This window comes from Sceloporus undulatus, chromosome 1 (genome assembly GCF_019175285.1).
Source record: "Sceloporus undulatus isolate JIND9_A2432 ecotype Alabama chromosome 1, SceUnd_v1.1, whole genome shotgun sequence".
In the NCBI taxonomy this organism is placed as follows: Eukaryota; Metazoa; Chordata; class Lepidosauria; order Squamata; family Phrynosomatidae; genus Sceloporus; species Sceloporus undulatus.
Window position 1 is genome coordinate 163,840,931 of NC_056522.1, and position 72,089 is coordinate 163,913,019.

Below are 72,089 nucleotides of genomic sequence, written 5' to 3' on the forward strand. Positions count from 1 at the left end.
CTTGGCAGGTACAGCAGTACTAGGTTGGAGTTGATATGTGATAAGTATTGTCAAAGGTGCTATTTTACAACTATAAGTTCTTTAAAAAAATTAATTGCAATTTTTAAATGTTACTGACAATTCATAGTTACAGAAAAGAGATCCATTGTGGTGTAGTGGTTTGAGTATTGGGCCATGATTCTGGAGACCAGGATTCAGATCCCAGCTTGGCCATATAAACTCTCACTGGATGACTTTGGGCAAGTCACACTTTTTCCGCCTCAGAGCATGGCCATGGCAAACCTCATCTGGAGAAATTTGCCAAGAAAACCCCACGATACGTTTGCCTTAGGGTTGCCAAAATTCAGAAACAACATGAAGACACAACAACAACAATAAAGTTACAAAAGTAAAGGTTTAGTTTTTTTTTTAATGCATTAAACATTTAACTGATGGAATGCCACAAGGGGCTGAATATGCACAGATACACTATACCAGCGGTTCTCAACCTGTGGATCGCAATCCCTTTCGGGGTTGAACAACCTTTTCACAGGGATTGCCTAAAACCATCGGAAAACACATATACCTGTCAATTCCACAAAGTGGTGTTGGTCAGCAGACAGGAGAGTAGAGCAGGCAAGTGACAGACCTGCATTTCTTAAATATCACTGAACTGAAAAGTCCAGTGTGGGGAGGGGGGGAGAAAAGCACAAGTGTGTTTCACAGATCATATTCTGTACACTGGGAGAGCCAGCATGGTGTAGTGGTTTAAGGGTTTGACTAGGACTCTGGGGGACCATGGTTTAAATCCCTGCTCAGCCATGGAAACCCACTGAGTGACTTTGGACAAAGCACATTCTCCCCTTTGAACAAATCTTGCCAAGAAAATCCTATGACAGGCTCATCTAAGAGTTGCAAGACTTCTAGCCTCATACATATGTATGCAAGTAAGTGCATGTACACAGTCTTTTAGGACAGTTTTGCTTGTGATCTGTTTAGCAATGGGAGTTCTAGTGCAATGCTCAGACTATTTAGGAAGACTTGCAGGCCTTCCTGCTTCTGGCCAGTAGATAACATAAATTTATAACACAACTTCTGTTTCATCAGTGGTATTCATGTCAGAGATTGGCTATGCAAAAAAATAAAAGCTTTGAAGCATTTTGCTCATAACTGAAATATAGAACAATTGCCCACCCTTCTCTCATAATACTAAAACCTAAAGTTGCTCACTGAAACTGAGTGGTGCAATGTTCAGAAGAAGTAAAAGGAAGTGATTGGGTGATTGCTTTGGATTGTATTTGGATTGTTTTATTGTTTCTAATTGGTTTTAACTATTGGAATGAATGATGGATTTTAATGTTGTTTTTGTATTGTTTTAACATGGGGGGGAATTATTGTGTTGTATTTTGTATTTTTGTATTTCATCACATGTTGTAAACCGCCGTGATCGTAGGAACGGCGGTATAGAAATAAAGTTTTATTCATTCATTCAAGTGTTTCCACACATCATGTGCTGTTCCATCATGGAATTCACTTCCATATGTGCCTGGGGCAGCAGGCAACTTTAGTAGATCCAAGGCAGGGATAGGTCTTTACTCCACAAATGTCAACCTCCTGCTTCCTTTTATGGAACAATTCCTTGGAAGGGCTCAGTAAAAATGGAAAGGCAGTTGGAACAATCTCAGAAGGTTCACTTGGGGTGAAAAAGAGAGAAAGAATATGCCACCCACTCTCTTCCATTCCTTTTGGACCTGTTTGGCAGCACTAAAAAAGCACATCAAAACAAATATTTTGGGGCAGGTGGGCAACTGAATCACACTTTGTTCCTTCCCCTGCCACAGTTTGCCTCACCCACTGGGAACATGAGAAAATGAAAAGAGCCCTCCTGGGTCAACCCAAGGGCTGGTCTTGTACAGCATTCACATGGTGGCCAACTAGTTGCCTTTAGGGAGCCCACCAGTAGGATATGAATGCCAACTATATACCCAATCTCATGTTAATTTCCTTTCAAAGCAGTCCAAGTTGGCAGCCATTACTACATCTTTCAGCAGGGCATCCCACACTTGCACTGTGAGCAATGCAATGAAGTATTTTTAAAAAAATCTTCCTTCAATCTCCTACCATTTTGCTTTAGCAGATGAATCCAGGCTCTAGAGCCCTCAAAGCTTGTTATCCTCCTGTCAGAAGAAATTCTGCTCCATGGCCAATTTCCCGTTTCTGCTTTTGAAATCAGAGATTAAAAGAGGGGTAGTTGGACCATCTTCTATATCTGAGAGATGAGGTGGCAAGTGGTTGAGAAACAACAGCCATTACACAGCATTATTACTCCTTCTGCCCCACACTACTTCATTGAAGGGCCCTGCTGAGGACATCTTACTCCCCAAAACCTGGACTCAATGGCATCACTAGGTTGGCATCACCTGGTGCAGGACCTCATGATGTCACTCTTCCCATTGACCTCCATCCATACTACACCATGCAGAATTCTTAGTAATTTTTTTGTACTAACATTACTCCTAAATTGTAATTTCTGTACATCACTGAATGTAATGACAACAGTTGTGAGATAAGCAACTCGCAAAATTAAAATTACACCTTTAAATTATGATATCATAGGCATAGCCTAAATGTATTTGCATGTACACAGTTTCATGTGGTTAAAGCAAAAAACTGATAAGATGTGATGTTTTGTAAGGAAAAGTTTAGAATATCGTTTACATTTAATAAGTTAATTTAAAAATTTTAAAATATTAAAGAAAACCTGAGGCCTCCCTTTTCTCCTCCCACTGAACCACATCCCACTCACACCATCTCCTCTGCTGAGCTCTAGTATCTGAAAGGGATGCAGGCGAACACCACAGTCTGTTTCAGAGGGAGCAGTGGTGTCACCCCTCGCTTAGGGTGTCATCTGATGCAAACACACACACACCCTCAGTCCTGCCTGGACTCAAACAATTCCTCCATAAAACCTTGACCCGGCATTCATTTTCAGCATGGTGTTGCTGTTAAAGTCCATGCAAAAGTCTCCCTTTAACTGTGTGATAGAGGAACCCCTGTAAAGTTGAAATCCTTTCCTGTTACTTTCCTGGGCTGTCCTGAGAAAGTGCTGTCAACCATGACAGAGTCTAATGGGGGCTGCCATTAATGTCCCATGCAACAGGAATGCATCATTTCATGGCTCATTAGGCTGATAATTTCCTTCTGCACTGCTGATCTTGTGTGGTGTTGTTCCCTTTATGCTCAGTTATTCACACACCTTCTCCCTGTTGCTATACAAGTTGACTAATTAAAAAAGAGAGGGCTTGTCACCAGTTGGCTGACAAATGGTCGGCTACCACTCACTTGAAGAATGCCATACACCTCTCCAGAAACCTTCCTGAAGGAGCCAGAACATATTGTGACACAAAGCAACAATCTCATTAAGCGAACCAGATACGTGGCTATTGGTGCTGACATTCCTAACTGACACATTAAATAATATCTTCCTAACGGGAACAAATCATTCCAAAGAAGATATTAAAGCCTAATGAAAAAGGAGCTTTGAATAGTCAAAAATTATGCAATAATTAGACCTTGCAATTGGGCCTGCAATTGCATGCAAGGATGAGAGTGTGTCAAAAGCAGCAGTCACTACTGAAAAGGTGTTTTAAAAGGCTTATTTTTCCCCAGTGCACAAGGACATATGGGAGCCAAGTCATTTAATTCTTAAAAAATAAATGCATAAAATGTGAAAGTGCCCAGCTCAATATTTCAGAATAACTCTGTAATAATAGCAGTCTTGCTTTATTAGCTACTAATGTATCCCCACTCTCATTCTTCTGATCTGTGGGGAGGAGACAGAAAGAAAGACCTTTGTGAGATTGCAAGTATTCTAACTAATATTCATGTGTTTTTGTACACTGATAACCCTTGAAACCTATGTACCTTGATAAGAGAATTGTACAGTCTCGTGCATATTTTTCCCCCTGTTTTATTTGGAATGTCAGCACCTTAAAAAGTAACACTGAATGTGCACAGGGTTTTATGATGGTTTTTAAAATATTGCAAAATGCCATCCTATTTTTGCTGCAAAAGAGACTGATCTAGTCACCCTTCTGGGAATTTTTGCTTGGTGTTTTTATATTGATAAAAAATTGCATATTTGGTTTGGTGTACAGTGGTAACTTGTAAGGGAAAAAGAGAGAGAACTGAAATCTAGAGCTAACTTACTTACCAGTTCCAAAACGAATGATTGAAATTCTCAAGGTTAAATCAGAGCCACACAGAACAAAATGTGGGAGAGAAAAACACTGGGGAGGCTCTGATTCTCCCTGGTTTATTTTAATGCACTGTATGAAAATATGGGTACACTTCCCTTCCTCTTGCTTCAAACTTTCTTGTGATTGCCATGTAAAGCTTGGAAATGCGGGGAGCTTTTTTTTGCAGGAGGGGGACTGCAATATCAAGAATCCCCAGCCAGTCCTGGCTACTCTGGGATTTGAAGTTCAAAACCAGATTATTATTATTGTTGTTGTTGTTGTTGTTTATTTGTATCCCGCTTTTCCAAAACCTGATCAAAGCGGCGAGATTGTCTGAGCTCTGTTGGTTTCCACTGATTCTTTTATTTTTTATGCTAAACAAGAGACATAGCCTTTGAAGCACAGAGGTGTGCCATGATTCAGACATTACGGTCTCCAAATATATGCTTTCTATAGTGGAACTGAACATTTCCAGAACATTTTATGAAGTTATCTGAGATTGTTCTCCCAGTCCCCCGCCACCTCCTGCTCAAAACTGTTTAAAAAATTGGGGATCCCTTGCCTGCAATGCTTTGCTGCCCTTCCTTCCATTTCATCACCTGTTAACAGGACACCCAAGTTGGAATGTAACTTTAGATGTAATCCAATAGACTTTAATATTGTTGACAAGCTTGGACCTTATTTTGCTCTGTTCTCCCTTAGCCTGTTACTTCATTATCCATCAGGATGAACTACAGTATATGTATATAGTGTTTCTAGAGGGAATTAACTTTTTTGGAACTAGTAGAGAACTTGAATGTATCTGCTCTGCAGAAATAATCTGGTTTGACAGCACTTTAAACTGCCATAATATAATAATAATAATAAATAGTTTATTTATATCCCGCTTTTCCAATTTTTGATCAAAGCGGCTCAATGCCATGGAATTCTGGGAATGGTAGTTTGTTGTAACACCAGAAAATTCCATAGCGTTGAGCCATGGCAGTTAAAGTGCTGTCAAACCAGATTATTTCTGTAGTGCAGATGCAGCCCTTGTTTTCTCCACAAACAGTACAGTATGTAGATTTGGGGGGAAAGACAATTTATTTTTCCTGCCTTGAAAAGAGTTAAGAATTCCAGGGCACCTTGTTTGCTCAGTCCTATAATAATGTGACCATCTGCGCAGAGCTTGTAAGTCCCCAGCTTCATTTTAAAAATGCATTTTATTTCTCATGTTTAAAACATAAATATGCCATGATTACTTCTGTTTACAAATTGAGTGAAAAGATACCCGTTTTCAAAAATGCTCACAATTTCGAAACAAATCTTTTGGGATACAGGGGGAAATATTTTTCTATTAATGTTTGTCAAACCAGTGAATGCAGAAGATATTTTTTCCAGACTCCTTTTGCCACAAGAGGGAGCAAGTGTGTCATATTTATTGTACAGTATTGTAAATTTCCTTTTGAATCCCCAGTATTTCTGATATATGGCTTGGCCATTTCAGATTCCAAATGTGCAACCCCTTTCCCACACCGAAATAAAAATAATCAAAGATGTACTTTAGGACAGTAAACCATGACTAAAATCTTTCATATTAATATCGTAGTTTAGTTCTGCTCCTTCAAGTTGTTTCCAATCTGCAGTGTCCCTAAGACAAACTTTGTTGTTGTTGTTGTTGTGTGCCTTTAAGTTGTTTCCATTTTATAGCAACTCTATAGTGAACCTATCTCAGGGTTTTCTTGGAATGTTTTTTCAGAGAGGTTTGCCATTGCCCACTCTGAGGCTGAGAGAGTGTGACTTAACAAGGTCACCAATGTTTAATGGCTCAGCAGAAATTCAAACCCTAGTCTCCAGAGTCATAGTCCAACACTCAAGCTTCTAGGCCATGCTGGCTTCTAGCATGGGGTTTTCTTGGCAGGATTTGTTCAGAGGCCTTTCCTCTGATGTTGGGAGACTCCTGACTTCCCCAGGGTTATCCATGACTAAGCTGAGATTTGAACCCTGGACTCCCAGAATCCTAGTCCAACAATCAAACCACTTCACCACACTGGCTCTCACATGGATTAACATGCAAACTAGCCATTAGGGAATATAAACATGCAACAGTTGCTACGTCAATCAGAATTCAACAACAAGAAGATTTTTTTCCCTAACTCAAAGATGATATAAAACCACCTCACTCAGGCCTCAGAGATCTGGCATCAAATGCATTTTCTTTCCACCAAGCCCAGAACATGATCATATTCAAAGCACATACATAGACACTCCATGGTCTGATAGGCCACTGCCTGATGAGAAGGCAGCAAGTGAAGTTTGCTGCAAACAGGGACCCCCCCTTCCATTAGAAAAATGAATGGTGCATGCTGCTGCGCCGCTCCCAAGCCCCATTATAATGGTGGCACTTAGTCTGGACCGCCCCACTTCTTAAAATCCTGGCTACGTCCCTGCTGCAAAACCAGGGATTAGGAACCTAATGTGCAATTTATGGTTCCTGTAATATTTTAACACACTTCTGGGTGTGATGGCCTCAAAAATAGCTATTCCCAATTCTACTGCTTTATAAAAAAAAAAAAGAGTAGGAGACTTGACTGTGAACATTGGTTTGAATCTTGCCTCTGTCATAAGCCTCTTTGGTGACTATCAATTAAGTTCCCCTTTTCTGTCTGAAATGTTGTTGTGTAGCTTCAAGTCAATTATTGGAAGAGTCTAGGCCCTTTCAGGGCTTCAGATCTGTTGTTGTTGTTGTTGTTGTTGTGTGCCTTCAAGTTGTTTCAATTTATGGCAAACCTAAGGCAAACCTATCATGGGATTTTTTTGCCAAGATTCTTCAGAGGAGGTTTGCCATTGCCATTCTCTGAGGGTGAGAGAGTGTGACTTGCCCAAGGTCAGCGTCTGTCACAGTGAGAAAGATAAAATTCCAAGGATTATATTGTTTTTAATCCTCCATCTAGAGCCGTGATTCCTAAACTGGGCTGTACACACACAGGGGTGGTGGAAAGTTCCAGAAGAGTGGTGAGGGGGAAAGGGGACAGATGGACTTTCCATCAAAGTATTGGTGCACAAGAAACACAAGGGGAACCATCAGCCTTTAGGACCATGGTGGGGATGTGAGTTGCTTGAAACATCTTTTCAGGGTCCCTTAAAACCATTGCTCACTGACCATCCCAAGACTCCCTAGCCACATCCCTCCATCATCCTGGTTTCCTCTGTCCTCCATTGGTTGCAGCCACAGTTTGGGGTGGGGTGCTGTTGCCACCCAGCATGTCCTTCCATGCCTGGCAGGATTGCTGTCTGCGCCAGGAAAAAGAGATGCCCACAGCTGCTGCAGCAGTGGCAGCCACAGACTCCCTCCTTCCACAAAAAGGAAGGGGTCTGGTGCCACTTCTTTCTCACCTGACCAGCAGTCCCACTAGATCCAGAAGGGACTGTCATGCAGCAAACACCACCCCACCCACCATCAGCTACTGGTGGGAAAGGGCTGCCTTCTAGGTCTGATGGGGCTGCTGGTCAGACCAAAAAGGGTTGATGACAGATCAGGAAGGGGCTGCCTGGCAGCAGGAATACTCCACCCCCATCACAACAGCAGTGGCTTGGCTGGCACTGGTGGCTGGCTGGGTGTGTGCCAAGCAGCCCGGAGCATGAGTTACTGCACTGGGGAGATACCAACCCTAGTGATGCCACTGTGTATGTCCCATTCAGGGGTGCAGGTCTGTAGCCCTCCTGCTTCGCTTGGGATGAACAATCTGCCACAGCGAGAATAATAAAACTCAGAAATGTACATTTTGTATTTATAAAAACAAATCCTGTGGTAGATGAAAAATACTTATGTCATCAATTTTTATGGACCATGGGGCCTTTTATCAGATGCAATTATTTTAATGTGCCTTTAGGTACATTAAGGTTTTCTTACCAAGATACAATCAGCCCTTCACATTTGCAGCTTTGACTTTTGTGGATTTGATTATTCGCTAATTTGAATTTTATATTCTCTCTAGGAACCTCTAGGTCTCCCAGCACAACAGTATGGTCAATGTCCACCAGATGTCATGCTGGCAGACCTAGAGATTCCTAGAGAACATTTCTCTAGACATCTGTCATACATTGACCACAGAGTTGTTCTGGAGGATCTAGAGATTCCTAGTGAGGCATTCCCTTAGGTAAAACAAACATTGTTTTTTTTATTTGTAGTTTTTCCTCTTTCACAGTGGCCCTGTGCCCCAACCCCAGTGAATGTTGAAGCCCCACTGTATAGTCAGAGGAGGTTTGCCATTGCCTTTCCCCTAAGACTGAGAGAGTATGACTTGCCCCAGGTCCAAGAGCTGTAATCCAGCACTCAACACAGTTACACTACACTGTGCCTCTTGATGGAAGCTTAAAAGTATAGGTAAAGGTTTCCCCCAAGAGATCTGGGGTCCTATTTGGAGATGATGCTTTGAACATTAAAACTCCAATGGTGATGCCTTCTCCCAGATAACATTTTTTTTTAAATGCAGCTGCTAGCAGAGAAAAGAAACCTCCCTTAAAAAAGCCACATGTTGGCACATGTAAGCAATATCACTTTCTGCCCTTCTCTTAGTTTTTTATGTTACATTTAATCCACACATTCCACTACCACATTGAGTCTAATATCCACACCTTGTAATGTACTGATAAAGGGAGAATGGAGAATCCCGATGCTTTTCAACAGATTGTGTGTGGTGTCTCTCTATGTGTATGCCTTTGTGTTTGTTTCTTTTCAGTTTCAAGGCACCCATGTAATACCTACCAGAACAAATGCAGCATCTTTCTCCCTCCTGAAGTATGTCCTAGTTTTGCTAGAATACATAGATATCTATCTACATTTTTCAGCATGAAAATGCACTTGCCACCTTGATGGGAGCTGGTAATGTCTTCAAAGATGTAAATGGAACAATGAACCACAAACTGAAAATCAATTGTGACCACCGCATACATCACGTAGAGACAATGCAGAAACTGGCCAAGGTGCCCAAATTTTTTCAAATGAAGTAAATGCTTATGGAATCCTGATTTATTCTTATTCATTTATTTGGATCACTGGTTCACTGTGTTTTTTGTGTTATTTTTTTTACTGAGGAGCACAGTCAGTGTGACTATAATTGTCCTATTAGCATTCCTGAACCAGCATCTTGTAGAGACAGTTGCAAGTGTAAATTGATCTTATGCATGCATATGTCTTTTTGTTGTTGATGTTGTTGTAATGGAGGTTGGTATGCTTGTCCACTCTTTGCAGCAACCAAATACTCCCAAGGATTTACAGTTTTGCTGTGATAGCCTCCTCTCCTGAATGGCCATTCTTTAGCTGGCTAGGTCCTCAGCAGATCTCCATGGAAGTATTGTTGGTCTGTATCTGGCAGTGAGGCATAGCCAGATGCTACTCCTATCCTGCTACCTTTTTTCACCAGCCACAGAATGGCTGTGAAGGGGGCGGCTATTGCAGGAAAATGGTATGTCTTGGGCTGGTGAGTTGGGAGCCATATCAGAGTTATATCTGCAAAAGTCTTACACTATGCTGGGCAATGTCAGCTCTCAGCCGTTGTCTCCAGTTGTTTCCATTTTCACCTTAATCATGGTGAGACAAGGCTTTCCATGTCCACCCTTTTACACTAGACAACCCAGAACCCTAGGAAAGTTCCACACAAACCAAAGTGTTTCCATCACCCACAAATGCTCTAGAGATTTAATTAAATATTCATGCATTTTCTCATCTTTAATGAAAAATAGTGTTCCAGCATTTCAAGACATCCTGTTTTTCACTCCTGTGCAATCGTGAAAACACCACCCTTTTTTTCCCCCCAGCAGCAACAGCACTAGCAAAAAAGATTTTCTTTTGGACAAAACCCCATGTTTATCTGCAAAAGTAGATCAACAAAACTGCCTCAAAAAATGGTCCAAAGTGTGAAAAACCATGGGAAACTGTGCATATATTCTCATTACATTGACCAATAGAAGGGAAATGTTTGCTTTTTAAAAAAATTTCCATGAGAGAATAGAATAAGTACAAAATTACATCTAAAATCTACTGAAATTGGTTGTGTATGAACATGCACACACATGCACCTGTCAGCTTATAGTGACCCCTTGAGTTCCATAGGCAATGAATATTCAGAGGTGGCTTTGCCAGTTCATGCCTCTGAAATACAGCCTACAGCACCTGGTATTCACTGGCATCTCCCATCAAAGTACTAACCAGGGTTGACCTTCCTTAGATTCCAAGATCAGATGGGATCTGTAAGCTGCTCCAAGAGCCTTTAGGGCTGAAAAGCAGGGTAGAAATACTGTAAGTAAATAAATAAATAAATAATTTAGTATTTATTAAAGTTAGGAAATGGAATCCACACTTTGCTCAAGAACCTCCCCCTTGGCCCTTTTAATTTTGCACTCACTGCCATGAAAGGCCTACTTGATATTCATTTATCCTTCTTTTATTCTTATGGAGGAAGCCCTTCCCTAAGGTCCTAAAAGCAGTTTATGTTAGTTTCACAGTTTGTGCTCTTTCCATCCAAGAGCTGATCTCCTACAGCCCATTCTTCATCCTACCAATCCAACCTCTCTTTCTTCTTCCAGTCCCATTTTTATTACTTTGTGCAGAACAACAACTCCTTGGAAATTTAAATATCAAGGGGACCTGAGAAGGTAAAACAGCAGATGGCATAGATTTAACCTGGTTATTCCAAGTGCCTCCCATTTTGATACCTGTAATTTAAAGTCTAGGATGACAAATGTTCACCTTGTTATCTAGACTGATTGGATGAAGCAATGTCACCATCTTCCTTCCTCCACCACCAGGAGTGGAGCCTTATTTACCTCAAACTGAATCAAGAATTTAGAACATAAAAGTATACTTTAATGTGAAGATAGATAATTGTGATTAATTTTGACCTGATGGAGCATGGCAACTTATATAATGTCACATGATTAGGCACCATTTCCTTTTCAGCCTGGAACAGAACAGCCCTCCATATCCACGGATTCTGCATCCACAGATTCAACCATCCACAGCTTGAAAATAATATTTTAAAAATGCCAAAAAGCAAACCATTTTACTACCCCATTGCATATAATGGGACTTCAGCACCCACGGATTTTGGTATCCACCTAGAGGATGGAGTCCTGGAACCAAACCAGAGCAGGTATGAACAGACCATCATAAAGTGAACAATGCTATTTCCCCATGTCTTCCCTGCAAGTCGTGGGCCTCTACTTTCCCTCAATGGGGAACATACAGTTCTGCAAATGATACTGACCCAGCCTTAGCTTAAGTCCACATATCAAACTGTTCTCATGCTCCCACAAGTAGGCTTCAAATCTTGGCTGAGATCCTGGGTTAGGAGTAGGGATGGTAACTATTGATTTTTTCCCCATCCCAATAGATGTCAGGAAAAATGAATCTATTTTTCTTTCCATGTTGTTGGGAGGTGTGGACAATCCCCCCACCCCCAGATGACAGGAAGCTGTGCAATTTTCTCTGTAACTTGCATATTTTCATTGAAACCATCAGCTGTGAAAAGACACTACAGCAGTCAAAGCAGCTGGGGGGGGGGGGAGTAAAGGGAAAGAGAGACGTTGTTGGAAAGTTGATGATAGCTCTCATCTGAGAACTCAAGCTTCCAGCCAGGATTTCTCTGAAACATGGTTGTGGGGAGAGAATTGTGGAGGAAAATTATGGAAGGAGGCAACTTTCCAGCAATATCCCTATTCCCCTTCATCCCCCTGATGCTTTGACAGCATTTTTATATTTATATTTTAAAACAGTCAGCTTCAAGTCAAGGGTTTAGCTGCACAGCAGGCATACAAGTTGAAGCCAGGCAATTCTGTGGTCAGGCTCAAGCAGAGCTTGGGAATGTTGCTTTTTAGATGACAAGTCCCAGAATGCCCTAGCCAGTATGGATATTGATGGTGCTGGCTGGGACATCCTGGGAGTTATCATCCATGAAAAGTCTTTTTTTGAACAAGCTCTGGGTTCAGGGCTCCTTACCTTATCTGGATTTTGGTGACAGATCCACATAATTCCATTTCATAGGTGTTAAGAGTTGTGATTCGTGTACAGTTGGTTTGCAATTACAAATATTTCATTAGAAAAAGTCTCCAGTTTTGAGAAAATATGAATCAATAAGCAATTAGATAGTGTATACAGTCCTGGAGCCTTGTTTTAGACAGAGTATCAAGCTATGTAAACATAAACTGGTCCCCACTGGGCCTGAACATTTGTTAATATGTGAAAATAATTAGGTCAAAATAGGATTCCTTTCTAAAAGATAAATTTCAGTCCGACGCCAAGTAAATGGACTAGGTAGAACAATCACCAGGTGACATTCTGCAGCCTGCCCTGATCCATCAGATCAAGAATCATCACAAACTATCTATCTTAGTCTTAAAATATCTCATTAATCTTGTAAATGCTTGGGTCAGTTTTGTAATGCTCTGGAGTCATATTATCCAAAGGATTGTGTTCCCGTCTGTTAGCTTTACATATCTACTTCTTTGCCTTTATAATGCACCATTTTCAGCATTTCTCTTTTCCAACTCCACTGGTGCTACTCTTTTGAAAGAGCCCTGAGAACTGCTATATATATATTTTAGGCAGTCAAAAGTGTGAGCGTAAACTGGCCATTAGGACATTACAGGTGCAGATTCATCACCTGCTAACTGTAAAGTAATGCAACATCTTGGAGATGTGAAACCAGCCATTTCAGATCTGGAGCCATAGACAGATATTTCATTGGAGTTGACATCTCATCTAATACCATACTGTTCCTTGCAGGCTGGGAAAGATTGGGCTCATTCAACTTGGTAGAACAGTGAGGCTCCTAGCTGAATGGAAACACACTCCAGTGAAAGTCATATTGTGCTTTGCATCTTACATCTCCTTGAACATTTTAAATTGCTTTTTTCCTTGTGCAGTATAACTCTTTTTATTTTATTGTTTGCATTACTACCCCTTTATAGCTATTCTGATGGATCTTGCAGCTGTCAGATATAAGACATTCAACTGAATACACTGCCTGGATTGTGCTCTCAAATGAGCTACCATCCTCTGTAAAAGTTATGTAGTTAGTTGGTTAGTTATTAAATGTATGCTTTGCCTCAAAGGTTGCTAGTTCACTGTAGTACACTGTAACCTAATGAAGATGCCACCACCCCCCTCCATAAGAAATATTATATAAAGGCTAAGTGCTATTATGCCAAGTCAAAACTGGATAACTGCATCCATGAAAAGGAAATTGTTAACTTGTATAGTTGGAGATGGTGGCAGGCCTATGCAAGATTGCCAACTACCTAAGAAAAACACTATTTACTGCATTACTGCATGTCATTAACATTCCTAAAATGGTGAGGCATATCATCCCTGAAGTGGATGAGGAAAGGCCATTTTAAAGACAGCACATGGGAGGAGAGAAATTAAGACCGTAGGTTGCTTGGGTGATGTTCTCTTCTGCATTGCATTTGAATAAAGCATCCCCAGAATTACTGCAGCTAGATTCTTATGAGAAAGTTTCTGGAGGAAAAGTCTTATGAACTCATAACAAATGTTTTTGGAAGGAAGCTCAGAGCATCAACTGGATATTCATGACAGGTGGCACCACACTCATAAGACTAATACATTTATTGCAGCTTTCCTCCTCAGATAAAACAGTACAGATGCATTGAGTAAAACAGGTGCCTTCTTGTCTTTGGATTATTCCAGATGGAGTTGATCTTGTGCAATTCACACATTGATATGCTAGTTGCAAATGCAAAAGGGACTGTTATTTCTGTTCTACATGATGTGACTTGATGACATTTATGAAGAAAAGTAAAATTATTAACCTCCAAGGCCTAAGAAGAGCCAGTCAATCACAATTTGTGGGATGCTATGGGGCAAGCTATGGGGAGGAAGTATAAAACCAGCAATTTGTCTGTTGAACTGTCAGATTCTGCCAGATAGAGATAGGGATGAAGACAGATAGAACTGGATTAGATCTAGAAAGGGACAGTTAGAGATAAGGCCAGTTAGGAATAGAGAAATGGTTAGAGTTAAGCATGGATAAGATCACCATAGGGATTTCTGTTTGATGGGACCTGAGAGTGTGGAATGAGTTCAGAAAAAGTATTCCTTTGTTTTAATTAGAGTGTTATATTCTATTACAAGTGGTGCTAACCTGATGCTGAATGTTTCACTTGCATGTTACACAATAAATATTTACTTTTTTATTATTTACCTCTGGATATATTTTATTTCTGACTTAGGGAATTAAGTGCTAATAAACTGAGCCGTCATTGAAGGGAGGGTGGGTTGAAGGGTTGGGGGGTTTGGAGGGTTGTTTTCTTGTTATTAATTTTTGTATTTGTATTCACTCTGCTGTTAGCCGCCTCGATTCTCAAAAGGGAGAGGCCGGATACAAATAAATGTTTATTATTATTATTATTATTATTATTATTATTAAACACATCTGCCTGTGCCGTAAGATTACGAGTTAGAAGGACAAGGTAAATGATACGAAACCAAGGTTTGGAAATGTGGATCAACCTAGATCCCACAGAGGGGTTCTTGTGCAATCCACTTGTTGATATTTCAGCTGCAGATATAAGAGGGATTACTATCTTTATTCTTCATGATGTCTCTTGATAAGGGAGGGAAAATCACCTGCTGCTTTCTCTTCCTTCCCTCATACTGTGTTGCCAGGATCATCACATCGTCTTTATCATAGCATCCTTGGCCAATTCTGCCATCCCATTTCTCAAATTAACACCAGTGTGTTTTCACTTCCACCACTTCCTTATTCTCCTTGATATAACAAATCAGTGCTTCTCCAATCCACTTTCAAAAACCAGGCCAAAGAAGTTTTGTTCCCTGTGTCTAAGCGGAGGATAATCTCCTTTCTATGTGACATGAGAATGAAGGCAACAGTGTAGGGGAGTGCCAGAGTAATTGTCTCATCTAAAACCTTAGTCTGTCACAAGGTACTGCAAGACCATTTGCTGGGTTTTTTTGCTATCAAAAGTAATATGGATCTACCTCTGGGGTTTAATGAGATCCCTAGGTTCTTGAATCAACAATATGCATATCTAATATGAACACTTCTGTGGGTTATCTTCACTTTGCATACAGCTTGAAGCCACACAAGGGTGGGTTTCATTCTGTCAGATAAAATAAAAGATCCAGAGAACTAGCTGATGCTTAAGGAATTATCTCCCAAGGCTGATTAGCTGTAAATAGAAGACAGACAGACAGACAGACAGACAGACAAGTTGATTATGAAACAGCCTTGTTATGAACCTGTCCAGGCATTAGGATCTCCAAAAGAAGATTCCATGGGGATAACGTTATTAATAGAGGTCTGTGTCAAAGACATATTAAAGACATGAGACATAGGATTTCTGTAGGCCCCAACCTCACCCAATAATACTCATAATTCTTAAAAAAAAACCTAAAATGGTGTTATGGGGCAGGTCAGACATGCTGTGTCTCTGTATACATGTAGTTTGTAGTTTGTAATTTCACTGGGATTAGAACTAATAGGACACCTTAAATTAAGAATCCATGGTGTTTTGGAAGAAGTAGCAGAGCCATGGATGGTGAGCAGGAACAAAAATCATATCTCATAATGCAGAAAGACAAGAATAAATGCTTCTACCCTTGATAAAAGCAGCGGAGGACAACCCACTTGGTCCTATAAAGATCTTTATGAGCCCCTCAACCCTCAACCTCTGTTTTAGTACTGGAATGAAAAGAAGAAGAAGTGTTTCCTGTGCCTAAAATGGGCAGGAGGCATTGTTGAATTGCCTCCATGACCCATAAGGCATGTGGCATGGCACGTTTAATATTTAAATAGGGGATTAAAGGGATTTTCCACAGTGGAGGGACATATGTTCTCCCAACACCTGGCTCAACATTGCTCAACTCTACTCAATGCTGCCTAAGGGGCTTAAGGCTTTTTGTCCATTTTTGAATTCCTAACTAAAAACTTGGAGGCCAGAGGATAGCCTGTGCCCATAGTATTTTTCCAACTATCTGTGACCGACCAGGAAGTGGAGTCCAATGGATTCCCCCTCACTTTGAAGCCATGTAATTATAACTGCTAATGCTCTCTTCCTTTTTCTTTCCTCCTTTAACTCTTCCCATTGCTATGCAAAGGAATCTTGTAGCACCTTTGAGACTAACTGAAATAAAAAGTTGATAGCATTAGCTTTCATAAACTTGAGCCTACTTCTTCAGATGACTATGGCCTACTAGTTTTAATAGAACTTAAGCTTTTCATTACACCTATAGTCTTCACTTCCCTGTCTAGCCACTTCCAGAGCTTCCTTCTAATTCTTATTTGGCACAGGATAATTTACCCAACCCCTGCCTTTCTCTATCTATCTTAAAAGTATGTGAAGAGCAGGAATGGGTAATCTATGGCCTTCCAGATGTTGCTGAACAACAATATACATCAAACCTTACTACTTGCAATGTTATGACTGATGATATTTGAAGTCCTACACCACCCAGATGGCCACCAATTCCCCAATCCTGGGATATGGGTTAGCCTATTAACCAAACCATTTCTCTCTTTTGTGACATATGTTAATTTCTGTGTTTATCAAAGATAACATCCCTTCACCATCTGTGGATATGAAACCTGAACAACGAAGAAATCTGATAGGAAGATAATCAACTAATTTGAGATGTGGTGTGATGAAGATACCATGAACTGTTAAAGGTAAATAAATCAGTCCTAGAACAGATCAAGCCTGAACTCTCTCTGGAAGCCAGGGTGACTAAACTGAGGTTGTTGTACTTTGGCCGCATCATGAGAAGGCAGGACTCACCAGAAAAGACAATAATGCTAGGAAGGATAGAGGGCAGAAAGTTGAGAGGAAGACCACATGTCAGATGGTTGAACTCAGTCAAGGAGGCCACAGTAGAGCAGGGCCTGAGTAGAGCAGTTGAGGACAAGAAGTCTTGGAGGTAACTCATTCACAGGGTCACCATGAGTCAAAATTGACTTGAAGGCAGTTGATAGCAACAATCCTGCTCACTGTCTATGAGATCATAAGCCAGATTTATGCTCTTGTGACTTCATATTCACATTTATGGTTGTTAATGACCAAATGTGATCCCCAAAACATACCTCCAGGCAGTGCCCCAACTGAAGGGCTCCAAAGTTCTGCAGATCAGGGCACTGTGAAATAATGATTGTTCTGCTCTCCCAATTGCCAGCCATGTTGTGAGAAGCAGTTGCAGCAGGACCCTGAGGGCTCCCTCCAGCTGCTTCTCTCAATGTGACCTGCAACTGAAAAATCATCATTTCTTAGTGCCTCATCTTTCAATACCACAGAAAATCCTTCAGTTGGAGCACTGCTTGGTTTAAGAGGTAGAACTGGTGAGTAGCATTGACATAAATACCTATGCACTTGAAGTCTGAGTGTTCTGCCCAGTTTGGAAATAGATGTTCTCGACATCTCTGGGAAAGACCTCTTGTACCCATATTCCTCATTGGTACTGCATTACACATGTACACACATGAGTTTCCATAGACATGTGGTTAGGAGTAGGAAAATATTTTTTATTTATTATTGGTTATTAGTTTCCTATTTGATAAATGAGTTTCCCAGCAAAATAATAGAGCAGCGAGATTTTGCAGCTTTATCTGAAAGTTGTAAAGCTGGAGGAGTTTTCTCTGCAGAAAACAGAATATGGGGTTTTTTGGCACCAAAAAAACCCCTTACTTATTTTTCTGCACAGAAACATCCCTTTGAACACCCTGGAACACTTCTTAATTATCAAATACATAGAGAATATTGTTGAGAAATAGTCATGTTCTCCCACAGCAGGGAGAAAACTAAAATACTTTTTTGTCCTTGCGTTCGCGTATGAAATAGTCAAGGATTTACATCCCCACATGTGGCCAAGGGTGTGTAGCCACAATGGTCCCTTTTATAATGGAGAAAAAGCAGCCTTCCAATTCAGATCAGAGCCTTGCACCAGTTCTATGCCCAAAACTACCTGAGATCTCTCAAAGGTAATATTTGTAGTAAAGAGCACCTTCAGGGCCAAATGGCAGGCGACTGGTGCATTCTGTGATCCAGATTCAGGGGACATTGCATCCTTCACCTTTCCTTCAAAATATAAAGGTCTATTGGAGAACACTTTTAAAAAATAAATAAAATAAATTTAATTGCAAGCTGTAGTTTGGGATTCTCATGAGAGCTGTAAGACATTTGAAAATTAATGTTTTTATTCAGTTAATATGTCCCAATGTTTTGCTGAGCTATGGATTTATGAACTTTCAGAACATATTCACTTGTGTTTGATTAAGTGTACTGTGCTAATAGTGAAAACATTTTTAGTACAGCCAGCCCTCTTTATCCATGGATTCCTTATCCATGCATTCAAGCATCTCTACTTGGAAATATTAATATCTAAAAAGTCCCAAAAGCTTGATTTTTCTATTTTATATAAGGGATATCATTTTACTATGCCATTGTATTTAATGGGACTTGAGTATCCATGGATTTTGGTGTGCACGGATGGTCCTGGAAGCAAACTCCAGCAGATACCAAGGGTCCACTGTACAAATAACTTATTGTACACTTTTCATCAACCGTCTGTAATGGACATAAATATTTAAGTTTAAACTTAAGTTGAATTTTACCCAGCTTGTCTTAATTCTCATGAAGTGAGTCTCCATGTTTTTGGATTCCCCCCAATGTTGTGCTATTAAATGCTTGCTGCTAGTAATAAATGTTATGCCGTTTCACTCTTGAAGGCAACATAAAATTATAATGACTGAGTTGTGTGGTTCTTAAATTCCCCCGCATCTGTTCTGTCTTATTTAATATTATGATTTGGAACTGTTGGATTTTAGGTCATTTCTGCTACAAATGAATTAAGCCTGTTTTATTATGGTCACATCCCCAAGAATATGAGAATGTCTGCAAGTAAATTTTCTTTGGTATTAAATGTCATGATGCTGTATTTTAAATAATCTTCAGTGAGTTGTACACAAGGTTTCATTCCTTCCCCCTCCCCCCACCTTAACTATATACCTTGAGTGAAACCAGATCTTCTACCCTGAATCCAGAGGTTTCATATTAGCTAACATCACCTTTGTCTCACATTGCTTTGATTGTTCAATATTTCTGATTAATGGTTTAGTGCACTTGACACATTATAATCATCATAACTATCATTATGACATTTGGGACTATTTTGAATATCAGAAAGGAATTTTCCCTGTTAAACAAGAACAATTTTCCTGAAACTTGTTTTTTTGTTTCATTTTTAGTGCTAAAAAGGCAACTGGGTTTTTACATGCCACAGAGTGAATTCAAACAAGCTCCTCATTTGAGGAAGGAAGCATCAAACATGTGAACTAGTCACCTCAAATCAAATACTATAGGCAGACCTTTGATCATGTCTTACTTAAACATCAACAGGATGATTTCCAAATAAAGTTTAGTTCTAAATCATCATGTCATGACTGAACACACTTATGGGAAAGAGCCATAAATAGATGGACCAGAAGGCCTGTTACAGACTGCCAAAATAAAGCTGCTTTGGGTCTTTTTGGAGGTATGCTGTTTAAATGATGCATGGGTCCTAAGAGTCCAGAGGTTGTGTCAAAGCCACACTCCATTCCTAAGCACTGGAGTGCAGCTTTGGTGCAGCTTCTGGATTCTTAGGATGCATGCATCATTTAAACAGCATACCTCCAAAGAGACCCAAAGCAGCTTTATTTTGGCAGTCTGTAACAGGCCTATGATTTTCATAACTCCTCCTGCACATTGCTCTGGGGCCATGATGGGCAGGGGGGAAAATGACCTACAAGTATGTTTAATAAAGAGTGGTAAATAAAATAAATATTAATTCTAAATTCATTATGTCAAAGTGGCACTAGCCATGTTATCATTTCATGTCACTGAAACATGTTGTGAAACAAAACATCCATAGTTCAATTCTCAGTGATGTAAAACAAAACTTCATCTGGATTGACAGCGAAAACAGAATGTGGGGAAATGATTGTGAGAGTGCAACCAGCCAGGAAAGAAACCTTCCTTCCTTCCTGTGACTTGTGAGGGGGAGTCTTTGGAGAAACCAGAAAACTTCAGACCATTCAGAGCTTTTATCTAGTATACACAAACTCCAGCACTGAAAAGTAGGATGTTTCTAATCCTCATTATATAGGAGTGGATTTCATGAAATAAATGCATCCCCCCCCCTAGTGAAACGTTAAAGGCAGCTTCAGACAGCATAAGCTTTCCAAACACATTTGGAAAGTTCTGAGATCTAAGGCGATTTCATTATTTCTCACAGAGATCTCACAAAACAGGCATGCCACATTGGCTCTGCTTGTAATCTTCTATTCAGATGTGGAGCCTCCAACTGAACTTTTTGTCCATTGCCATTTTTGGACATTGCTTTTTAACAAGCACACTTTTTGTGATTATCTGTTCTGTGACTTATAGGGCTTTTCATTGTGGGTTATCATTTATACTCATGTTTTCAATACTATTTATTGTTCCCAGACTGTTAGCTGCGTTGGACTTGTAAGAAGACCAAGGCTGTACACATTTCAGATAAAATAAAGGGCATCCTTTTATAGTTTTTTGTGAATTTTTCAGGCTATGTGGCCATGTTCTAGAAGAGTTTATTCCTGACATTTCGCCACCATCTGTGGCTTGCATCTTCAGAGAAGTGAAATTCTCAGAAGATGCCAGCCACAAATCCTGGTGAAACGTCAGGAATAAACTCTTCTAGAACATGGCCACATAGCCCAAAAAACCCACAAAAAAACTATGGATGCCGGCCATGAAAGCCTTCAATGGCATTATTTTAGTTTGGTATGTTCTAGCATAGTGCTACTCAAAGTGGCACCCCTGTGTCAGTGCTGGTCCAGTCAGTCCCTGGCACATTTCAAGGAAAGAAACAGTTGTAGCCAATGGGTGCAAACATGGTGCCACTTCCTGGCACATTGCAGAAAAACATATTGCCAGTCCCCCCAAGTCAGATAGTATCAGAATCACTGCTCTAGCCTATAACTGCTTGGCTTAAGGTTTCAGTCACATGTTATCCTGCACCCCCTGCTTTTTTCACTCTGAGTAGTAAGGAAGTTGCTTGCTCCTGTTCTACAGGACTGAGAAGGAGAGAGAACGTGTGAGAGAGCTATTCAGTGCAGAACAGAGAAGTATCAAGCCCTTGAGAGGTTTTCAGATGTTCCTGACCCAAAAGGAATACCTGGCTTGGGAATGGCAGTGGGTGGGTATCTGGATCAAACGATGAAATATTTCCTCACACTCGTGACTCTCCAATCCTCTTCCAGCTGCTCAGGGAAGGGCCACTTCTGTCAGTGGAGCTGAAAGTTATTTAGGGGTCTTTGGGGTGGGGTGGTTACCAAGGAACAGAGCTTTCACATAGTTGCCATTTCCCACTTTCAGCTCTCCTTCCTTTGACTGAAGATCAAAGCTTGTAAAAATTTCCAGAAAGTAAACAGACTAGTTTAGCTTGCTTAGGGAAAATATATCTCATGCAGTCACAACTGCCAGAACTTTTTTTTTCAACTAGGCATACCAGAAAGTCCCATTGAATTCAATGGGTCTGACCTCCAAGCAAAACATGCCAGGACTGGAAAGCAAACAATCATGAAACAAGCTGCCAGAGAGAAGCTGAGGCAGAGAGAAGCAGAGAATGCTTTGGAAGTAGGGATGTGAAAATCTCTGTGTCTCAAATTGGTTGCATTCCTTACAACCCCACCTGCATTTTCTTCCCATCCTTCTTTTACATTGTGGGACATTGTGGGTTTGTTTGTTTGTTTGTTTGTTTTGGAGGGGACAGGTTCAAAAGGATATTTGAGCACATATTAACATATTGGCTGACATGCAGTATTGCAGTTACAGATTTATAAACTAGAGTTACAGATCTGTAACTGCTCCATATTGAGTAAGACAATGTAGCATGGGCCCTTAGTATTCACTGGAGTTTGGTTCCAGGATCCTCTGTGGATATCAAAATCCATGGGTGCTCAAGTCTCATTATATACAATGATATAGTCAAATGATGTCCCTTATATAGGTTCACTGTAGGGTCCCCATAATTTGGAAACACCTTGAAGGCACAGAAGGGCAACAACTAATGGCAAAAACAAGATTTGTTTTTTAGATTTTTAAAAGTATTTTAAAGCCGTGGATGGGTGAATGCATGGATGCCGAATCTGTGGATATGGAGGGTCCACTTTATCAGCCATCACCTGAATCAGGCAAAGGGGTTCAGCTGCCCACTGGGGTGCAAGGTGGAGGAGGTTTTCACACAAAGCTGTGACAATCATAAGCAAGATCCCTGTTGCAATACCTTGTCACACTGTGGATATCTGGTGGGAGGGGTTTGGAAACATCCTCCTTCTTGTAACCTGATTGCCAGCTGAACAGACCTCTGTTACCCAGTTCAGCTGCTGACTCTTAAGGTAGATTTAGGGGGTTCAGACCAGGACACATTACCTAATCACGCATATGTAGTCAAATAGCCAATGTAGAATATTGGTGATTTTTCCTAACATGTGCATTTATTAATGTACTTTGCATAATTTGTGTATTTTCCCCAATGACTAGATCATGTTTGCACTTTGGCCATTCACATTTGAATGTGTGAACATTGGTTTGTGTGAGCCTGATTTCTTTGAAGCACTCTGTGTGAGTTCTCAAGTCGAGCTGTTTCTTCTTGTAACAAATCATACAAGGTGTGAAAGGTCTATTTTTCTCGGTACTATCAAATTTAATGCAATTCCTTTCCATGTGCATTTGAAAGAATCACAATTCCTGCCATATGTATTGGAAGTGACTCCCACTGCTTTGAGCAGGACGTAGTTCCCAAGTAAGAGTGAAGAATTGCAGCCTTAACATGAGAGTCTTCCTGTTGTATTGCAGATTCTTGTATATGAATAACATTGTTGCTTCATTGTGCCTGTGTAATTATTTTAAAAGAAAGATGAATTTTGGGTTCTGAGATATGTAGGAGCCTGGGTTGACCCTGTGAGAAAGCTTGGGGAAGCAGCCATGCCAGGTGGCAGAATGCAAATACACCAGTCTCTGCCCTGTAACCCCAGGAGGGCATGTGCTGTTCTGAAGAGCTGCCACTACAGAAATTTCCCTTCTGCAGTGATAGCAATGGGGATGATGATGATGATGATGATAGGGGTGACACCATCATCTGCCACTAGAGCTAGCAGCGGAAGAGAATGAGCCAGCCATACACCTCCCAGCCACTTCCAGATTTATTTCATTGCTTCATTAACATCTGACTGCACAGCACAGGTGATTTTCTTAGTTATCTGCCCCACAGTGCTTTGGACCCAAGAACTCTTTGGAAACAGGCATTATAGTAATGGTAAAGCCAATTCAATGAAGAACTGACTTCTGTATAGGTATGTGGAAAGCATACGCCTGTCATTTCCATGGCCACTTTAGGCTGCTGTGGCAAACAAGTGGGGATGCCAATGTTGGATCATTCTTCATAGCACCAGAGGTGTAGGCTGGCACTGTATGTTCGGGGTGTGTGTGTTGATGTTAGGGCATGTGAGTGAGCAAGTGGTGTGGGAAGGAACACTGGTCCCCACTAAGTGCAGTGCACTTCACTTCCCTTCTTGAACAACAAGAACGTTTGAACTTCTTCCGATGAAAAGAGAAAAGGTGGAAATCTGTCTTTGTTGATATGATGACACATTTGAGGCAGCATGGCTGTATAGAGGTCTTCTGACAAGGGAACCATGTCTTCTGGAAGAGAATACTGATAGGAGAGAAGAGGATATGAAATGAAATGAAATGAAATGAGCATTCAAGTCAGTAGAAAGTTACTTTTAAAAAGTCATTAGTTACAGTTATTGTTACAAGATACTCCCAAGTTTTTAGTTATCATTGTGGTTACATTTTTCAAAAGCAATTATCTTCATCATTTCTCAATAGTTAGTTAAGTTACTTTGGGAACATGTCTGACCACTGCCAGCTGTGGGTCTGTGGTACAAATGTGATAATAACATTTAGTGTCTCATTACCCATAACAGAGCACAAGTCACAAGACAAGACAGTGTGTGAACCATGCAATGATTCAGTTGCAGCTCCATGCCTCATAGCCACAAATGTACCTAAAAGGTTTTGATTACATTGCAAAAGAAATATAGCTAATCCCTTGTTAAGTTGCACTCTTTATTTCCTTTCACTCTGACTGGCAATTGAGCAGACCTCCTTCATCTTGATCTGACTGCTGGCTGTTAAGGTGGGTTTGTGGGTCATGTTTACAAAGTCCTACAGTAAGACTACATTGTCTTACTAAATACAGAGTAGTTATGGATCCATAATTCTAGGTTATGAATATGTCACTGTAATAATGAATGCCAGCCCGACTTGGCTCTCTACCTGACAGATGGGCTGGCAGTGAAGAAATTAATCCTGGTCTCATTGGATACGGGGTCAAAAGCTAGTCTATCTGTTTACCTCACTTAGCCATCGTGTCACCAGGTCTGACCTATGATGAGAAGTTCACTGATCAGTTTACTGATCATCATGGCTTGAGTGCAAGGATGCAGAAACAGTACTGAGACTGCATTGGAGAGTTTAAATATGTCTAATTGCTACAGCTATATCAAGCTGAACAGGATAATAATTCACTTAAAGAAGAAGCTCCTTCCCATGTTCTGCTATAATTGTTATTGTTTCCAGAAAATCTAATACAAGGATATATAATAAGAACAAATTGAAATATTACTGTTGGAAAATTACACTTTCCTACCTACTGCTAAAATCGTTTAGAAATGGTAATGTATGAAGTGTATAGTCTCTTCATATCAATATTTTATGTTCAGCTTTGGGGATCCAAGTTTGCATTTAAATACTTTAGTCATAGTGGATGAATAAGATCATAAGACAGAATGTGGCACTGTATGATTGAGAACACCATGATATTATCCAGATTGTCTTCTGAATATCTCCAAAAACAATAGAAAAGGAACTGGCAAAACCACCTTTGACTTTCCTTGCCCAAGAAAACCCTGTGAAATTAATGGGGTCACCATAAGTCAACAGATGACCTGAAGGCACACACACAAGAATGAGAGCAGAACCGTATGCTATAAACACTGATGTAACAAATGTGCCCCGTGTGCACAGTGTATGTGTATATATGATGTGCACAAACACCTGTACCTGGATATGCTGATCAAATCAAATTTTCCAGATCCATGCCAAGAGATACATACATATCTGAGGATCCACATGATGCTACGGAAAGTCCTTTCTGAGACTCCAGGGAAGAAGAGCAGGGACTCCCGACAGATTTACAAATGCACATGGTAGTGACTCCTGGCTTGTGTATTGTTTTATAAGCTACTTTGAACATATTCTGTTGTGAGAAAATGCCATATATGTATGCTGACAATAATGAGTATATTAGTCATGACTGGAGAGAATCATAAGGACCCTTGGGAAGTATCAAGAAGAGGCCATTAGAGGGGGGGGGGGCAGACCTAATCAAAACCAGATTTCACCAGCACAGTGCCTTTCAGTAGTACAACTTGCATAGTCTCCAGCACAACCTGTGAAGGCTTGGAGTGATAGGAGTTGCACTCCAATTCACCTGGAAGATGTGAGGTTGGAAAAGGTTATGTTCCTGAATGATAAACCTGCTTTGCCACCACCCCAACAATATCCTGCAGACCTGATGTTGTGTCATTTTTTGCTTTCCCTCTCTGCCTCTCTAGAAGACCAATTGTTTACATGGTCACCATCTTGAAGCTTCTCCTATGGCCTCTCTTCCTGGACTAGCCCCTTCTCCACTAGCCAATCTGCAGTGTGGGGCCCATATAAAAAGAAGATACACATGTGTACACATGTTTCCTTTTAAAATATAAAAGAACAAAAGATAATTTATAGTCTAAAACCATACTAAACTATGAAAGAAATTAAAACAAAACTGTTAAAACCATGCACGTAGAAGGACTTTAAAATATATGGTTACAGCTGCGAGAATCATCTATGCTCAAAGATGGAAGGAAGCTGTTACTTGCATGTACTAATTTATAGCAATAGCAATAGAAAGTACCTTTCTATACCGCTTATCAGTGCACTTAAACACTACCTAAGCGGTTTACAAAGTGTAAGCTAATTGCCCCCAACAATCTGGTTACTCATTTTAGCAACTTTGGAAGGATACAAGTCTGAGTTGACCCTGAACCCCTGGCTGGGACTGAACTCACAACCTTGTGGTTTGTGAGTGAGTGGCTGCAGTATAGGAATTTAACCACTGCGCCGCCAGGGCTCCTCCGCAATGTTGATCAAGAAGAAATCTTTGACCCATTTATAGAAAGACTGGGAACTGGTTTTGTAAAAGTTTTAGATTTTGTAAAATGAACTGAGTTTGAATTTAGTAGATGCATAAGTATATTATCGTTTAAACGAAGTATGACAACAGGGAGGAATATAACCATCACTAGTGTCTATTTTTTTTTGTAGTTTGTTGTTTTGTGGTCTTGTTGTTTTGTTTTGTTTTGTTTGTCCATGGTAGAGATATATACTGTGTTTGTATTAAATAAAATGATTTTTTTAAAAAAGAAAGAAAGAAAGAAAGAAAGAAAGAAAGAAAGAAAGAAAGAAATGCATATGTACAAACTGGAGGAAATCATTAAACACCCCCCCTAATTTTTTAAAATAAAAAAGCAATGTTGGCACCTATCAGACTTCCAAGGGAAAGGCACTTGACAACTGAGGTGCCACGACCAAGAAGGCCCTCTCCTACATCTTCGCACATCTTCTCTGATGGGACACGATAGAAGAGCCTTTCAATAGCCCTCAGGATAGGTTTAATGTGAAAATGCTGGCAGAATGTCACACAGCAGTTAGAAAGTGTGGAATTCTCTGCCTTACAGAGGTTTGTGACAATATTTTTATGAGCTAATTTTCCCAGTGTGTATAGGAACCTGAAGCACAAAGAGATGAATTAAAGTACTTCCATACTTCACTGTTTCCTCAGGTTCCTAAAACTGGTGCTTGCTTTAATTCATTTTGCCCACAAACATACGGCTGCCATGCCTAGTTAGCTTTCCATCTGAAGCAATAAGTTCTCTTCTGTCATAATCACCTGGTTATTCATTGAATAATCACTGGAAAGGCCATTAGCAGATTCTGGAAGCTGTAGTCCAAAAACGTAATTTTCTCAGGCTCTTCTGTGAAGTACATAGTATGAACTACTGAAGAGGTACTCCAGGTTCTTTGCTTATGCTTCTCAAACTATATCTAGCTTGAGCTCTTAGTTTACAACTCTCAAGAACATATAGTACCTCATAATGGTCATAGAATAATAAAATCATAGAATTAGAAGAGACCTCAAGTGCCATCCAGTCCAACTCCTATACACAATCAAAGCACCCCTGACAGATGACCAATCCAGCCTCTGTTTAAAAGTGACATATCATTTGCTGAGGAATTCTCATACAGGCATTTACATACGTTTCAATGTTTGGTACCATTTCAGCATTTGCATTTCAGTATAATACATTGCATTAATTCTGCATAAGCATTACACATTGCTACAGAGGGAAAATATCAGCTGGATTAGCATTCAATAAAAGCATTCTAAACAAAGTGTTCTCTCTCTTCAGAGGACTGCAATAATCCAGCAGCATTTTGTCTCAGACTATGGGGAGATCTACCTCAGACTGCTGTAATTTACCATGTATATATTTGTTTATCTGTAATTAGTTATAGAATAAATTCAGTGATTCCCAAAAGTGCCAGAAAATAGAGATTTGTAGCACTTCCCACCACCCTTACATAGTAGTTCCCAGTACCATATTTGGAAGCTACACATTTGACTCCACCTCTGTATGATTTTAGATTTTTTTGGAAGTTGTAGTTTTTTCTGAGAGAACATCTAATCTTTATATTTTGGTTAGGCTTGCTCTAAGCCCAGACATAAACTTCAAGCCCATATATTTAATATTTCCTTGTCCGTTGTACAGACAAGTACCTGTTTAACCCTTGATTTCAACATGCAGACCATGGCATGGCAAAATGGTTACTTTTATTGACAGATTTCCTGTTACAATACAATTGGCTGCAGCTTCCTTTCAACTGCATGCACCAAAGCAAACCTGGCGTCATTGTCATGTCATTTGTGGATAGGCCCTCGGGAGATCTTTTAGAGAGGCAAATAGAAATCTGTATTTTCAATTAGGGAGGGAGGCACATATACTTTTGTGAATCCAAAAACACAATACTAATATGCAAGCAAGCATCATCCAACTGCGTACACATGTGTACAGAGAAGGACATCCTATGGAGTCCAATAGGGCTTCCTCCCAGGTGAGTGACTATCGAGATGCAGCCTCAGTGTCTTAAGGCCTGAGGTTACAAAAGGTAGCACAGTAATCTCAGCACCTAACACAATTCATTTTAACCTCAGTGCTAATTTATGTTTGTACAGCAGGTGTGCATGGAACATTTCCATAAACTTGCAGCTGCCATCATAAATTACACAACTCCCCTTTACAACAACTATCAGGGTTCCAATTCCACTGTGTCAAGCAAAACTATGAGTTAGATTTCCATGTATGCATTTACCTTAATGGGCTCAGGGTTGCACTCAGGGCTGAAGACGCCCCATGATCAGCTGAGTTAATTGGTAAAGATGAGCAATTAATTGCAATAAAGTGACTAATTATAAAATAGTTTAACTGCAAGTTAAGGAAGCTTGTGTTTGTCAGTTTAAGTTACCCTCATGTGGATTCATCATTTTGCCTGAAGGAAAGCTCTGGAAATGCTTGTATGCTCTTCCTTCATGCTAACTCTGCATGCCTTACCAACATCCATATTTTCCTTAGCTATTGCAAAAGAACAATCTAAGTCAGGGAGAGCAAGCTCCAGGGATACAGGGGCCAATTTACTGACCACAAGAAGATTATCACACCAGGGTTAAAATGTTCCCCGGTGCGTTCTAACGGAGGGGGGGGTGCATGGAGCGTGATGGGAACACGATGGGCCCAGAACACCAGTTTACTGCACACCGGAATGCCGCCTTTGCCGTCGAGCGTTCCCATCGTGTTCCCATTGAGTTCCAGGGGACGCCATTTCTGGGGATGCTTTGAAACAGTTCCCACAAATGGCGCCCTCTGGAACTCAACGGGAATGCAATGGAAATGCCCGGCGGCAAAGGTGGCATTCCGATGTGCAGTAAACTGGCATTCTGGGCCCCATCACATTAGAACGCACCGGGGAACGTTTTAACCCCGGTGTGATAATCTTCCAAGACAGAACCTGCTGTTGGCTGTCCAGCCTCTCATCATAAACCACATGTGGTCAGATGTTAGCTTCTGGTCTTCTAAAACCAGTGGTGGCTAGTAGTTTCTATGTTAGTGGGGAGTTAATTCATTCCAGTTTTTATCCCAAACATTAAAGGAACTATCCAAGGTGCTGAACCTCTTTTGTGGATATAAATGAACAACTAGGTTACCTCATTTGTCACGGATGCCATTAGCCACCTCGCTTTAAGACACCTGGAAATGGCAGCATTTTTTCTTAAAGAAGAATTGCTATTCCTGACACTTTCCAGCACATGACAGGATAACCTAAAAATCATTCTTATTTTTTGGCCAATTTATTTTAAATTATGGGAGTAGCTGGAAGAATCTGGGAGGGTTTTATGGGCTAGAAAATGGTCCTGTGGGACTACAGAGGGCACATGGACATATTATTCTCACCCTTGGTGTACAGAAAAATACAATGAACAAAACAGCTAAAGTCAGTTTTCTATGCATATAGGAAGCTGCCTTTTACTGACTAAGATCAATGGTCCATCTCTCCCAGTACTGTCTGGAAAGACTAGGATTGGCTCTCCAATGTTCAAGAGTCTTTCCAAGTCTTCCTAGTGATGCCCAGTGTTGAAGCTGGACTTTCTGCATGCAAAGCATGTACTCTAACATTGTGCTAGAAAGATGCAGACAAGGAATATCTTGCAGCAGAAGTGGGCAACCTGTGAACCTCCAGATGTGTTAGATTGCAACTCTCATTTGTATCCACTGGTTAAACTGGTTGGCCCACTCCAAAAAACATCTGCAGGGCCACAAGTTAGCCCTCCCCACTGGACAATTTCTACGCATGCAATTCTAAACCACCAAGGAGCTTATTTTTATTAATTCTAAATAGCTCAAGGTCAGGAAAATCAAACTTAGTTATCAACATGGGCCACACTGGAAACTTTATTACATGTCTTACATGCATATGGTTGGTTTGTAAAATCATCAGAATTGGAAAAATATATTACATTTTCTCACTCCTAGGTCAAGAATCAAATGGCAGAGTATAAATATCCACCATCATAATTAGACTGCTGCTTGGGCTGAGATGCACAAGGGAGACCATATAGTGCTTGTGTAGGCTGTGTGCAGCTGTGCCCTGTAGCTTTGTGTAATGCCAGGGCAAAACTATTGCACAAGGAAGTACTGTATACCTCATTGCTCCACTCCTTAAAAAGACCTAACACTAGTTTGTTGTTTGTTGATAACTGCCCACACATTAACCCTGCCTCATGGTAGCCATGTGTATGAGACATCTCCAAGACCACCTATCCTCCATGACTCTGCTGAGGTCCTGCAAATTCAGGCCCGTGTGAATGAGTTTATCCATCTGGCATGCGGTCTTCTTCTTTTTCTACTACCTCCTACCTTTCCTAGCATTATTTCCTTTTCTAATGAATCATGCCTTCGCATGATATGGCCAAAGTATGACAGCCTCAGTTTCATCATCTTGGCTTCCAGGAGTTCAGATTTGAACTGTTCAAGGATCACAAGGACCCATATGTATATGGATCACAAGGACCCATATATAAAAGACAATATATATATGATTCATTAGAAAAGGAAATAATGCTAGGAAAGGTAGGAGGTAGTAGAATATATATATATATATATATATATATATATATATATATATATATATATATATATATTGTCTTTTTAGCACTCTGCAGTATCCTCAGCACTTTTCTCCATCATTGCATCTCAGATGAGTTGATTTTCCTCTTACACACTTTCTTTACTGCCCAGCTCTCACATCCATACATGGTAATTGGGAATACAATGGCTTGGCCGATTCTGACTTTAGTGCTAAATTATATCCTACTCACACACTAGTATAATAGGGGAAATTCTGGCACTAGTTTTCTCCTTGTTACCCAGGACTCTTTCACACTGCAGAATTATAGCACTGTTATCCCACTTTAACCACCAAGGCAACATGCTATGGAATTCTGGGAGTTGTAGTTTAGGGTTGTTATTGGGGGGGGTTTTGGACTCTTCGGCCAGATAATGCCTCTGACCAAACTATAGGACCCCAGTGTTATCATTGAGCCCTAGTCATCTGGAGTAAATGTCCCAGTGTTGTGATATTTATCTTTAATCTCACAACTACTATATAAGCAAGGAGCAAAGTGTGCTTTGTGTTTGTTTTGACTTTTTTTTTAATGGAGGAAATTTTGAGTAGTTGGAAGATCTGCTTTTAAAAATGTTTAAATCTCTTCTGTCATCATTGTCTAGTTGGTAATGGAATTTTCAAGATGAAAGTATCAGATGAGAAAATACATTGGGAAGTTGAGACATGAGGAATGTGATGACTCTTACATACACAACCTGGGACTAACCAGACAATATGGGGTGGAAAAAGGGATAGTTGAAAGGGTGATGATAATTCTGACAAGAGGGAGTGAGCTGAAGAGGGAGGGAAAAAAACAGAACCAAGAGCTTTTATCCTGCTTTTAATCATATTGGAGATGCACAATTGTGTCCTAAGTACAGCACCATCTGCTGACATTACAGTTCAATGACACCTTTAAAATATATCTGAAGCTCCCAGCCAGCTACATACAGGAGTTTCATTTTAATCAAAATTCAAATTTCCTGCTCTAATAAAACATTTGATTTTTTTTTTAGGGAAGCAAAGATAGCATTGGTGAGATCATAGGCAGATGTTTCATGGACACCCTAACCTTTCCAGCAACATTATTTGTCCTATAATTATATTTATTCAAACATTTTTCCCCTTATTCAGTTCATTAAAAAAGTTTCCATGTATAGCCGAACAAAGTTTGGAGAAACCAAGCTGTAATAATGGTAGCAAGTGAAAAAAATAATCCAAAATTGAAATGAGAGTTTTCCAGTTCTGATAAAGGATCAGTGTTGCCACAGATACAAACAACAAAGGTCTCAAGAATTCAGGTCAACACATTTCTGTTTCTGATTGTTACGGGTTGTTTGGGCATGAACATACCTGCTGTGGTTTCTGCCCACCTTTTCTTCTTTCATCAATTTGCACATTTGGGGAAGCAATCATATTTTGAAACATTGGCCAAGGAACATCATTTTAAAAAAAATGCTTGTAGTATGGATATTCGGGATCAATTTGTCACCCCTGTCATATGGGAGCTTCACATCACATTGAAGAGTAGTCAGTACTGTTTTCAGAAGAACACCTTTCTTCTTCACCAAATTTACAGTTATGCTCTTAGTGTCAGGAAGTAGTTTATTATACTGAAGAATTACTTGTCAGGTTGACAGAAAAGAGTCACTGTGAGATCATCCTATCGTTGTTTCCTGAGGAAGCTCTCTGGTGACCCCATCCTTTCTTAAACCCTGGCTCCAGGGGTGGATACTGAGTTGATTCAATAACAGTGGCTGTTGTTGTTTTTATGTGTCTTCAACACAACTCTGACTTATGGACCTCAATTCAACATGCCCCTCAGCACAGAGTAAATATCTGCATCCAGACCTTAAACTACACTGACCCATATACTACCTCCTGACCTACTTTAAAGTTCTGGAGCCACCTCATACAAGCACTCCCTGCTTCAAAGAGAGATGGTAGGATCAGAAGATATCTAGCTAACCCTTCCAGAGCCAAACATTCAACAATGTCATCAGTGCTGAGATCCATGGGGTTCCTCCAGAAGTCTCAGCAGTTCTGTATTCACTATACAGCTTGGGACTGGAGACTGTCAGATACTTTGCCAATCCTGTCTATTCCTTTTGAAGCACAAAAGGCCTGTAAACAGTGGCTTACAGGCTTTAAAGTAAGTTGGGAGTGGAGCTTTGGGCACTGCATAGAAAGGACAGAAATCAACTCTGTAGTGCCTGAAAAAGCACACCTGCATGACATAAGGTAGACATACACGTGTGGATGTCCCAACTTGAATTCTGACTATGGTGACCTCACCATTGGGATTTCGTGATCAGGTTTATTCAAAGAAGGTTAGCCTTCTATGGCTGAGACAGTGTGACTTACAATCATAGAATCATAGAGATGGCAGAGATCACAAGGGCCATCCAGTCCAACCCCATGCCATACAGGAACTCACAATCAAAGCACCCCTGACAGATGGCCATCCAGCCTCTGTTTAAAGACCTCCAAAGAAGGAGACTCCACCACTCTCCAAGGGAGTGTGTGTTCCACTGTTGAACAGCACTTACTGTCAGGAAATTCTTCCTAATGTTGAGGTGACATCTCTTTCCCTGTAGCTTGCATCCATTTTTCTGGGACTTGCCCAAGGTTACCCAGTTGTTTCCATGGCTGAAAGGGAACAGGCTTTTGGAGTGCTTGCTCAACACTCAAACTACTACATCAACTGGCCCCCATTTAAAAAGGTATCTAATATGAAATACTATGGCCTAGATCCTATTAGGTACCAAAGGAGTGGAACACCACCCCAATGCTGCTGCTCCTGGAGAAGCACAGGCAAATTCCTAAACCACTCCCCTTGCAGTGCCTTGGTTCTGGGAGCCCTAAGAAATGAGCCAATGGATAGGCCAATATAGAAAGAGCCAGCTTCTGGCTGGAGGTATATACTGGGTGGTTGTCTCCTCCTCTGGTGGGGTGGGTGGGTGGAATGGATAACCCCACCACTAGTGCTGTTACCTGCCACTGCGGCTGCCACATTCCACTGCTTCTGCCACTGGTGGTATTCTGCTGGTACAGAGAACGTCTGCGCACCTTCTCCGCAACAACAGTGAAACTATCAAACTGCTCATGATATGGTTCATTCTGTCAATTGGTTGATGCTATTGGATCCTGGCCTGTGATATAAAATCCTGGTTGAACATCAATTACTCTCTGGTTTTTAAAAGGCAGCCTATACAAGAAAGTCTCACAGCACTTGTGGAAAATGCACAGGATCAAGCTTTGTCAAATCTCCACAGGACTGACTTCCTATCACTGTTGAAGGGGCTGGTGGAAACAAGGATATGGCCTTACACATTCTCTTGCTAGTTAACAGACAACACCATGAAATTGCTTACCAGGCTGGAAGAGGCAGTTTCTGGTATGTTAGGATCGAGCCATAGAGGGTGTCCCCACAGAGAGAGATTTATATTTAATTACAAAAAGGAATAATTTTCAGTTCCCCTTGTTTTGCAGGTGATGGTTATGTAAACATGGGCTTGGCCATAAGGAGGAGCATTCACAAGCAAGTGTCACCATACGGAAGAGAAAAGTCATTTTGGAATGACCTTTTCCCCCATCACAAAAGATCATGTGTACTTATTCCCATTCTACAGACTCTTTTATGCGGAAAATTCCAAGAGCACTAAACACACATTGAGTCACTCCTAATCCTTTCATGATGCATTGACCCAATGGTTGACAAAATGCCCACAGGCTGGTGTGTCAGCTACCTGAAACATTGGTTGGACAAACCTGTCTCACAGTGCCCTCTTCCTCGTGTACATTATTATAGAAACCCAGGCATTTCTGGAGCATGTCAATATTTTCGCACTAAGTTTAATTAATCTTCTGAGTATATACATAGAGGTGTTATGCTAAGTCACACTGCTGGAGCTCAGAGCCTTAACAGGCACAACTACATTCTCTCCCCATGCTTTTTCCTTAGTTCTAAATCCAGGACACTCATTCCCATGGAAGAATGGGGGTAACCAGGCAGCATTTGGATGATCCTTTGTAGCCAAACATATGAGGATGATATTGAAGGACGTTTGGGAGGTCTGGGAAGATGCTTGCTTTTCCATGTGTCTTCCTGCACAAACACAGCTAGATGTTAGCTAAATGGCCAGGGAGAGGCACTCTACTTGCAAAATGGTAAGGAAAGAGCATGGGGCATTGTTGCACAGAGAGGTGGCAAATACCTTCATCCACAATGACTGTAAAAACACATATTATTATTATTATTATTATTATTATTATTATTATTATTATTTATACCCCTCTCTTCAGCCAAGGCTATCAGAGCAGCTTACAATTTGTAAATTGGACATGCAATATTTTTTTTTAAAATGACTCTTCTTTCTAAATGAATAATGTGTCCAGTTCTGGGCACCACAATTCAAAAGCAATGTTGACAAGCTGAAGCATGTCCAGAGGAGGGCAACCAATATGGTCAAAGGTCTGGAAACCATTCCCTATGAAGAGAGACTTAGGAGTTTATCACATATATTTTTCAGGCCGAAGCTTTCCGTTGTACCAAAATTGGCCGCCAGTGCTCTGCTGGAGGACAGGTGATCAGGTGGCAGCGCAGCAGCAATTTTGTGTGTGGTATAATCCATTTTTACCCGTTCCAGCCCGATCCCATCGTGTGCCTGGGTTGGCCTGAAAAATACATGTGATAAACTCCTTAAAGAGCTGGATATGTTTAGCCTACAGAAGAGAAAGTTAAGAGATGACATGACAGCCCTGTTAAAGTATTTGAAGGAGTGTCACATTGAGGATGGTTGTTTTCTGCTGCTCCAGAGAACAGGACACGGAACAATGGATTCCAACTATAAGAAAAGAAATTCAACCTCAACATTAGGAGAAACTTCTTAATAGTAAGACGTGTTTGATAGTGGATCACACTCCCTTGGGGTATGGTGAAGTCTCCTTCTTTGGAAGTTTTTAAACAGAGGCTGGATGGCCATCTGTCAGAGATGCTTTGATTGTGAGTTTCTGCATGGCAGAATGGGGTTGGACTCAATGGCCCTTGTGGTCTCTTCCAACTATATGACTCTATGATTCTATGACTCCTGTGTATGTCACCAACAGGATTCTTCATTTAAATGGACTTTTGGTCTATTGCAGCTTTGACACATGGCACTTGGGGGTTTCCAAATAATTTCCATGTCAGTAGGATAGTGTACCCATTTCAAATTTTACTCTGAACTTTAAAAGATATGTTCCAGCTGCTGAATTCTATCCCCAAAAAGGGTTCTTGGTCATCTGCATCACCCCAACCCTCCCTCTGCCAGTGAATGGCTGCAGCCTGTTCAGCTATAGAGATCACTGGGTGACCTTGGGCATGTCCCATTCTCTCAAGCTAAGAAGAAAGCAAGGGTAAATCTCTTTTGAAGTACACTGCTCCTCCCTTCCCAGGGTTTGAGAGCAACCAGGGAGAGGTATTGGACAGTGCCCAGGGCTGATGAATAGCTCCTTCCAGCCAAAGGAAGACTTATTTGTGCACATAAACCTGACTCATGTGTATGCATATCACCCACGGGATTCCAGCCCTTGCCTCAGAAATTCACACACCTTCAAAGCTCACCACACATTTGACACACATGGAATCATTTGTACATCTTTTAAAATTATGAACTACTAAAAATACACACAGCGGAAAAAGCATGCATTGACATAGTTTAGTCACTGAAATAAATGTGCAGACATATCTGTATACAAAGCATGTGAATAAATGTGTGCATTATACAAAATGCATACAGAAAATGTGTATATATTTGCATTTGGGGGAGAAATAAATAAAGGATAGGACAAAAGGAATAAATTTGAAGAAATGTAATTGAATTAAAACAGAGATTTTCTGCATCTGAGGATGAAGTAGGAAAAAGAAGAGAAGTGTATGCTGTCTTGAGCTCAATAGAAGAAAGCTGGAGCATAAAGGTGGCTAATTAGAAAATAATACAATATATAGATATATATGCATACCCAGTGTTGCCGAAGGCACCCCTTGGATCAGGATTGGTGTGTTTTATATCAATATGTCAGTGGGAAGAAGGTCAAAAGGAGTAGGGGTAAAGAATGGAAAACACATGCTGATGATGCTCTTTGCGATTGCAGATTTGGAAAGAGTCACAGAACGCTCTTTGCAGGATGAAACGCAAAGCTTTGAAGCATCGTTTTGATCTTCTTTAACAAAAATATTCCTCCTAAGAAATTCGTGTATTGTTTTCAGTGCGAAGCCCATTAACTCATTAACTGCACATAAGTGTTTTAAAGGTTACTATTGATATTAAATTAATTATAGAATTAACTTGAATGTTGGGAGATAGACAGCTTCGGGCCACAAATCAAAGAGCTGCCAGAGCTGTCAGCTAATTAAGAAGAAACAATTCACACCCTGGTAATTGCCAGTACATTCACTTTTTATATGGATTCATGGGATATGACTCATCTTCTTGTTCTTTCAAGGAGACCTGCTTTTCTCCGCTCTGTAATATGCTGTATCTCAGAGCTTTTGGCCACCATCCAGCAAGGCTGGCTCAGTGCAGACAAGTGCACCTTCCTTCAGCTTTCTGTTGTAGCCAACAACAGGAGGTCTGCAAATGCAGAGGCTTTGAAACCAGTCGGAGCTATTGGCATAGATTTGGGACAGGAGGGTGGCAACCTGTTAATTGTAAAACCTAAGTGGTTTTAAAATATGAAGTTATCTACTCCAGTCAAACCAGATTTATGTCTTTAACGGTGACTCTGACCAGATAGATGTTCCTATGGAAGGGTGTGATGCAGACATGATGTGTAGATCATGGAGGAGCTGCTGTGGCCTTCCAAATCCCCAAGTGTGGTGATGGAAGCTGAAGTCCAGTGACACCTGAAGGCCCACAGGTTGCCTGTGCTTTTTGTAGTCAATGATCTTGACCTAAGCACATGCTGTGACTCCAGTATGATGCAGACATGATGTGTAGATCATGGAGGAGCAGCTCTGGCCCTCCAAATATGTGCTCACAACCATGAAGGTTACAGAATAAACACCAAGACAGATTTATCCTATTGCACCGGCAGAAATAGTCCACCTGTTGACTTCATTAAAATTTCCTTTATCCCAACAATAGTTGCTTAGGGTGGCATTAACCCCAAGTCCTTTTATCCTCTCAATAATCATGTGAGGTAGTTTTGGCTTAGAGGGGGGGGGGAATTCATCACCACTTCACCTGGCATATTTTGTGGCTGAGCAATGATTTGAAATTGGCACTCCCCAATCTCGAACCAACTTTGTCTACTCTACCACATTCACTCTAATGATGTGCAGATGACTCTCCACCTACTTTACAAAGAGTGGAAACGGAACACCAATACTGCTGCAAGCCATGGTGAGTAATGCTGATGGCAGGAAACAAGAAGGCGGCCTATATTTAGCTCCATCAGTGATACCTCAGTAATGTTTTCAATAGCCCTGAGTTTGCAAGACATAAGCAGAGCGGTTGATGAAGTAGGCTTTCAGAGGTTTCACATTCATAGGGTTGCCATTTGCAGAAGTCAGTGTGATGGCAAACAACAAAATGTTTTGCAACAATCAAACACAAGGGGTATCCATACTGCACAGTTAAACAGTTTGATATGATTTGTACTGCCATAACTCCATTATACAGAATTCTGGGGTTTTCTTGTTCTTGTTGGTGATTATTATTATTATTATTATTATTATTATTAAACGTTATTTATAAAGCACTGTAAATTTGCACAGTACCATACAGAATAATAAGATTAATTAAAATAAATAAATAAAAACCTGCAGGAGGTGTACATTCTAGAAACAATAATGACAAATTAATACAATTTAAATTTAAACAATAACTACAAAACAACATAGATTAAAATGACAAAAAGGACCGGGAATTCTTCCTTTACAGAACTCTAGGCTATTCCCCTGAATATTAAAGTTCTCCAGAAGAAAATTCAAAGTCCCTCAAAATCCCAGGATTCCATAGGATGTAAAGTCAAAGGCTTTCATGGCCTGCATCCATAGTTTTTTGTGGGTTTTTAGGGCTATGTGGCCATGTTCTAGTAGAGTTTCTTTCTGACGTTTCACCAGCATCTGTGGCTGGCATCTTCAGAGAAAGATGTCGCCATCACTATTAAAGTGCTATAATTTCATAGTCTGGTTAGTTTCTGACAGCAAAATGAAGGGAGCATTTGCAGGTGTGAGACCAAACCACAGGGCAATGAGGTTTTTTATGTAGTGAAATCTCAACAACAATGATTTTGCACTGTCCTGTACATTTTCAAGAATGGACCCACAAACAGTATCCAAATACAGGCAGACTTCTTCCAGCCATTCTGAACCATCCTGGAGTACAACGTGGACAAAAACTATACAGCAAAACTCTCACACCAACCAGTATAAAACTCAATATTGGGATTCTTCTCTTCTGCTCTGCCAAAATATACTGCACATTGTTTATTTATTTATTTATTTATTTATTTTGTGGAGAACCTTTGACTCAAAGTCTGGTGGACCATTGCCTACAACTTCCCCACCACCACCACCACCAAAAAAATAAAAATAAAAATCAGAGATATTGTTTCTGGATAAGGGTTGGCGCAAAATTTATTTTCTAGGCATTTTGCTCCTGCTTACCATACCTGCGAGAAGAATTTACATGCTGGAACAGAGGAAACCCAGATGCTTTCTCTCTTACACACACATTTCCAAAATCCTACTTGCCTGTTATGTGGACCTTTTCACACCCCAATCTCTGTGTCATTCCTTTGGCTTACTGGAACTCAGCTCCACCTTGGTGCCATGCCACCTTTTCCTGCAGCTGACCTTGCCTTCTTTTGCATTCACTGGGCCCTCTCTTCCCTGTCAACAATTCCAGATGCAAACACTTGTTTCTGTCTTCCTTGCACTTGCTGCCTCCAGTATGACCTGTGGGCCCTTTCAGAAACAATTTGTCAAGTTCACACTATCTTGTATCATATAAAGCAACACCGAGGCAACTTTTTTTTTTAAATCCTTGCTCTTGATTAATATGGTTAAAAAACCAACCTATTCTGTCCTTAGCTGAACACACAGCCACAAGCCTATAATCTCGAGTCATAAATTCTACTTTTCACTCCATACTTTTCCCCAGATATATTGTTTAAAACTGCATATAAAAATTTCCTGATACAAGAATACTTGTTTCTCTTTCTACCGCTTTGTTATGGATGGCAGAAATAAGGAATTTGGGGTTCTTGCCACTTTTGCATGCCCTTACCTGTAAACCTTCTCTGCTATGTCTATAGTAATCTGCATGTTTTTTATTTTAAAAACACATTAAAATTAAAATTAAAATGCATTAGAATATGAATGTTCATGTAATTTATTAAACAGAGGCAAATTTATATTCATGATACCTATTTTAATACATTTTACTATTTCCCCCTCAAAATTGAATTGCAAGACATATTTTTATACATCCTTTGAGCTGCAAACTGTTCCAATATATTCAAGAAGTACAAAGCTAATGGATAAACAGGTTCTTGTCCATACCTTTGTCCCAAAAATGCAGCTCAAAGTGTTTCACATCTTCACAAAGATGAAATTCCTTATGCATCACCACTCTTTGCACATGGTTCTCAATCAAAATTAAAATCAAATGCTAGATTTATGACTTTGACTTTAGTGACACAGGGAGAACGCTTCTTGATCCAGTATTGCCTTCTGATCCTGCTGCAAACATTTTATTTAAGCTCCCGTGCTTTTAAATGCTGCCATGCATGCTCTGGTTATCTCTCCACTGGATTACAACAATTAGTGGGTGTTCTCAGTGTCCCGCCACATCACGACTCAGGATTTACAGAGGAATATGATTACAGCAGAAACACTTGCTGGTATGGCAATGTCAGATCAAGTAAGGCAGCACAACACCAGGCATGGCAAAACCACAAACTGGTAAGGCAAGCTCATAGCATATGGCAGAGTTATCTGGGCATCAGGATGGTGCTGAAGTTAGGCAGAGTATCTCAACATAGTTATAGTGTTAACAACAGCATTAGCAAGTACATTTCTATACCACTTATCAGTGCACTTAAGCACTCCCCAACAAGCTGGGTACTCATTTTAGCAACCTCAGAAGGATGCCAGGCTGAGTCGACCCTTAGCCCCTGGCTAGTATTAAACTCACAACCTTGTGGTTTGTGAGTGAGTGGCTGCAGTACAGGCATTTAAACACTGCACCATCAGTTATAGCATTGCATCCTACTTTAGTTTTCATGGATGCTTCCTGTGAAATTCTGGGATCATACATTGAGGAAAAGGCCTTTAGACTCTCCAGCCAGTAAATCCTCCTTTGGTGCCTCTGACCAAACTATACAAACTCTGAAAGCATTAAATTGGAATGATCATAGTGCTATAACTGGTGTGAAGGCCTCCTGGACAGCACTGGAGGGATGGATCTGGTTAGAGTTTTCTCTCCTCACATGTTTCTGGTTAGAGTTTTCTCTCCTCACCTATGGCTAATGGGAATAGTCTCTACATGGGCTACTCACAAAGGCTATTTTGAATCTGCAATTGGTTCAGAATCCAGGAGCCAGATCTACCTCCAGCGTAAGGACCTGGCCCATAAGACTTGCTCTGCTCGCTCTCTAGACATAATTCTTCTGACTTTTCTCACCAACTGCAAGGTTGCTACAAATCCAGTGGGGATATGCAGTGCTAAAGAGAGCCAGTGTAACCTGTATGCTATTGAAAACTCAGGGGCTAAGCAGACTGGCATAAAGAGCTGACCTCAGGGCAGAATGGAGGCATGGCATCCACATGCCAACCACACAGATGCCACCCCATGCTGCCCTCCTGACCAGACGGCAGGCAGTATCACGCTGCATCTTCAACACAGTGCTCACTGTGCCACCACGACTAGGGCACCCTTTCTGTAGCGCAAAAAGGAGCCGCTTTTTGTGACCCCTTCTTGCACTTTGGAAATGCCAGATCAGGGCCACGGAGTGTAGTTGCCATGACCCGGATCCAGGGATGAAAGAGGTGGCTGCAGGCCGCCTCTTAGTTCCTAGAAAGAAACAGGTATTTACGACATCTGTTGGTTTGACATCTCATCATCACCACAACCATCATTTTAAAAGCACTTTTTGGTGTTTTTGAGACCGACTCTCATACACATAACTTCCCTACATAAGCCTTCCCAAGAATTTAGGGCTTCTGCGAGGACCTCTCCTGTGAAGTCAATACACTATGTGAGGTACCCCTATTGGTATTAAAGGCCTCTCTCTTAGAAGCCTGAACAGTGCCAAAGCTGGCTTTATTTAGGTGCCAAGTTAAAACAAGCTAACCAATTCACTTGAATATTTATACACATGCTTTTATTTGTTTTAGCCTTCTTAACCTGTTTTAAGCATGTCAACTCATTTCACATGTTTTAGTCTATTGAAATTATTTTTATTCATTTAAATTAGGTTAATATTGACTTCACTTGTACACCACTCTGAAAGCTCATGATACAGGGCTGAACAGAAATGCAGTAGCAAATGAAATGGAGGATCTACACAAATTCAACCAAGAGAATGGGGAAACTGAAATAGTAAAAGATTTCCAGTATCTTGGATCAAATATTGACCAGAATGGAGCCTGTTGTCAAGGAATCCAAAGAAGACTAGGAATGGGAAGGGCAGCTGTGAAAAAACTAGAAAAAAATCCTAAAGTGTAAAGATATACAACAGAGCACTAAAGTCAGAATCATCCAAGTCATTTTATTCCCCATTACCATGTATTGGATGTGAGAGTCGGGCAGTGAAAAAATAAAAAAATAAAAGAAGAGAAACTCATTTGAGATGTGGTGCTGGGGAATAGCACTAAGGATACTGTAGGCTGCCAAAAAGACGAACGAATAGGTTCTAGACTACAGCAAGTCTGAAGTCTCTCTGGAAGCCAAGATAGCCAAATTGAGGCTGTTGTACTTTGGCCACATCATGAAAAAGCGTGACTCATCAGAAAAGACAACAATGCTAGGAAAGGTAGAGGGTACTAGAAAAAGAGGAAGACCACATACCAGATGGCTGGACTCAATTGGGAGGAGGACACTGCTCCACTGTTTTGGAGATGTTTCATTCACAGGGTCACCATGAGTTGGGTTCAGTTTGAGGGCTGTTAACTTCAAGCAAACAACTAACAAAATAAATATATGCTGTACCTTTTGTTAAGATTTTGTCCCCAACCCACACAAAGCTGCACACCAAGCAACTTTTCTATGGTTCCCTGATCATACAGGGGCCTTGGTTCAATACTGTGTGAATGCAGCCTGCAGTTGTATACAGAGACTCCAGTTTGGATTGGGCCTAATCCAAAACATTAGAAAGAGAGAGTGCAGTGAGACCTAAAGCCATCCCTCTGCAACAAAGCAGCCATTCTTTCCTTCCAAGTCAGATTTGGATGATGGGGCAGTGAGTGAATTGGTGAGGATCCTTGGCTGAAGTGTTTCAGCTCAATTCTCCCAAAGGGCATTCCACCCATCCTACTCTTGACTGGCAATGGCCAGGAACTTTGCTGGGAATATGGTTTCTGAACTTCACATATACCATCACCTCAGGAAGGAAGGAAGAGAGTAGTAAGGCGAAGAAAGAGATGAGATTATCACACATAGATGGGATAGGGACAGGATCACTCCCCCATCCTTATCCCACCGTTAACCCATTCATGACTGTGCTAGCATGAAAGGCTTTCAAATCGTAGTGCCAATCCCACCTTTAACCCATCATTAAAGCAGCATTGCAATAATGCGAACTTCTGTTAATGTAAAATACTGGCCAATGTCACTTTAATGATGGATTAATGGTGGGATCTGCACAATGTCATCTGAAAGTCTTTTGTGTGATTGCAGTCAATCACACTTTTTGAATGATTTAATGACGGGATCTGCACAACGTCATCTGAAAGTCCTTCCTGCGATCGCGTGAGAAGGATGGGACAGGAATAGGACAAGGATGGGATAACCGCCATGGGATAATCTCCAGAGAGAGAGAGAGAGACTTCCCGGGGTTTCCCAGTTATCATGATATGAACATAGCATTAACAACTCGACTCCCATTGTGGGGACACTTTGCCCCCCCCCCCCTCCAATGTAATCGGCTTTCAACCAGGAAGTGAGAAGACATATAAATTGGACACAGAGAAAAATCTACTGTACAGAAGTTATTAGGCTTGCCAGTCCATGGAGACAAGGGCTTGGAATAGAACAAACCTTTCCCTCGCACCCGCCCCAAGAAAAACCTAAGCCGATTCTAGTAAATATTTACCTAAGGAAGATTGCATCTGATAACAGAGCTGGAAGCTTTTTCAGGGTGACCACAAAGGTAGGATTAAGGTTGTCTGGGTGGGATTGGCTAAACATGCGACTGTTACCATGGAAAGCTGGAATCCTGCTCTACTGGTGCGTTGGGCTGCCACACTGGAATCTTTTAATTGCAACAAAGCCCCACATCTCTGTAAACATAATGAAACTAAATTTTAAAAGGAGGCGATGAGGGGGAGGGAAAGAGTCAGAAAGAACTGTTTCTGCTGCATTGGCTAGTTCAAATGAAAATAAAAATGGTCCTGTCTTGTGAGACAATCATCTCGGTTAACCCTCTCCCTTTCAAAATTTTGCCAAGCTCATGTGCTATAATACATCATCTACCAAGGGGGGAAATGAGGCCATAAAAAGTTTCCTTTGGGAAGTTAGTTTATTTTTTTTCCTGCCATCTTCTATAAAATAGAAGCCTTTTAACCACTGAAATCCTGCCTTTCCCCTTCAAAATGAGGCTCTCAGCCATATTCACAGCATGATCATCATCATCATTTTGGCCAAAGATTTTCATGTGAGTTCCCAGTCTTAATACCAAAGGTAATTTAGACTACCACTAACATGGGTGTGATTTTTAAAGACAAATTTCACGCATGACACTAAGCTTTATTGCCAAGTACCGACTGATGTTGGGGCTCTACTGAGCTGTCCTCACACTAAAAAAGCACAATTAATTCAGCTGCAGATAGAGACAGAGTATTCCTCTCATTTGTTGATCTGCATTATATACCAGTACCATATATATCACCACTGAGGTAGCACCTATATCCTGGTGAAGTATTTTTACAAGGCTGAATTCCACTCTAGTTGCATTTAAAATAATTCGAGTTCCCCTGTTCTTGTGATTCCAGAGTTTCATGTCATGGAATATGGCATTTGTGGTGGAACTGAACTCCAGATATACTCAACTTTAACTTTATTCAAAATGAATTGCTAGCCTGCACACTTGCTTTGAAGAGATGTTGGACTGAATTTGAATCACCTTTGTAAGTATGGTCATTGACTCTTACAAGTTAATGAATTCTATGGTACAGAAGGCTGGTTTTGTGTTGCGGTTTTTTATTCATTTTTTTAAAAGTTCATTTGTAAACATTGCAAAAGGCTTCCAAGAGTTATGTGTGAAAGGCCTCTCTCTCTATCTGTGGGAATTCCTACCCTTTTTCCTGCTTTCCAAGCAGGTTTCATCACTTATCTTTCTACTTGCCCATTTTATGATACATTTCCCCCCAGCCTTCACCACAATGTTCCTGTGTCAATCCATCAAACACTCAAATAATGGGATGCAGATCTGGAACATGGATCCCAAGGCATTTAAGGGCATAATTTTGAGTCAGTGGCAGGTGGCGGCTCCGATGTCAGTTGGGTGGTTCATCCACTCTGAATTTTTGTCTGATCTTTAAAGGTGATACCCAAGATTCTGAACCTATTTCGGTAGATTTGGTAGAGTAGATTCACCACCCCAAGCACATGGAAGTCATCAGCTGCCAGTCTTTGATGGAATCTGAAATATGCAGAACCTGCAGGTCCTGATAGTATTGCTAGAAAGAACAGTCCTACCTCCAAGCGGTGGCAAATGCAGCTACTGCCTGCTTTAAGCTCAGAGGTCCCCTTGACTTTGCTTTGATAGCTTTGAATTAGTGAGAGAAGATACAGACACTTTGTTGTCGCTGCTATTGTGTGCCTTCAAGTAATTTCCAACTAATGGGGCCCTAAGGCAAACCTATCACAGGGTTTTCTTAGCAGGTTTCTTCAGAGGGGGTTTGCCGTTGCCATCCCCGGAGGCTGAATGTGACTTGCCCAGTGGGTTCCATAGCTGAGCAGGGATTCAAACTGTGTTCTCTAGAGTCATAGTCCAATCCTCAAACCACTAGGCAATGCTGGCTGTCATATGCCACTCCTAATATGTTCATCCATATGCTCCTTACCCACTACCCACCTGGTGTGGGGAGAATTTCTACTGCTATGCTAACTGCAGTAGATAAGGGAGGAAAGTGGATAAAAGGTTCAATGAAGGTATGTTGTAGCAGACGCAGTGGTTAGTGCTTTTAAATTTTCCAATGGACAGGCATGAGCATGGAATCCTGGGATTATACTGAGAGAAAGACAGGCTATAAAAGCAGGATAAAAATTAAATAAATAGATTACAATGCAATAGGGGCACTTAGAAACTCCTCTGGAGCCTTGTACCAAGCTGCAAACCCCAGGAGGATTCTACAGGAGGCAGCCACAGAAGTGATATCGTATTGCTATAATTGTGTAGTATGAAAGGGCCATTCATCAATTGCTAGTTCCGACTAGATTCCACTCATCAAATCAGCAAGGTTTATAGAATTGTCAATTTACCATTCAGCTATTGATTTGTCAGGTCAGTAGTAGCTGGGACTGGCAAAGGGATTTCGGCCACAATCTCTGAGTTGCCACTGCCCAATTCCAGTGGTCAGTATTAAAATACAACTAATTGCCATCAGTGTTATACCTGTGACACAGGGACGTAGCCAAGGGGGGGGGGGGGGTTGGGGGCCCGGACCCCCCCCCCTTCCATTAGAAAAATGAATGGTGTGTGCTGCTGCGCTGCCATGCCCAAGCCCCATTATAATAGTGGCACTTAGTCTTGACCCCCCTCCTTCCCAAAATCCTAGCTACGTCCCTGTGTGACACCTAACCTTATCAAGCCGGATGGAGCCATTCCCATTCCAGAAAGAAGAAAAATTGCTTCTCTGAGAGTGAAACAAGGAAAAAAATATCTATCCTTTGATCATTGTCCTTATCTCTGATGGCATTTGGCAGTCGTACATGTGGCCTGCTGAGTGACATATTCATAGGAGGAAATGAAGCCTCCACCTTTTCTCAGCTCCTCTGCGGCTAGAGATGACAATTTTGACTCAGAACTGTGCCAATGGCTACATGCAACAATGTGGCTTTCACGTTCCCAGTTTTTGAATGTGAACATCAGTCAGAAGTGCCATGCTCTAGTTCCTTTGTAACCTACCTGTAATTACAGTATAAACACAATGAGGAGAGCAGCAGGGTGACTTTCATGGATTCAGGTATCATCTTGTTTCAGCTTGTGTTTTGTTTTCTCATATTTGGAGGAACAGCTAAATTGGAAGGGAGGGGGGGAAACACAACACAGATTGTTTTAGACCAGTTATAGCAACTTAACTACTTTAGGTGTTTCAAAGATCAGGCCAGGAGCAACAAGGAGCAGCTAGATTTAGGGTAAATATAAGAATGGACTCCTTAACTTTAGCAGTCATCCAGGAATGGAGTGGACTGCTGAGGATGGTTGTGTAATGTCCTTCATTGGTAGTCCTCCCTTAAAGAAAATAGGCAGATAAGTTCAAAAAGTTCAAATATAGGACATTCAACTTAAGGAGTGTGGTATGGACTAAAAGTGTCTTTGGTTGACACCTTGATGGGAATATCATAAAAGGCAGTGTGGTTTGAGTGGCTCTAGAGACAGGGGTTTGAATCCTCACTGAGCCTTGAAACCCACCTTGGTCAAGTCACACTCTCTCAGCGTCAGAGGAGGCAATGGCAAAGACCTTCTGAAGAAACTTGCCAAGAAAATCCTGTGAAAAGTTCACCTTAGGGTCACCATAAATCACAAAAGACTTGAAGGCATACAACAACATAAACTGGGGGGATAGGTTTCTAAACCTTTGACCACCCCTTTATGGTTTAACTTGATACCAGCAGGAATTCATCACCCTACTGACTTGGAAGATACCGGTTACCACTGGACATTGCTGGACTGGCAATTTTTTTCTTTGAAGATCTGGAACTGAAGTCTGAAAAAAGGTGGACATAATTAAAAGAGAATTTTAAGCAATCACCAAAAGACTACCTAGGACTTTATGGAGAAATTGCAATTAAACATGCATAGAACTATTCTAAGTCTGCAAGATGTGGACATCTCCATCCTTTCTCTGTTTCTTCCCATCCATGTCTTACTACTGACATACTTACTACCACTTATCTATTAAAAAAGAATAACTGCTTTTAAAACCACATGTCAATAGAGTGATCAATCTCAGTTTAGGCTGCAATTCATTCGTCAAAAGCCAGTGGAGGCGACATTTAGCATCTTTATTTGTCTACTCAGAAGTAAGACTCACTGAATTCAGTGGGACATCCTCCTACATAAATGTGTTTGAGGTTGCAGACAGGATAACTGGAAATACTGAAATCTGCATGCATTATTTCTGAAACACGTTTTCAAAATTGTATATATTTCCCTGATCCCAGTTCTTATAAATACTTTCAAAAATAAATTTCACCCTCAGTGTGCTACTTATAGTGGCATTTTAATAAAATAAAAGTAGGGTAAAATGATTTTTATGATGTGTTGTAAGAGAAATGATTCAAAGTGATAACTGTGCCATGTAGGTAGAATGTGAGAGAAATGGCAATTGATGCCTATCTCAATAGAGAACAGAGACCTGTTCCAACACTAGTTTGGCTTCTGCCTCTTTCAGACCTCTTTGTCCCAATTGAGTTGGTATTTATCTGCACAGACAACATTCTTGTTGATTTTCCTCAAGCCAGTAGTACACACCATATCTGTCGTTTGCTTATGCCCATGAGCTTATACATGCACACTTGTGACTGTGCACACCCAATTTCTTTGTGGTTGCATTTATAATCACATAAGCTGGAAAGAAATGCCTTCTTTTGCAATGGGAGGTGCTAGGGATACATAAGCAGTGAAGGAGAAGGTCATGACAAAGAACCCAGAAGAGTGCTTAATGTGGCATTAACCTGGGAAACCTCAACTGTGTGAGAGGTTTCTTTTCTTCTTAAACTATTTGCAAAGATCAATTTTCCTGGCCTTCACTGCTGAGTGGATTCTGGAAAGTATGACACTACCGAAAGTACTATTATAAAACTACTGGAAAACGTGGTCTTTCCTCTTGATATCCAGCAAAACCTAACATGTATAAGCAAAAAGGTAGTAGGTCCTATCCTACTCAATAATCTCCTTTTTATCAATCACTGTAACACTTTTTGAGGCAACTGAGTATTGCCTCTTTCTTTCTTTCTTTCTTTCTTTCTTTCTTTCGGTTTAACAAATTAACAAATAAATGAGGAAAGCAAATCAGAACAAAAATTTTGCCAGCTTCCATTTCAACTAGGAAGTCTATGGCTGGGGCATGTTTGCAAAGTAGACTTGCTTTCTCTTAGCCTGACTATTAAGGAATCAACACATTGCCATGTTGTTGTTAACTGCCCTCGAGTTGACCCTGACTCACAATGACTTTGTGGAGGAGACATTTCCAAGAACCCCTATCCTCCACTGCTCTGCTTAGGTCGTGCAACCTCATTTCTGTAACTTTTCTGATTGAATCCATCCTTCTAGCATGCAGTCTTCCTCTCTTTCTACCATCTTCTAGCATTGTTTCCTAACATTTTTGTGTTTTCTAGTGAGCCATGCCTTCTCATGATGTTGCCAAACTGCAACACCCTCAATTTGATCATCTTGTCTTCCCATAACAGTTTAGGCTTAATCTGTTCAAAGAACCATTTATTTGTCTTTTTGGCTGTCCATGGTATCCTTAGCACTCTTCTCCACCACCACCTCTCAAATGAGTTTCTTTCCTTTCTACCTGCTTTCTCCACTATGCAGCTCTCACATCCATACATGTGCACTCTAATGCACCCAGCCCCTCTCAAAAATGTACACAAATTGTCACTAATTTTAGAAAAATTTGAAGCCAAACTGGCTCCAAACAATCCAAACAAAAGGCAAATGTGGAAGTTTAATTCACTCACTCTGAGAGTCCCCAATCACCCCCACCCAACTGCTCCAAATTGGCCAAAATACCTGCCAGATGTGGTGTTAAATCACTTTCAGAACATCAAAATGCAATGGTACAGTGCAACAGAGGGGTATGGTATGAATGGCCACCACCTCCTGTGCAGTTGCCCACCCTGCTCTAAGGATAAACTACATTAATCTGAGGAGTGGAGATCATGCTAACTTTGTTGGTTTGTTGCAACAGACTCACATGGTTACCATTTTGAAATTTGCTGCAAGGCAGAATTACCCAGCCATATGGTGGCAGCCTCAAGAAAGAAAATTTACATGTGATGCATGAAGCTTATTGGGTTAAATCCGAGCCTCACTGCTGTGTTCTCAAATTCTCAATTTAATTGCTAGATGGGTTTTTACGCTGGGTAAGCCTGGGTGCTGATCCTGAACTTTGGTAGATTAACCTCATCAACTGAAACACAGTGCTGTGCTGTTCTCGCCAGACTGACAAGGGTTGTCTGGCTGAGAATGGGGATTGTTTCCTCTGACATTCAGATTTCAAATTAGCAAAAACTACAATCCTATGTGCACTTAACTAGGAATATGTTTCATTGATCTGGACTCACTTCCAAATAAACAAGACCAGCAGCATGGATTGTGCTTTACTAAATAGCACAGTGGGCCCTTGGTATTCATTGGGGTTTGGCTCCAGGACTTCCTGTGGATACTAAAGTCCATGGATGGTCAAGTCCCATGAAATATAATGGCGTAGTAAAATGGTGTCCCTTATTATTATTTTTTAATATTTTCAAGCTGTGTATGGTTGAATCCATGGATAGGAAATCAATGGGTACTCAGCATTGACATGAAAGAGTCATCCTTCACAAACATTTTCATGCTCTAAAATTGGAGCATGGATATTTACCCATAAAGCTGATTTAGAACTGAGACTATCATTTATCCAAACTGTTAAGATCATGAATCAAACCAAATCTAAAGAAGCACTGATCTCAGTCTAAACTGGCAGTGGCCAATAAATAGCTGCTGTGTGCTATTCTAAGTTCATCACATTCACTGTGTAGTATCTTATCAACTAGAATCCTTTAGCTGAAATGGAACCAAAGCAGCATCAGGAGCAGTGTGTAACTGTTATGAACATCCACAAGAAGACACCGTGAATGGAGTCATGTGGCCCTCCAGATGTTTTTGGACTGCAGTGCCCAGAAGCTCTTGCCAGAATAGCCAATGGTGAGGAATTCTGGAAGATGCAGTGAAACATCTGGAGGTCCACATGATTCTCATCCTTGCCCTATAATTAAATTGCTAGTCCCAAGCAGGAGGAACTGACCAACTCAATGGAAGCTTCATAAGTCAGCACTTAGGTAAGTTCCATTAATTCAGTGGGCCTACTTTAGTTGGGACTTGCGACTGGATTTCTGCCAATGATGTTATTTTTGTGAAGGAAAAAAAAATCTGCGAAGTTGTTACTTTTTACTGTAAAAACTAAGATTTGCTCAATGCTCCCAAAATGTTAGTTGGGCGAGTTATTTACCCCCCACCCCGGTGCAACTATGGGTAATAAGCGGCTGTTCCTAGGTCTGACATTTTTCTCACACAAAAGCCTTATTTCAGCACCACAAACCTACATGAGTGAACATCCAGTAGAGCACCAGAGTTTAAACAGATATGCAGAGGATCATCTAGCCTTTAGCAATGTTAGCGGTCTGACACACATTGTACTTTTTTCCAACAAAGTTTGCCCAAGAAGTGTGAGATTCAGTGACATGGAATTGGCTCTCAATGAGATATGAATCAGCCAATATGAGAACCTATGTTCATAACCAGAGAATCTTGGTTATGGGGAAGCATTAAAGTATCATAAATAAATACATAAAGCAATAGATAAACCATTTCACTGCATTCCATCGACTAGCATTTGCGGCTGAAAGAGGAGAGGGAAGAAAATAAGAGGGTGGGGAAAAAATGTTTGCTTGTTTAAGGCAGTAACTCCATAAGTAGGAGAGGCATAGCAGTCATCACAGGAGAATGGGACAGATGACTGCCTTAATAAAATAGAAGGAAGGGAGGGAAAAGAAAGACAGTCAGAGAAGTGGATAAGGAAGAGAATAGGAGACGTTAATTCACTCTGAAACTACCAGAGACCCACCCATGAAGTATCAGGTTGGTGTTGTTCTGAAAGGATTAACTGGACCTCGCCCTTTTGGGAATTCTCAGCTCTGTTTTTGTTATCGTCACCCAACTAAGGTGTGGCGATGGAAGGGTCACATGAAAGGTGAACGAGATGTTAACTGCTCCTGCATGCCCCTAGCAAGGAGAAGCACAGAACAGTCAGATCAGGTGAGGTGAAAACAAGACTGGAGAGGCTCATCAGCAAAAATCGCTAATCCATCCCAGGCCTTCCTCTTCACAGGATTTTCTTTTTCATCCCCACAGAAAGCTCTTGTTCTACAACAGCTAGTTGGCCATTCATTCATTCATTCATTTCCCTTTACCACCCTCCTTGCCTCTTCCTGATGGGAAATTAAATATCACTGGTGCTAAAAAAAAACTCTTTGGGTCATGATCCATGGTGCTTCAGCTCATTGGCAGAACATTTTAAATGTAGAGGGTGCCATGGTCTTTTCCATGTCCTGCTAAAGGAATCTCAGGGCTTGGAAAAACCTGAGAGGGCTGCTGCATGTTGAAAGAGATCAGGGACAATGAACATGGCACCCTCCAGATGTTTTGGAGCACAGCTGCAATGAACACCAGCCAGGGATCAAGGATTTTGGGGGATATCATCTAGTCCATCTGCAAGACCACCTGTTTGTATTTTACAACATTAGACAATTTTATGTCTAGAGCAGAAGTAGGCAAATTCCAGCTGCAGTTGGACTGTAGGTACCATCAACCCTAACCAGCAAGGCCAATAGCAAGGGCTAATAGTTGTAGTTCAACAGCATCTGAGGGGCTGCATTATATCCACCTCCGGATTGCTGGGAAAGTTATTTTTTGGTCTACATGCTCCAGGTTTCACCAACCAGTAGCTATGCTGGCTGGTGGATCATGGAAGTTGTAGTCCAAAATGCAGCATTTCCAAGCTCTGAAGTGGTTGCCACTTTGGCACAATAAAATGGATTAGTTTGTGCTCAGGGATAATATTCCCCCATCTCAACTTCTGAAGGCTGATCAGTGACTGACATGAGATGAAAAGGACTAAACTCATTTATTAAGATGGAGGAATATTGGCTTCCCTCTCTTTTGAGACAAGAGGCCCCTTTGCACAACAGGTATAGCTCCGTGATTCCACTTTAACTGCCAGGGCTGCATCATGGGATTTGCAGTGTGATGCAGTGTCCAGAGGAGTTCCTTGGCTGAGAAATCTAAAGGCCCTTTAAACTTCCACGGATTTCACAGAATGCAGCCCTGGAATAGCGGAAACTACTCTCCACCATGGAGAATCATGATGCTCTAATGATGTAGTGGGAAATAGCCCCAGGTAAATTTTCATAAGTGAATGAAGACAAACTTTCTTTCACCAGAAGGTAGACATCATAGGCTCTAGATCTCAGCCGTGGCTCTGCAAAAACATGAGAAAAAAAGTAGAAAGGGGGTCATCTCTCTAGTAGAAGAGCAAGTGCATCGGACAAACCAGGTATCCTGGTTTTATTCCTTTAGGCTGAGACACGGGAAACCAGAACTCACTGTTCCTGCCCATATTTCCTGTTGAGTGAGCCAGCAAAGACTGCGAACACAGATTAGGCAGCATTCTCAGCCCCTGGAGGAGAAGGGAGTGGTGCAAATCAATCAACTCCTGATTCCTTTGCAAAGTTTAAAGAGCATTGCTGACAGGCAGGGAAGGTACCGCAGGCCCATTCTCCTTAGCCGGAAGAGAGAGAGAAAAAAAAACACAAAACAGAAGTGGAACATGGGGCCCTAATGAAAGAAGGGCAGGGACAAGGAGGCTGGAGAGGATCCTGTACCATTTGCAGGATTTCACTGTTATGATTTCAAGCAGAAAATTGGATTTACAGATGATTTTTAAAAATTCACTGTCAGTCTGTGAATAAGCACGTGTTGTGGTTGAAAACTACCAACCAGGCTGGGTTAAATAGATTTGGGGGATTTATTTGAAAGGCAAATGTAAAAAAAAAGTTGGACTACAACTTTGGAGACCAGGGTTTGATTCCCAGCTTGGCTATGAAACCCACTGGATGACCTTGGGCAAGCCACATGCTCTCAGCCTCAGAGGAAGGCAATGGCTAACTGACTCTGAACAAATCTTGCCAAAAAAAATGATTGGATCCCATGATAGGATCACCCTAGGCTTGCTATATGTCAGAAATGACTTCAAGACAGACAGCAATAGCAACCACCTGTACCTTGCTTTAAGGCAGTAGTTATAGTCCTATGGTATTCTCAACCTATGCCCCAAAGATAAGGTGACCTTAATGGTTTTTGTTTTGTAGTCTCCCAGTCTAGGCTTAAATCCAGTTATTAGTCCAAACTAGAATAAATCCACTGATTCCATAGGACCTATGCAAGTGTTGACTACCAAGTGTCATTGATTTCCATTACTTCAGTGGGCTCTGTCTAGTTGGAGCTAACAGTGAAACCTGACTGGAATATCATACCTCATGGCGGCAGTTCTCAGCTGTGGGATTCCTTTCCAGAAGCCTAGGCTAACTACCTGCCTGCTCTATTTTTCCTAGCAAACAAAGAATGTTTTATTCAAACCAGGAATGAATAATTAGCTGCAGAGAGCCTTTTATGGGGGTGAGGATGTGTTATATTTTTTAACATTAACACATTTAAAAACTATTTTGGACTTGCAAAACTGTAATGGTGTTATAATGTGGTGATTGCTTAATTGCACTTGAACTCTTTTATTACACCGTTTTTACCCTGTATTGTTTTCAGATTTTATAAGCCACCTTGGGTCCCATGCTGGGAGAAAAGTGGCATGTAATGTAATGAAATGTATAATATAATATAATATAATATAATATAATATAATATAATATAATACAATATAATAATATTTGCAAGATTTCTCTGTTATATATAACAGCATTTTCAGGAAGGTAATAGACCACATTGTTTTAGATAATTTCTGGCTATGCTACAGTGTTCCATTTTTGAACAAGATATTGAAATGTGTTGTGACACTGGAGTGAGTTTCTGACTTAGGTGGATTTTATAGATGCATTTTAGTCGGGCTACAGGCTTGTTATGAGACAGAAAATGCTTTGGTCATTCTGGTAGACAATCTACACCAGAAATGGGACAGTGTTGGTTCTGCTGTACATCTCAGAGTTGCCATTGATTCCCAGAACAACTAAATTGTCTTTATTTGCCATGAATAGATTATAAAACTCTCAGATTAAAAGACACATTTGGTTTTTAAAAAGATATATCATAAAATGTCTAATTATTTGAGCTTCTTAAAATTCAGTTATGCATTAAATATAGTTAACATTGTTCTGTCATCGATGATCTAGTACAAACTACCAAATTTAAAAACATAGCTCCCTGCTCTGTAAACATCATATTGGAATCTATGAAGTAAATAGGTGAATAGACTCAGGAGGGTGCCCTAGGATGAGCTGAATAAAATATTAGGTCTTTCGTCACCCCTTGATAGTAATGACAATGAAAGAATACATGTAAGAGAAATTCATCTTCAAAATTATTACAGAGGCGGCAGCAGTTGTACAATGGGGTTTTGTCATGTCTTCAGGCAAATAAATTGGAAGGAAGAACACTGAACCTTGCCAAGGAGAAAGCTTTCCTGTATCCGGGGATAGTTAACTAATCCAAATAGGTCATTCCTTCTTCATATGGAAGGCATGGTAGGCTCTGTGATATTATAGGTTTCTGATACTATAGACCATGGTGTCATCTTAAGACTTCTATCCAGGCTGGGACTTGGAAGTACAGTGTCTCCAATCTTTCTTGGAGAGGCCATTTCAGAAAGTGATGCTAGGGGACTCCTGTTTCATGTGATTAGCATTGGCCTGCAGTGTATGACAGTATTCCACAACCACTACCTCATACTATTTAATATATACATTAAACTATAGGATATGTTATCTGGAGTTTTGATTTTCAGTGTCACCAGCTCTCTCTCCTTTTCTTCTAAATCCATGGAAGCTCTCCTAATTCTAAATCAGTGTTTGATTTCAGTAATGGACTGGAAACCTGATCCAGAAACAAAAACCACAATGCAGGATCACATGCCAATGGGGTGGTGAATCCACCTTGGGTTTAAGTCCAAATGTTAAAAGAGCTATCTCAAGTGCTGAACCCAGTGTTCAAAATAGCACCTCTGACATGTTCTTTAAACTAAAATATGGATTGGATTCACCGGCCCACTGACCTTGGGACCATTGGAGCCTGAGTTTGCAGATCTTTGAGGAACTGAAAGAAAGAAGGCCTTTTCATTAAGTTCTCCATATTTCCAGCAGTTTCTTATTTTCATGGCCTGACTAGGGCTTTCAGTTCCTCATTTTCCATCAAGACCTGAAGGCCACAGGTATTTTGTGGGAAACATTTTGTCTTAAAACAATTCGGCCATGAAACTGAAAAAATACAGTGACTAAGGTGACCAAATATTTATGGCCTTTACTTCAGTTGCCAAACAGAGGTGAACAGAGTTGTGACCCTTTCCAGGACAAAATGACAAAAATGCAAGACTGATAGAAAGAAGCAATGCCAGAGATAAACCAACAATATAAAATAAAATAGAAGAATATATCACTTACCACGAAACTCATGTGACACATGCCACTGCAAAATAAGAGCAACAGAGGAAAGGTATGCCCAGAAAGTCACTCAGTGCAAACATATGTAAGAGCTTATTGAGAAAGGAGTATTTTCAGTTAGGAAAGGAAAGACCTTTTTGTTCTTAGAGTTTAAGAACTAGCTCAAGAACTAGCAACCCCACAACCAAATCTAACCATGGCATCCAGTTAATCCAGATTGAAAACAGGAAAACTAAGGGTAGAATCAGGGTGAAGAAAGTGTCTGCATACTTCTCAAAGATTCCACCTCAACATTAGGAAGAATGTTTCTGACAGTAAGCTGTTTGACAGTGGAATACACTGCCTCGTAGAGTGGTGGAGTCTCCTTCTTTGGAGGCTTTTAAACAGAGGCTGGATGGGCATCTGTTGGGGGTGCTTTGATACTGTGTTCCTGCATGGCAGGGGGTTGGACTGGATGGCCCTGGTGGTCTCTTCCAACTCTATGGTTCTAAGATTATATTATTCTTTTTCACTTCATCAGACCATGCTCAGGAATGCCATGGTTGGCTGTCCTTGTGGGTCTTTCACATGTGGGTGGGAAGTTGGAGATCATGAATGGAGGGGGAACTGTAGTATGAATAACAGTATGGAATATTTTTCTATGGTTAATTAATTATAACAATGAATGATATAATGAACTTTATAATAAACATCATAAATGTTGATTGGAAGAATTGAGGGAAATTGACTCCTACGCTCTGTCCACTTAGTACTCAAGCCCAGTCTCTTTCATACTAATTATAATGCTGTGATTCCACTTTAACTGCCATGGAAACATCATGTAGAGGGAGGTTGTGACACATACAACCTAGCAGCTGATCTATGTATCAGTGCAGTGATTAACACTGTCTTTGAGTCTGAACTTTATGGCCACTCTCTAAGGTGCTAATCCTTCTAAAATTCTAACTAAAACCTATATCAGATTCAGCATTCCACTGACATGGAAGTCACCAGCCACCAGTGCATGTACATACCACCACAGCAGAAGAGTTTCTAGGCCCTCATTGCAGCAGAAATGCAGTATAGAAACACAGAGATAAAAAAGGATGCAACTTCAGCTCAAGCTGAGTTTTGGTGTCTCTCTCTTTTACTTTCTTTCTAGGCCTCAAGCCCACCAGGACTTTGGATTTCACCAGGATTCAGATCTTCAGGCCACCACGCCACAACCAATACAACTTTTCTGGAAGCAGAGCAGTGGGGGGGGGCAGGTTTTGTATCCCCCCCATTTCAACAATTTCACACCTATAGAAACCAGGGCACTTGCACATTTTGTGACTCCATCTGACAACCAGGAGAGCGCTGTATACTGTGAATCCACGTTTTACCATTCTGCTCACAAACAGGGACAAGAACATCAGTTCAAAGCTACCACTAGATAAGGGATGAGCATCTGAAGAGGGCCTAGGTGCCCATTTTCAACCACACACCACTGAGGGCTGCCTCCAAATTCCCCCCCCCCCCAAAAAAATATTTTCCCAGACCCCCCCCCCCCTCCCATTTCTCAGTTACAACATCACTTCCAATCTCGATTTCAATATCACTTCCAGTTCCAATTTCATCTAACTGTAAGCCAATGAATGGGTTCTAAGAGGTGTTTAAGAAATGTGGGATCTTGGTGGGGGCAAAACCATTTCATTTCATTTTTTTTGCTGTGTTGTGGGGCTTTGTGGGGCCAAAAATTACCCAGAAATTTCTTTTAAAAAACTGAAAGCTCTGGAGGCTTTACTGGGGCACTTGAGGGGCCATATTTCCAGGTCCAAGGAAGGCATGCATCATGTGGACAACATTTTGTTCACCCATGCATTGTTTTATGACTGGCATCCTCTTAGTAAATTACACAACTTTAAGCTCCCCTACAGAACTGGTTGGACATCTTTGTCCAACGCAGAAATCTATGTTTGGCTAAAGATAGTGGAAACAGCATTGCACATGCAGTGTCATTATGTGCATTGCAGTGTGCATTTTACTTTTGTTTGCACATTCAGTTGTGCAGTGTCACAATTCACTAACGCATAATCATCCAAGAACTCACTGAGTATAAAGTTCTACTCAATCTCCTCGATTTTGGGTCTCAGTCTGTTTATATGAAAAAGCAAGAATTAATGGCCCTCCACATCCACAGATTCTGCATCCACGGATCCAATCAGCCACAGCTTGAAAATAATCCCCCCTCCCCAAATATAAAAGAAGCCTGAAAAGCAAACCTTGATTTTGCTGTTTTATGTAAGAGGCACCATTTTACTACCCCATTACAAATAATGGGACTTGAACATCCACAGATTTTGGTATCCAGGGGGGGTCCTGGAACCAAACCCAGTGGATGCCAAGTGCCCATTGTATTGCATTTATGCTAGAAAGAAGATATTAGTTTTAATGACATTGTTTTTAACATGGTATTTATATTTATGTTACACTACAGCAATAAAACTTTACCAGAATGCCAGTGAAAAATCCAATACGTAATTTAACTCTCCCCTCCCACCCATCCCTGTTTGGAACTTGGGAGAGAATAAAACAGATATGTGAATTCTGAAGGAATAAAAAACAACAACCCTTTCTCACCCACTCACCCACTGACAGAGAGATTGAATGCGGTTAAAGAGAAATGGGGGGGAGGGGGGAAGAGAGATGCTAGAAACCAAAACAAACTATTTATAAATATAAAACTATAAGCTATATCTTTCCCACCTGAGTTTTCACTCCATCAAAAATAACCACTCCACAATTCACAAGAACAATTCTCGTGAATCTTTCCAAGAAACAGAGAATGGTCATCTTTAATTCTTCTTCATCTCCACTCATTCTTGTTTTCTGCATGTATTTTGTTGCTATCCTTCTCTGGTGTCCTGAAAGTCCTCTTCTTCTCATCTCCACTTTTCTTTCTTTCAGGCTTTCCTTCTCCTATTTCTTCATGCATCTTTCTGTCTGACCTTGCTGGTTTGTCTTTCTCTTCTTCTTTCTGCCTTATCCACTCCTCCCTGTGTTTCTTGTCTAATGTGATCCTTTTTTCCTCTTTTCCCACACACCATGCTCCCTCCATTTCTCCCTTTTTCATCTCCGCTCCACATGCGACTCTGCAGGTAGATTTCTCCATCCTTATATCTTCAGAGGGAGAGAAGCAGTGCATTCTATGTCCTATGGGACTTCCTCTGAAGGACCATAGCATTACAATCTATACTGGCATTGTGTGTAAGACATGTTAGAGACCCATCATGGTATAGCCATTTGAGCGGTGGACTATGACTCTAGAGACCAAATTTGAAATCCTTGCTTGGCCATGGAAACCTATTCAGTGACCTTGGGTAAGTCACATTTTCTAAGCCTCGGAGGAAGGCAAAGGCTTCTGTTCTGAACAAATCTTGCCAAGAAAACCCCATGATAGGTTTGCCTTAGGGTTACCTTTTATAGACCCAGTCTACTTCATCAGATGCATTTGAGGAAGTAAACCAAGTCTACGAAAGGTTATGCTACAACTTCTTTCACACAGTTAGTCTCAAAGGTGCTACAAGATCCCTTTGCATTCTGTTTTCATGTAATGTTTATTCTAATTCACTTGGAAACACAATTCCATGACAATTTCTTTATTTATCTAACATATTTAATACCCCACCCAAATCCCAAGGTCTCCCCAGGCAGCTTATAATTTAAAGCACACACACAGTGTAAACACAAAATGCTACCATAATGTAGGGACATGGTTTAACTTGTGCATCCACAATCTCAAGCTGCAAGTATAATAACCACAAAACAAAAAGACCCATTATGTTTTAATTCAAATTTGTATGATTTAAATGACAACTTGTGGTTTGCCTTTGCAAGAATAGCACGGCATGATTTGCAGCGCCGTGTGCTTCCTCTCTGCCCACCTGGCTTCACTGTTCAGGATGTCTTCATGTAGATTAAGAGGTGGTTGAGTTCACATGACTAAAACAGTGCTGGATTCTAGTTTGGGAAGTGCTGGGGGCTTCACTATGCCCGAAAGACACACCATTGCACTCGAAGCCCTTCCTCTTAACTCTACTTATATGAAATGGTGGCTACTCATTGACAGAAAATGCCTTTCTTCATTCGCAAAGACTTTCCTATTTATTGAAATCTGCCCTGCATTCTAGGCACGTAAAACTGCTGGCCAGTGATAGGGATGTAAGGCATACTTGTAATTTTTCTCACCCTCAACAAGAAAGGGCATATGGATATATCAAGCTGCTCCACTGTATAAAATAGTCAACTGCCCTTTCCCATTTCAAGAGTTCTTGGCAAAAACAGAAGGAAAAATGGGGGGGGGGACCTTAGTTTATTTAGAAAAATACAATATTATTCACGAAAATTTGTATTTTTGTATACAAAACTGTTTTTGTGCATATAAATATCATTTTGTACAGAATTAGTTTTCTATACATTTTTCACAAAAAGAAAGGAAGGAAGGAAGGAAGGAAGAAAGAAATCAAAAAAATATCTGAAGCCAACATGCTGGGATGCCATGGCCTGAATCCCTGTTTAGTTATGGAAACCCACTGGGTGATCTTAGGCAAATCTCTCTCTCTCTCTCTCTCTCTCTCTCTCTCTCTCAGCCTCAGAGGAAGGCAATAGAAAAGCCCCTCTGAAGAAATATTGTCAAGAAAACCCTATGATAGGGCAATCCTATCACAGGGTCACCAGTAAATCAGAATTAACTTGAAAGCACACAACAGCAACAACAGAAATGAATTCAGCATGGATTCACATTCCTAGCTAATGGACCAGAGTTGCACAATGTGGTCTGTTATTTGCAAGTTCTTGGAAATTACTATTGTGGGCAAAAAGCTTGAAAGCTGGTCTCTCAGATGACAGTAATCAGCCCTTTACAAACTGAATCCCATTTTGGAATCTGAAGTGATAACACTCCATTCTCCAAATCCATTTCTGTCCCATCTCATTCCACTGCTGTCATGGATGGAGCCTTAGCTGTGATTTTTCTTCAAGGAGTAAGAAACAGAAGGGTGTATATGCATATTTGAATGAATTCAGAGGTAAAACATCTGTAAATAGATTATATAATGACTGAACTGTTGGGAATCACTCAGAACAACGCTCACGTGCTGATATGATAGGTATTATCTTACTTATTCCCCTTAAAGAGACCAAAAGTTACAGTCAGCCCTCTGTATCCATGGATTCCTTATCCACATATTAGCCATGCATGGGTTGAAAATATTCAGAAAATATATATATTCCAAAAATCAAACCTTGATTTTAGCATTTTAGATAAGTGACACAATTTATTTAATGGGATTTGAGCATGCATGGATTTTGGTATCCACGACAAGTTTGGGAACCAAGCCCTAGTGGATATCAAGGGACCACTGTATAGTATTTCATGAGAGAAGTTGTAGGAGAAGAGAGAGAGATTGCCTTCTCAAGGCAGGCATGGAAAAGTGGGTTCCTTTATATGGAGGGCAGTTTACCATGTGCAGAAAACATGGGAGAGGTGATCTTGCACATTGTGTTGGGGCTTGGAAAGATCATTACCAAAAACTAACTCATTGTTTCTAGCAGTGACTGGATAAGACTGGATTAATAGGATTCTGGTTCAGATGAAGTTGGGCAGCAGAAGAGAGGGGGTGTCATCTTGTCATTTACTTCAGGCAGCAAAATGTTTAGGGTTCATCATGGGTAATGCCCATATCACTAAAGAAAAATCCAGCACAGCGACCTCATGTTAATGTAAAGCTGATGTGGCGTTTCAGAGTTATGACAGCAAGCCACATTTCAATGTTAATTTCCAAAAAAATACAAAATACAAATGAGCAAAGTGTTCTATGCCTGTCTCCTCCACAGACTAGTTTCCATGTGTTTTGCCCTTTCCATGGAAGACTTGAACTCTCCAACCTCATGTTATTAAGTAAGAAAGTGCCACACCTGTCTGGACTGCATTTCTTTTACAGATGTACAACGCTGAGTGCCAAAACAATAAATTGCCCCATGCTTCATCTGGGCCTTCCTCTGGGGTTACAAAAAGTGAACAGGCAGGTTTTCCTCATCTTTTAACATAGTGGCATCACGTTGAGAAGCAGAAACAAAATACATTTGGAAGAGATTCCAGTCTAGATATGAGAAGTGCATGGTGCAGGTAGTTTTGCTCAATCCTGAAAAGTCACACTCCTTTAGTTAGTTAGTTAGTTAAGTTGGCAGTTATTGGGCTTAGAAACTTCCATAAAGAGATTAAACAAAATGTGTCCCAAATACAATTCCAGTCAAAATAATGAATCCACTGAAACCAAGTTTGCTGTCATAATTCTGAAACCCCAATTCATCTTTACATTGAGATGGGGTGGTTGTGCTGGGTTTTTCATTAGTGATACTGGAATTAGGTACAGTCACTGCATAGTAGTGGGAAAATTAAAAGATTATTATGGCTTACATTTGCTAAGAAGTTCATGGAAATCATAGAAGGACTTACACTGGGAGGAAAGGGCAGGGATAAGTAATATCACAATGATATGGGGAAAGTGATGGCTAGTGTTCTCATGTCATAGAATCATAGAATCATAGAATCATAGAGTTGGAAGAGACCGCAAGGGCCATCCAGTCCAACCCCCTGCCATGCATGTCAGAGGGGTGATGAATCCATTCCAGGCTTTAAAGAAACTTTCCACTGATTGAGCACTTTGGATAGTTCCTGTGAAGGTAGCTAAGCCCCAGTATGGATTCACCATCCCATTGACATGGGAGCTACTAGCCAAAACAGTGTTGGAAGCTGGAATCCCTTTCTAATGAGTTGAATCTACTTAGCTTAAGCAATACAACAGGACTTAAGATCAACGCTGGAGTCATGATACTGCAGCACTGCCTGATGTGCTACCAGCGCCAGCAAAGCAAGGCAAGAACCTACAAGGTTATGGGGTTATACTCCCTTACTTCCAAGGTTTGTGGCTCTTTCCTCCAAATGGCAGAAATAATGTTGTGCCAACTGGTCAATCCCAGAATTCTGTAAGCAGCAGCCATGGCAATTAAAGCAGGTCCGCAATGTTATGACTGATGGCACAGTGTTTAAATGCCTGTACTGCAGCCATTCACTCACAAACCACAAGGTTATGAGTTCAGTACAGCCTGGCATCCTTCCCTAGGTTACTAAAATGAGTACCCAGCTTGTTGGGGACAATTAACTGACACATTGTAACCACTCAGGGAGTGCTTAAATGCATTGATAAGCAGTATAGAAATGTACTTGCTATTGCTATTGCTTCCCCTGAGGCTGAGAGAGTGTGACTTGCTCAAGATAGCCCAGTGGGTTTCATTGCTGAGCTGGGAATCAAACCCTGGCCTCCAGAGTCATAGCCCAGCTCTCAAACAACTATACCATGCAGGCTCTAAGAAGCGATATTTCTACATGCTGACATTTTGAGGAAGCTGGTTTCAATCCAGCCTAGACTTAAAGTCTGACAGGCACAGCTTGTAGTTTTGATAGGGAATGGGTTGAAAACAAGAACCATCAGGATGCCACATGCCAAAAACGGGATGTCTTTGATTGAGCTGTTTGTGTTAACTTGCCCTGCACTCGGCTTATCCCTGCATTGCTGCAGGCGATGCTATTAATTTCTCCCTTTAATGAGCACGATCCTTCTGCCAAGGATCAAACAAGCATTTATACATGCAAAATATGAATCACAAACAAATTGAGAGTAATAAACAGATGGGTGATATATCACATTTTACATAACCAGACTACATTCCTAGGCACTGGGGGCATGGAGGCTATTAGCCTTTTGCTACTAGGCATATTCTGTGAGAAAGTGCAGGTGCATTGCTGGAAAAAAAAACCCCAACAATTATCAGGAATTCCTAAAGTGGGCCAGTCATATAGCCAGAGGGCAGGAGAGACCCTGTTTGACTAGCTGCCACCTGAACCTCAATGTCAAGTCCTTGACCTTGCAGATCATGAGATGAAAGAAACAGATAATAAAAAGTGGGATTTTGCCCTGCCCTATTTAGTCATTACTTTTTAGAAAATAACAACAGTACTGTAGAACTATCTTTATAAATAACTACTGTGCAACAGGGAGTAATGCTTTGTTCCATTGTTCTGACAGTGGCTTTACTCAGACCTATAGTAAGTGTAACTCCAGGTTTCTTGATCTGGCTTGATTCATTACCATTCTTACCCAGTTGCACTGAAGGTGGGGGAAGATGGTGTTCTGGGTGAGGATTTTTAACCATTTCGTTCAATGCCTTTTCCACAATCAAAATGAGAGAAATTGCTGTCTTGCATTCCAGCCCTGAAAAATTACAAGAATTTATAACCGCACACTTCTTCATTACATCTTGGCTATAAGATACGGCAAACCCGTGACTGGTACTAACTCATTTTGGAATCAAAACCACAGCTTGAACTTGTGTATTTACAGTGATCTCAGATTCTCTGGATGAAACATCAGCTATTTATTTATTAATATTAATTACATTAATCTACTGGTAGGCATCCAATAGAATTTAAAAATAAAGAATTTAAAAATATACAAAACATTCAATCAATGTATCAAAACAATAAAGAATATTAAATTTAAAGAAACAAAATCAAAACAAGGGATTTACAAGTCCAGGTCAAATCAAAAGACTAAGTTTGCCCACTGTTAGCCTGGCTTCAAGATGTCTAATTTGCTTTCCTGGTTTATACTAGAATTGTGATGGTGTAATATTTGAGTATTGGATTAGGACTCTGGGACACCAGGGTTTGAATTCCCATTCAGCCATGGAAACCTAGTGGGCAAGTAACACTCTCTAAGCCTTAGTAGAAGGTAGTGGCAAACCACATTGAATAAATCTTGCCAGGAAAAATCTAGAAGAGAATCTTCATAAATTGAAATCAACTTGAAGGCATTGAAGAACAAGACACACAAAGAAATAATCAACCAACCACATTGGCCCCCTGTCTAGGAGCAAAGGCATTCCTAGTACAAGTTACATCCTCTTGACCCTATCTGCTACCAGCCTGGTTTCCAAATGCTGGATTTTGCTTTCCCATTTGGGACCAGAATAGTAAGATATGTGTCTCATATTTTAATAATTACATTAAAAAACAAAACAAAAACCAATCCCTTTCCCCCAAGATACTATCCATCTAGTTGTCCTCCGCATGCATCTGTCTGTCTCTGTGAGCAAAGACACAATTCTGGCACAAGCTCCATTCTTTTAGCCAGTCCAGTTTCCTAGTCCAGGGCTTCCTCAGCCTCAGCTCACTTGATTTGACTTGGAGGGAGGAATTGTCTTTACAAACATTTAGTAAAGGTGTGTGTGTGTGTGTGTGTGTGTGTGTGTGTGTGTGTGTCCTTCCTCTCCTCATCATAAGACTCATACCACACCTCCTAACACTTCCACCTTCCTTCTTTCTTAATGTGGTGTGATTTCTGTTTCAGCAGATCTCCACCACCACCACCACATTTTGAAGGTACTTGGAGATGCTCGTGAAGCTTTAGGATGTGGCCAAAATAGACCAGGAGAAACAGCACCAGAACCATGTGTGCATGAATTGGCAAGACTGGAGAGTCAATGTCATTAGTTTCTTCCTTAGTACTTTTCAAAACAATGAGTTAAAAAATGGAATTCTGAAACTCCTGAATAAACATCCAGAGTTACTCACCTCTTCAGGATCTACCTCCAGACCATTCACAATACACAATTATAGCACTATTATTCCAGTTTAATTACCAGGGTTTCATCCTATAGAATCCTGAGGTCTGCAGTCTGGTAGAACACTAGAGCTCCCTGGCTAGGGATTCCAATTTATCCCTCCCTAAACTGTAGATTCCAGGATCCCATAGGACATAACCATGACAGTTAAAGTGGGATCGTACTATAATGGTGCGGTGTGAATAGCACTCCATGCCTCCAACTTTCTTCCAGGTCTATGAAGAAACAGAAAAATTATCACCATTTTAAGTTTCACAGTAGATGTGAATAGTATGAGCAGTGATCCAGATCCCCAAACAGTGAGTTGAATCAGGACTCCAGATGAACTCACTTTGCAGAAGGGAAAGAACCAATTTGAACCACAAGACCAAGTTCCCATTTGGATCGGGGCAGGGACTTGTGCACAGAGCCCTAATAGTTAGCACAACCAAATGTTTGCAAGCCCATTTCAAGTTCCTGCTCTGTTCTCCTAACCACTGTTTGATGTGTTCTATTTATGTCTTCTATTTATAAAATAAAATTATGAATATTTATGACACCATGGTGGGAAGAATTAATGTAAGGACTTCTTCTGATCTGTGCCCAAATTCATGTTTTATAAACACATTTAGGGATTGAGGGGCTAAAGAGACTGCCCCTTTGGAGCAGCCTGCTGCTGCCCCTTTCAGCGCCAGATTGGGGGCATGGCAACTACATGCCATGGCCCTGATCTGGCATTTTCACAATGCAAAAAGGAGCTGCAAAAAGCAGCTCCTTTTTGCACCATGGAAAGTATGCCTTTGCACCATGAAAAGTGTGCCTTTGCTGCCATGGCAATGTCTGGTGCTCCTTTTGGTGCTGTGTCATCTGGACACAGCGCCAAAGGAGCATTGTGATGCCACCTGCCGTGTGGTCGGGCGCACAGCGTGACTGCGGTGTCAGGATAGCATTGGGGTGTGCATTGTGTAGACATCATGCCCCCACTCTGCCCTGAGGCCGGCGTATAACGCCAGTCTGTACAACTCAGAAGTGAGAAAAGTTGAGATATATGTATGACATTTTGTTGTTGTTGTTGTTGTTGTTGTTGTTGTTGTTGTGTGCCTTCCAAGTTGTTTCCTACTTATGGAAACTCTAAGGTGAGCCTACCACAGGGTTTCCTGGGACTGACAGTGTGTGGCTCACCCAAGTAGGTTTCCATGGCTGGATGAGGAATCAAATCCTGGGTTCCAGGGTCATAGTCCAATGCTCAAACCACTACCCCATGCTGGCTCTTATACGTATGGCATACCCTCTAACATTTCACAGACACCAACTGGATATGTATGACCAAGCAACATCAGAGTATGAGTATGATCAAGGTGGCAAAAGATATTAAGAGAAGGAACAGGCAAGCTAGGGGAGGCTGCAGCCATTTGCTTTTGCCTGAGCCTACTGGGAAGACAGGTTCCCCCCCTCCTCTCCTCACACTGCTGCTGACTTAACTGAGTGCAAATGAGTGTTGCAATGTGAACTCAGTTTGCAGCAACTGAAATAAACAATGACCAAGGAAGAAAGTGGTGGAGGACAGAAGAAATGGGACATTTTAGAAGCAGCTGAAAAAAATGAGGAAAGAGAGGATTAACCAGGAGTATCCCTGCCAAATCAGAATGGTTGGAGGGCATGGTGTGGTGTAATCCAGTCTGAGTACTTTGAAAGACAAAGAGGAAGAAATCTGAAGTAACCTGGCATCTTCCTCTTCTTGGGTCACACTTTTCATACCCATCCCTGACCTTTTGTACATACTAATGCACTTCCTTGCCTTTGGGACGTTTCTCTTCAAAGCACCTCTGCACAAAGTGTGATGTCTTCTAATGTTGGTTTGCAGGTTGCACAGGGCTTTCAGTCCTTAACCTCTGACATCATTCTCTCCCAGGATTCCCAAGGTCTGTTGTGCCTTGATGTGCTTTAGAACATGTAGCATTTCACAGGTCACTCTTTGCTGTGTTTTCCAGATCTCTCCACTTTCATGCTACTATTCAACAAGGGGCAACTCTGAAAAGGCCCTGAACAAGTGGCATTTCTGTGGAATCCCTACCATACCCTGCTCCATCTTCCAAAGCTTTCCAGGTGGATGCGACGTGGTAAGCAGCCACAGAAAAAACAGGTCAAAGCAACACAGCTCCAGCTGCCCAGTAGTACAGTACCTCCGATTGGGTTGTGAAGAGAAGTGCTAGCTTGGTGAAGCAGTTATATCTGGTTCCATTTCCCTTAGTGTATATAGCTATGTCAGAGGCAGAGCCCAGTAGTAAAGACAGAAGTTAGTGGCATCCCTGTCCTCAGTATCATCCAATGCAAGGAGTGGGTCTTGTGAGAAGGGAATGGGGCTCCAGGTTTGCCAGAATAGGGCTTTCTGGGGCGACTACATGTGTGCCCCTTCTCTGCTGTTGCTTCTGCTCCTTATGTGGGCTGCTGCCATCATGAGGAGAGTGGCTCTGTGGCAGTGAGGTCCAGCAGACTGGGCTTGGCCCTCTCCTTAGCTGCCATGGTGCTGTTCTCCTCAGGAAGTGAGTGGCACTGTGGCAGTGAGGGCCATTCCTAGCCATCTTCTTTGCTGCCATGGCACTATTCTCTTCAAGAAGTGAGTGGCACTGTGGCAGAGAGGTCCAGAGGGCCACGCCTAACCCTCTCCTTTGCTGCCATGGCACAGTTCTCCTTGGGAAATGAACAGCACTGTGGCAAGGTCCAGAGGGCCATACTTGGCCCTTTCCTTTGCTGCCATGGCACTGTTCTCAAGAAGTGAGCATCATCATAGCGGTGAGGTTCAGAGGGCTGCACTTAGCCCTCTCCTTCACTGTCATGGCACCATTCTCCTTGGGAGAAGTAGTGCCACAGCAGCAAGGTCCGGAGGGTTGCAGTAGAAGCACCTGCTGTACTTGTACTCACACCTCAGCTTGGGGAGGGCCCAATTGAGTGTCATCCGTCTTCTGGGGTGTCACCTGGTGCACTCTGCACCACCATACTCCACTAGTGACACCACTGACTGGAGTTACCTGTCCAAGTACTACTTCTCCTTGCAACTATGAAACTTCTTGCTTCTGGAGATTAGGTTGATTTCCTTTATGTTCTGCCTCTGCCAGAGGGCAAACATGTTTTTATTCAGAAAAGCCATTGGCATCTAAGGTACCCTGCTGTTACCAGTTTGGGGGTTTGCTATTTCTTCTATTGTTTTGTTTTATATTGCATTTTAACTGATCTATGGCTGCATACACACTATAGAAATAATCCAGTTTGACACCACTTTAACAGCCATGGCTCAATGCAATGTAATTCTGGGATTTGTAGTTTTGTGAAATATTTAGCTATCCAGCTTTTGTGCCACAACAAATTACAGATCCCAGGATTCCATATCACTAAGCCATGTCAGTTAAAGTGGTATATAACTGGATTAATTATATTGTGTGGGTGCAGCCTCTGTTTTAAATTGGCTTGTTGTCATGTTTAAGTCAAGATTTTGGTTTATTCTCTGCTTTATTGCCTTGAATGTCATGTTTTGGAGAAAGTCTGAATAGAAATTAAATAATACATACATAAACAAAATACTTATTTCTTTTTCAGCATTGAACTCTTTTAAGGTGTTTCTATTTTGTTTTCAAGTTCTGTCCTATTTTTCCCCCTTCATGTCTGGAGTAAAAAGAAAGCATTTCACATTTTATTAGTTGTGGTTTGGAGTTTTCTTGCCTTGGCCATAGAGATAAGAACTCTCACAGGCTTTGAGCTTGCAAAAATATTTTAGCAATATATCTTTGCTTGTACTGATAATCAACATCAACTGAAACAAGGAACTCTCCTAATCTTATCCAAACAGGGTATATAGTGCATACAGTTGCTCCATCGTTTCCATCCTATTTCCCCAATATCTTTCTGATAATACTCATTTCTTCACAGTTTTATCAACATTTAATCTTCTCCTCACATGTCAGAGCTTCATGTGGTCTGAAGGCATGAAAAGATAGTCACAGCATCATGACAGCTTTCAAGAATTATAAAATTCTAAGCAGGGAAGTGGGCAGAATGACATCTGCTTCACCTGCCACACCAACAGAGACTCTTCCAAACAGAAGCATTCCTGAAACACCACCTAATATATCCGGGAAACAGTAATCCTTCATCCTCCAATGTTTATTATAATGACCAGACATCTTTGCTTACTAAAAGTAGTAGACAAGCAGTAAAAGCAGTATACAAATAGCAAAGCTATCCCTTACCTGTTTCCCTTCAGCCTTCAAACAAGGGAGTGTAATTGTCACAATCCAGAGATTGTATCAGGGTTTTTACTCTGTGACTGATTTTCCACTTAGCAAGCTACATCTAGAAAAGAGCCATATGTATAATCGTTTTCTGTTTTCAATAAAATAAATTGGGAAACTTAGGCTGCATCTGCACCAATGATTTTATCCTGGATGATTGTGTATTAACCTCAAGTGAACTCATAATTTTATGAGGTTATTTGTATCCAACATGGCCCGAATGCCAGAAGTTCAGTACAGAAGGGAAAGCAGACAATCGCTTAGAGAATTGAATTGGCATTAATTGTATGGATATTGGTTTGCCTTAATGCCACATTGTCCACTGCTAAGAGTGGATTTCCATTATCAGATTTTTCAGGGAAGTGTCACCTTGAGGTGAGAAACCACCTGTTCTGTTATTATTGTGATAGGTATGTCTCAATTGGTCAAGTACCTGTTTTCTTTTGTTTTCTTTTTAATACACTTTATTAATGTGTCTTAAAAAACAAACCACAACAACCAACCATACTGAACATTTGGAAACATACAAACAAATGACAACAGGAGAAAAAAACACATGCAAAACAAAACAAACCATCAATAAAAACGTGACTTCCAAGTTCTTACTCTGATGTGAATCTCTAGCATCTGTAATCTGACTTTGTATTATAACGTTGCTTTTCAGTAGCTCTCCTGATTGTATTTTAAATTACTTTAAAAAAAGAAGCCTTCTCAAATCTGTAATCTTCACTAATGAATTAATAAAACTCCTAATCATTAATCAACTTAGGCTGAGTAAATAAATAATTGTAAGATTGGAGTTACATAGTAATATATCCAATGAAACATCCAAACCCATACAAACAAAAATTATTAAGTCCTTAAACTTTCTTTCAAGGTGAAGTGGAGTTCCTTCAGAATATCTAACCACTTTTCATTAAACAAGTCAAGGGATTTGTCCCTAAGAAGGTAAGTTATTTTGTCTATCTCTATTAAATCTAACATCTTCCATAGTCAGTTTTTGTGGGTAGCAAGTACCTGTCTTCTTAATTTCCATTCCATTTATCTATGGCTCAGGGGATTTTCTCAAGCACACCTCCTGTAGTGCCTTGGCAGTGAAGACCTCTTGGCATGGTCATAATCAT

The 72,089-nt window shown here is 40.9% G+C and overlaps 1 long non-coding RNA gene across 1 annotated transcript; it reads left to right on the forward strand.

The window, feature by feature from the left end:
• The first annotated feature begins 16,826 nt into the window (after positions 1–16,826).
• Positions 16,827–58,216, forward strand: LOC121919942. Its single transcript, XR_006101607.1, has 3 exons — positions 16,827–16,903; positions 45,331–45,465; positions 58,137–58,216. It is a non-coding gene; the product is annotated as an uncharacterized LOC121919942 (long non-coding RNA).
• Positions 58,217–72,089: the final 13,873 nt, after the last annotated feature.